We start from the raw sequence: 72089 nt of genomic DNA, 5'->3' as shown, positions 1-72089 counted from the left end.
TTGACAGACTTCTCTGAGAGGTAATAATCAAACCACTGGAGTGCGGTTCCTGAGATGTTCTTTGCCAATAATAATAATAATAATAATATTTGTTACTTTTATATAGCGCTTTTCTGGGAACTGAAAGCACTTTACATGGAGGGGGAATCTCCTCCACCACCAATGTGCAGCATCCACCTGGATGATGCGATGGCAGCCATATTGTGCCAAATCACCCACCACACACTAGCTTATTGGTGGAGAGAAAAGAGAGTAAAGAAGCCAGTCAATATATGACCTTGATGATGGACTTAGGCCAATGGGTGAATTTGGCCACGATGCTGGGGTTACACCCCTGATCTTTTTCGAAGAACATCCTGGGATTTTTTAATGACCACAGAGAGTCAGGACCTCGGTTTAGGTGTTTTTTTTGTATTGTTTTTTTTTGAAAGTAATTTTCTCATACCGAAAAATAGTATGAATGTAACTCTACACCCTTGCCTCATTTATTATACACAGATTTTTGAATATGGAAATTAGCCCCGCCTCCACTCAGTCACACAGCAGCCAGCCATGAGCCAGGGCCTCCTGATCTATGAACTGAACTGTAATAAACGCGATACAATGGCAATGGCAAGTGGAAATATTGGTTTAATTAAACCAAATGTGTTTGAACAATAAATAAGATGGTATTGCTCAACATAAGCTAAGAAACTGATGGCTATCTTCATGAGGTAACATTATCGTGAAACGATCCAGCGCAAACAGATAATGACTGATAAAAAACTATGTTTTTACTAGCGGACGACTACAGTGGATACTGTAACATTCGTTAAATTTACTTACTTGACAATGTTGTGTCCTCAAAATGTCTAAAGACTCAAATGCAGCCGAGTTTGTGATTCTAATCTGTGCCCGCGTGCAAATGTGTGTGACCTGCGGATGTCAATGCGGGAGAAGTGCGTCTGCGTCTTAGGATCCCTTGACGTTGTAACGAGTAGAAATATGGTGTGGCCCCTTTAAGAGCTGCGTGCTCCCGGTTGAACTGTTGATTTGCATTGCATGTGTGATTTGAGTGCCGCATGTATGCAAATTGTTTCTATTTTTCTGTTGCTTTTTTAAAGTAATTTTCTTTATTAAGTAACAGCTGTTTCAAACCGTGTTTCTGTGACTGTCTTTAGGGAAACTACAGTTTTAAGGAAGAAAAATACACAGCAATGGTGTTTATAAATTGATGGTCACATGGTTTGTCTAAAAACATATTAAAAACACCACATAGACAAATAAGCAGCATAAAAACTTACTTATTTTAAGGTTTTAAAGCTTCAAGTAGTTTGTCAGATTTTGATTTGTTGTAATAGAAAAAAATATTTAGATCTGTGCAATAATATAGTTGGAGCAGTAAATAATAAGAGCACTTTCTATAAACTTGTGGAGTTGATCTCCTATACTTAATGTTTCTCACTATAGAAACATGAGATTTGTGCCTATAATGTTTTAAACATAAGAGGAAGATCAATGTACCTCATTCATGGAAAGTATCTGTGATTTACTGAACATTAAACATTTTGCTTTAATTTCAGAATTGACTGAAGATAATGAGGAGGACGAAGAACTGCGTGAAGAGGAGGAGAAACATCATGTCAAAACTGGAGAAAAACTTTTGAGTCGCTCTCAAACCAAACAGAAAGATTTTAAGAAAATAAGAGATGAGAAATCGTTCACCTGCCCTCAGTGTGGAGAGAGTTTGACAAACAAACAGAGTCTCGTGATTCACATGAGAGTTCATGCAGGAGAGAAATTGTTAACATGTAATCAATGCGGAAAAACATTTTTGTGGGCTTCAGCCCTGAAGAGTCACCTGATAGTTCATTCAAAGGAGAAACCACATTAATGTTCTGTATGTGGAAAGAGTTTTTCACTTCTAAATAATTTAAAAGCTCATCAGAAAATACACACTGGTGTGAGAGATCATATGTGCTTTGAGTGTGATAAGACTTTTATTACATCTAGTCATTTGAAACGGCACCAGAGGATCCACACTGGAGAGAAACCTTACAAGTGTTCACAACTGCGACAAGAGATTCATTCATTCAGAATCCCTGAAAGCACATGAGAGGATTCACACCGGAGACAGACCTTACATGTGTAATCAGTGTGGTATGAGTTTCAGACAAAAAACTCAACTTAAGGTGCACATGAGAGTTCACACTGGAGAGAAACCGTTCACATGTGATCAGTGTGGGAAGAGTTTTGCACAATCAGCAAAGCTGAAGAGACACATGAAGATCCACACTGGAGAGAAACTGCATGAATGTGATCAATGTGGAAAAACATTTTTGTGGGATTCAGGCCTGAAGAGTCACCTGAATGCTCATTTAAAGGAGAAACCACATTCATGTTCTTTGTGTGGAAAGAAATTTTCACATCTGCAGAATTTAAAACTACATCAGAAGAGACACATGGATGTGAGAGAATATATGTGCTTTGAGTGTGAGAAGACTTTTGTTACATCTACAGAACTGAAACAGCACGAGAGGATCCACACTGGAGAGAAACCTTTCATGTGTTCACACTGTGACCAGAGATTCAATCAATCAGAAACCCTGAAAAGACATGAGAAGATCCACACTGCAGAGAAACCTTACACATGTGATCAGTGTGTGAAGAGTTTTAGACATAAAGATCAACTTAAGGTGAACATTAGAGTTCATACGGGAGAGAAACCATATCACTGCACTGCATGTGAGAACAGTTTCACTCAATTAATTTCTCTCACAAGCATACAAAAAAAAAAAATCTTCAGATCCAACATTTTCAGGTCTGACACCACATCCTCACAAAACATGACACAATAATGTGTTGATCTATACATTTGCTTCTGTACAAATCAGTCATAATCAGCATAACAATTGACAGGGAAAATAAACATTATCTGTTAATTTCTATACTGCAAATGTATCACCTCTAGTTTGTTTGCTCCTCTATGAAGGGAAGGTGTATTTGTATTGGTTTTTTTTTTTTTTTTTTTTTTTTTACAGCGCAGGATGCAGTGCAGTGGGAAAAACTGATTTCCAGAGTTATGAGGTTTTCGGTTTCTGAGATTTTTTTAATGTCAGTGGGATCAGCATACATGAATATTCATGCATTTTCCGGACATGCATGTGGAACTGAGCTTTTTATTTTACTCAGGTTAGTTTCAGCAGGTTTAACAGAACATTTCAAAAACAACTATTTTCATAGTTCCACAGCCTTATGCCTAAACTTGTTCATCATTTCACAAAAGTTTAATGTCTTTATGGGTAACACTTTACTATACAGATGCAAAAATATGCATTCATTCATGCTTAACAGATACATAAAAGTTAATGTATAACTCATGAAGAACTAAACCATTTATTAATGATTACTACATTAGCAACTAATTAACATTCTATATGATTCATGGATTAAGAAATAAATTATTAGTTAAATGTTATGGCGTATACAAAGAAAAGGTGTATTAGTCGGTTTCTGCTGGGTACCAGCACATGTGGGCATATTGGGAAATGAAACCGCTGATGAATTGGCAAAAGATCCTTTTTAAAAAGGAAGAAGTAGATGTTAATGTTGCTTTAAGTAAAGGTGAAGTTTAAACTATAATTATGGAAAATATTTTAAAGGATTGGCAAGAAATATGGGACTCAGATAATAAGGGGAGGCATTTATTTAATATTAAAAGAATGTTAATTAAATTAAACACTAGTGCTAGATACAGGAGTGAACAATCATAAGGATAAGACTTTTCGACACACAGGACTGAATGCATCACTGTTACTGGTGCACATCAGAATGGTTTCTGTGTGTATTGTGGGGAGAAAGAAACAATTAGTATGTAATATACGATTGTAAAAAAAATAAATAAATACTCTCTATTCTGGTTGGTCTCTGGAACTGCCAGTCTGCTGTTAACAAAGCAGAATTTATTTCTTCTATTGATACTAATTCCGGTCTCAACCTCATTGCCCTAACTGAGACTTGGATCAAACCTGAACACACTGCCACTCCCGCAGCCCTCTCCACTAATTTCACTTTTTCCCCACACCCCTCGCACGACGTGGGTGGAGGTACTGGTCTCCTTATCTCAAATGAATAGAAATTTGATCTTCAACCATCTCTTAAAGCCAACAGTTCATTTGAATCACATGCGATTACTATTACCCACCCTATTAAAATCCACTTTGTGGTCGTTTATCGTCCCCCAGGTCAACTGGGAAACTTCTTGGAGGAGTTGGATGTGTTACTATCAAACTTTCCTGAGGATTGTACTCTTCTGGCACTGCTCGGTGACTTCAACATCCACCTAGATAAACCCCAGGCTGCTGACTTCAACACTCTGCTCGCCTCATTTGATCTCAAGCGAGCGTCTACTACAGCTACTCACAAATCAGGCAACCAACTGGACCTCATCAACACGCGCTGTTGCTCCATGGACAACACTTTAGTTACTCCACTGCACACCTCAGACCACTTCCTTATAACTTCTAACCTCACACTTACTCCTGACAGAGCACACACTCCTCCACAAGTCAACTTTCAACGCAACCTACGCTCACTCTCTCCATCTCGCCTATCCTCTATGGTTTCATCCTCACTTCCTTCACTCACAGTTTTCAGCACTGGACACGAACAGTGCTACTGACACTCATTGGCTACACACTCTCTTGATTGGACACTTGGGTCCCACTGTCATACTGACACAGCACGCACCACCCATCAGCAACACCCCAAATGTAAATGTAAATACTCTCTGTGAACATCGCTCTAAACTCAGGGCTGCAGTGAGAAAAACTACTTGTCCACTTGATCCTGCTAAATGACTAAATGTCTAAATGTAAATGTAAAGTATGACAAAGAAAGAAATTAATCATATTCTTTAAAAGGGCAAGGTTAATAAGAAATGGGTACTTGTTAGGATATGAGTTAAATAAAGATGGTATTTTCTGGTATATATCTGTACTTTTGCTTGAGTATGGTCTTTCGGGGTACTTTGTACACCACTGGTGTCAGGTCAATGAGCAGAGGGGTGAATGGCAGGGGTGAATCAAAGGGATGATTGAAAAACCACTGCATTTTAACATTCCCATGACTTTGCAACAGTATTGTTAGTTTTCCCTAAGGGAAATGCCACAGTCTGTCAAGCAGCCTCTGTTGGACCTGATCTTAGTCTTCTTCCTCCCTGGAGCAGGAGATGCCACTGGACAGCTGGCGAGTGAGTTGAATGTCACTGTCACAATTGAATGAATAGATGTTTGGGGGTGCTGCTTTAGGATAAAACAAAAACAAAAAATTCATGCCAACCATTTTCAGATCATTGTCCACCTGCTTGCCTACCTTAAAGAAAGACACAGAATTTCCTGCTGTTGACAGTAAGAGACTGGGCTTCATTGATGATCTTTCAATTGAATGCCATCTCCCACCTCTCAAGAGCTGGTGGATGTTTCAGCATTGAACAGCGGGACCAAAGTCCTGATTATCTCTAATGACAAAGGCATATTACAAGATTTTTTCATTTCTCTTTACCACAACAATGGTTAGTTTTGTAGTTTAAGGACTAAGACACCATCACGTGAATGTCAAATGAGACTGCACATAGTAATTACAAGTAACTTAAGTAATTAAAGACTTGGTCATTGATGGTCAAGTGAAGTGACATACAGCCAAGTATTAAAGTTGGACCCAGCATTGACTCCGAATTTTGTGCTTTGCCTTTAACAAGCAAAGTGACAACACAGCACAGTGAACACACACATGCATTGTAACACAAAACCCTGGATATGTTGTGTGCACACACAAGCACAAATGAGGAACATAGTAATAAATAAATTAAAGAGTAATTTAAAGGTTGTTTTCATGTGTTGGTCAAGTGAAGGACATACAGCCATTTATGTGCCCATCCAAGTGCCACACACAGGCGCACACACACCACACACCGTTGACCACACACTGAGCAGTGGGCAGTGGGCCATTTATGCTGCGGCGCCCAGGGAGCAGTTGGGGGTCCGGTGCCTTGCTCAAGGGCACCTCAGTCATGGCATTGCCAGTCCGAGACTCAAACCCACAACCTTAGGGTTAGGAGTCAAACTCTAACCACTAGGCCACGACTTCCCCAAGTTTGCACTAATTAAGTGTTTGACTTCCCTAAGTTTGCATCCCGTTTATTAGTTTGCACTAATTAACATTAGCAAATGAGACCTTATTGTGAAGTGTTAACATACACAAGCCCTGTGGGCTTATACCTCAAGCAGGGCTGCACAATTAACCAAATGCGATTGTCATGCACATTTTGTTAGTAAAGTGGTTTTGTAATCAGCACTAAATCATAATCACGTGCTTTCAGATGGAACATCATTTACTACACATAGCCGTAGTTCACTGAAAAGTTACGAAAAAAAAAATAACGCAGACAATTTTATTGCGTGATTATGAAATCAAAAAAATCGTTCGTGATAATGACAGCTGTTTGCATAACTTCTCAGTGAACTACGGCTTGGTGTAGAAAATGCTGCTTCATCTGAAAGCATGTGAAAATATCACATTTAATAACGTATTTTTACTCCAAACTCACTTCATAACGTCAGTCGAGCGTTTGAAATAAATCCTTCTGTGAGATGTTGTGGCTTTTACACAGAATAAGGCATAGTATTTCATAGAATTTTAAACAGTGATAAAGGCATTGCATTGTAAAATACTTTATTCGAATTAAATTTAGAATAATAAAAACTCGGATAAAAACCATATATTGTCATAAGTGTGTGTTTATTAGTGAAGTTGAATCAATAAAAGCAGTTAAATCTTCTGTTTATCCAGCTACACTATAGGGCATTTTCCTGGGTTTCTTCTGCTAGACATATTTGGAGTTTAAGCCAAGAGCGCCCTCTGGCCTTTGGATGGAGATTTACTGCTGATCACAGAACCGTGCTTCACTGTAAGATACACATGAGAATCGCAGCTTCTGTCGAATCACGATTTCGATTCCATTTCAATTTATTGTGAAGCCCTAACCTAAAAGCATAGTTCCTACTGTATATTGTAAGTACATTTCTAAGCAGTAGCACAAGATTCTTAGCTTACTTTCAATGAGAAAGTCTTGGAACGTACTATCGCTGTGCAGTTTTACAAATTTCTTCACGTCTTGATGAACATAAGGAAAGCTGTTGGTCAAGAAAAATGCTAATTTTGACGTTGTTAATATTAAAGAAAAGCAAGCAAGCCGCTCGTCAGAAGCTCCATTTTTCACCCCGCAAATGTTAACATTACATCAATGTGAAACTGCAGTTAATTTTAAGTTATAGTATCTACTATTGCAGATGAAGCATGTGCACGTCAAACACGTGTCTCATATGATGAGCGAATATTAGTTCATAGTCATATGTCGCCAGAAAATATAAGTTTAGCAAAAGTTTCTTGCTTGATTATCTGATCATTTATCTCTGCTAATATCAACAGAAAAAGTGTAACCACAACTAATATTTTATGTAAATTCCTCGGACCATTCAAAGCTGCGTGTTCAAGGTCCACATAAAAAAAAAAAAATAACCTGAGCATTCCTGATTGCTGCTCAATTAAACAGAGATTATATGTGGAACCATGCACAATTATACTGAAATGCTGGAGACAAAAATTAATTACAATGTTTTATTTTGGCAACACAAATAACATGAGCCCCAAGAAGGGGAATATAGATGCTGTGTTATTTGCGTTAATTTATCTCATTAAACAGTTACACAAATGACAGAAATTACACTGTTATCTATCCAAGATTTTAAATATAAGAAAACTTACATTTAAAACTGCTAACTAAAAAATAATGTCATTCTTACCTCAATTTGCTAGCTAACAAGTGATGCAGCTAAATGGCCTCGAGATCCTGTTGGTGGTCTGTCGCGTTATCTGAAAAGAAATAATGTTAGCACTCTGGCAATGTTGAACCAATATTATTCTGAATGGTGAAAAATGGAAACTAAACATGAAAATTGATCCATTTAAGTGGTTATAAAATATTATACCTGTTTGAACACTTGAACACTGTCCTCTCCTCATGGTCATCCATCATCAATCAAAACGGAAATAATGTGCACCAAAGGACCGAAAATTGGATCAACTCATCACCAGTGTCAATTGTCAACTTGCTGTAATTACACTGACTCTGACCACTGATTTACACTGCAAGTGTTAATGCCATTCAAATCAACACCAGAATCAACTTTTTAACTTTGATAAATGAACACTATGAAAACAACACTGGATATTTTGCTGTGTAGAATGCATGTAAAACTGCTTATGAGACATTTATCAGAGTACACAGCAGATGTTTCCCAGATCTTTAGCAGACAGATGTACTTGTGTTGTCTGGGTAGTTGAGATGCAGATAAAATTAACTTTTATTACTGTCATTCATAATGTCAAAATATAATAAATACAAAAATAAATATATATTAGGGAGTGGAAATGGCTAATAAGCCTGTAAGTACTTCTCTGCAGCCATCTAGTGATAATGTATTTTTAATTTTTTAAGTAGGTGTTTGCTTTCCTGCATTATGAAACTTTAAACTTTATAAATGGAGGCTACCTATGAAGGATGAACAAATAATGTCATCACATTAAAATAACTTTCAAATTTGGCAATACTTAAAAGCTTTGAAGTGCTGGGAATAGTTGTGTGAATTTAAAATAACTCGAAAACATTAGATAATCTCTGCCAGAAGTTGTTCCTGTAGTTTTACTGTATAATTCCATGGTGGTTTACAATCATGTAAACACGTGAGCAGCTCTCAAGACCATAGACTGTAAAAATGATGGACGACTCGTCTCCTGTTCCTTCCACTACATAAAAGTGAAGCCAAAGCACCTCAGTATGGCCGCTGCCATCTTGAGCAAAACTACAATCATTTGATTGGCCAGAGTCATGCGCAGTAGTGTCGTGAGGGGGAGCACACGGTATCTAACTCCCGCCAAAACTCCTGCAGACCCAATCAACCATAACGAGACACCCCGTTTTTATAGCATCAAATTACTAGCTAAAATCAAAAATTGTCACAAAAAAAACGAACAATTGAACATATACAGTATCACCATGCTAACAACTACCTTTAATGACCAAAACCATCTTTCAGAAAAATCTATAGAAACAAAAAGGTGTATTTTTTTTTTTCTTAAGTCCCATTCGTTTATATGGATTGGGCAGGGTTTATGACCTGTACTGCAGCCAGCCACCAGGGGGTGATCAAAGAGCTCGCAGCTTCACTTCAGGCACAACCCCACATGAGACTTGACGCTGGCTGAGCGCACAAGTGATGACGTCAGATTAAACGGTAGATTCATAAATATATGATATGGTATATATATATATATATATATATATATAATATCTATATATATATATGTATATATATATAAATTCTGATGGAAATACAGTCAGTAGACAATACAAACTGATTGATGAAAATCATAATACAGATAACATATTAACGAAAAGAGTAACATTTACTCAATGATTATGCAAAGCAAAAAAAAATAAATAATCAAAAAAATAGCATTTAAAGTAATTAACTTAAAGGGTTAGTTCATTCCAAATATTATAATTATGTCATTAATGACTCACCGCTCATGTCGTTCGCAAACCCGTGAGATCTCCGTTCATCTTCGGAACACAGTATAAAGATATTTTAGATTTAGTCCGAGAAGCTTTCTGTCCCTCCATTGAGAATGTATGTACGGTATACTGTCCACGTCCTGAGAAAGTTAATAAATACATCCATCAAAGTATAGTCTCATGTGCACATCAGAGGGTTCGTTAGAGATTTGTTGAAGGGGGGGGTGGGAAAATACATTTTGGTCCGAAAAATAAACAAAAAAATAACAAGGAACTGCAGTAATAATGTAATTTTATTCAGAGATGCCATATAGAGAACAGAAACTACAAATCATATTCTTTGAAATAAAAACTTTTAATACTAATAAGCCATCTTCCAATATAGAAAATTACAAATCAACTGTTAGCTACATTTTTATAACAATCGCATTTTATGACGGATTGAACCCATCTAGTAATTAATAAAACATTAGTGAAACTGTAACCAAAACATAAACAATTATTCTGTCAGCATCAAAAAGTATTGAATTATCCCAATCAGAAGTATCTAAATTAGATAAAATTAAATAGATTAAAACACCTGTATTCAGTAAATCCAAAGTAAAATAATTAATAAAAGTATCAATTATTAAAGTATCTGAATTGAATAAAAAACCTGTGAAAAGTTCTAAAGTCTGAGTCTATGAGTGTTCGAGTGAAGCCAAAAAAGAGGAAGTGTGAAAAGCTTGAAAGATAGAGTGACCAGAGAGTCTCAGAAGAGTCATATCTTGCAGAATGCACAGGCCCTCTCTTATATACCACTGTTTCAGACAGAAGTCGTCATCTAAAACATAGAAGGACTATAATTAACAATACATCATGACCTTCAAAAAATAGCCTAGTCTGCGTCTCGGTTTTGGACCTCTTCCTCTTTTGAGATCTATATATCAAACTAACTGATAGTTCTTGGGAAAATACTCGGCATCAAAAGAAAAATAAGATATACGTGCACTTTAACTTCTTATATGAAACAGATCAGAACTCAGCTGACTAGTCGAGTTAGAAATATTATACATAACTCTGGAATTACATATGAAAGATATTCCACAAAGCTTACCAAAGACATTTTTGAATATATATATATATATATATATATAAATGAAATGTATTGTTATATATGAGACATATCATTACCATGGAATATTTTTGAACATTTAAATGAAACTTATCATTATGAGTAAGATACATTTTGAATACATGAGCCTCCATTCACCCCCACCTGAATAAATGCACTTACTCGACCACTGCATGTTTGAATAGAAGAAACATAGACGATGGCCATTTGGAATTACTATTAAGGGAATTTCACTGTTATATTTACCATTTTACATAATATAAACAGAGAGCTTCTTTCTTAAAACTGAAGACAGACACGTTGACAGACTTGTGTTCTTAGCTAAAAAAAACTTTTACATTTTTTAAAAATAAAATACTTATACCAGTTGCATAGTTAAAAATTGTGAATTGCATGCACTAAAAATTTGCGACAGAATGCACTTTTCTGTACTTGTTTTGCACTGCTCTCAGTTACATATAGGCCTACATGTGTTCATTTTATCTAAAAGCAGTAAGTGAATCATTTGGTGTAATTTGATTTTACTGCTTATATTGTGCTGGTTTAATCTAATGTTTTTTTTTAATGGGGCAAAAGAAAATCTTTTTTTTTTAATTCATTTAAATGCAAATGGCAAAACATATCGAGATATATAATGAATATCGTAAAAATTTTGACACAATGCCGAGATATAATATCTTTTTTTAATATATCGCCCAGCCCTATATATATATATATATATATATAAAAACACACACACAAACCCGATTCCCCAAAAAGTTGGGACACTGTACAAATGGTGAAATAAAACAGAATGCAATGATGTGGAAGTTTTGTCAAATTTCAATATTTTAATTCAGAATACACAATAGATGGACATATCAAATGTTTAAACTGAGAAAATGTATAATTTTAAAGGGAAAAAAAAAAATGTGTGATTTTAAATTTCATGGCAATGAACCACATCTCAAAAAGTTGGGACAATAGGTCCATGTTTACCACTGGTGTGGCATCCCCTCCTCCTTTTTTATAAGCAAAGAAACGTCCTGCAAACGAATCTGGGGACTGAGGAGACAAGTTTGCTCAAGTTTAGGAATAGGAATGTTGTCCCCATTCCTTTGTCTAATACAGGGGCTTCTACTTGCTCAACTGTCCTTAGGTCTTTGTCACATCTTCCTCTTTATGATTTTTGCGCCAAATGTTTTCTATGAGTGAAAAGATCTGGACTGCAGAGCTGGCCATTTTCAGTAACCCTGATCCTTCTTTCCCCTCTGCGCACTCATGGGGGACCCATGATTGTTTGTAAATTGATGCAGTAGTGGTTCTGGCATTGTCATGTTGGAAAATGCAAGGTCTTCCCTGAACGAGACGACGTCTGGATGGCGAGCATTATGTTGTTCTAGAACTTGGATATACCTATTCAGCATTGATGGGTGCCTTTCCAGATGTGTAAGCTGTCCATTGCGCCTACACGCACTCATGGCACCAGCCATAACCATCATTAGATGCAGACTTCTGAAACTGAGCGGCTGATAACAAAATTGGGTTGTCCTTGTTCTCTTTGTCCGGATGCCATATGGCGTCCCAGTTTTCCAAAAAGAATTTCAAATTTTTGATTTGTCTGACCACAGAACCATTTTTCCTCCACTTGGCCACAGTCCATTTTTTTAAAATGAGCCTTGGCCCAGAGAAAAACGCCTGCGCTTCTGGATCATGTTATAGATATGGCTTCTTTTTTTGACCTATAGAGTTTTTTAGCCGGCAACGGTGAAATGGCACGGTGAATTGTGTTCACATACAATGTTTTCTGGAAGTATTCCTGAGCCCATGTTGTGATTTCACATTACAGTAGCATTCCTGTATTTTGATGCAGTGCCGTCTAAGGGCCCGAAGATCACGGGCATCCAGTTGGTGGTTTTCCGGCCTTGCCCCTTACGCACAGAAATTGTTCCAGATTCTCTGAATCTTTGGAGTGATGATCTAATGCACTGTAGATGATGATAATTGTCAAACTCTTTGCAATTTTTCTCTGAGAAACACCTTTCTGAGATTTCTCCACTATTTTTTTTGCCGCAGCATTGGGGGAATTGGTGATCCTCTGCCCATCTTGACCTTCTGAGAGACACTTCCACTCTGAGAGGCTCTTTTTATACGCCAATCATGTTGCCCATTGACCTAATAAGTGCAGTGCAAATTGGTCCGCTCCAGCTGTTCCTTATATGACAGGCGGACGAGAGATGTAACATTTAACTTTTTAGGCCCGCCTCTTATTGTGCTACCCGTCCCAACTTTTTTGGAAATGTGTAGCTCTCGTGAAATCCAAAATGAGCCGATATTTGGCATGACATTTCAAAATGTCTCATTTTCAAACATTTGATATGTTATCTATATCTATTGTGACTAAAATATAAGTTTATGAGATTTGTAAATTATTCCATTCCAGCCATAGTTCACTGACAAAGCTACGCAATCTCTTCGCGTTTTTTCATTATCGCAGATGAATCGCCTTCGATAATGAACGCCGAGATTGCGTAGCTTGTCAGTGATCTACGGCTCTGTCTATTAAATGCCACTCCATTTGAAAGCAGGTGATGGCGATTTAGCGGTAATCAGGCAACCAGCTTACTGATGAAATGCACGTGGACAGTCGCATGCGATATATCGCCCAGCCCTACTGGCAACCCTGTGCATGCGCTCTCTCTCCATCTGTAACTGAGTGTGTGTGTGCATTAGATACAGAAGACAGCATATTAGTTATGAACTCTTCTTTTTATTTTAAATGTAGAGAGTAATGAACAGTGATAACCTACCATCAATATTAAGATGATTTTTTAATATATATTAATATGAGTAATGTAACATTACAATATAAATTTATTAGAATGAGTACATTATTATTTATGTGCTTAAAACACAAAATGCAAACAATCAGAACGTTGTGCCTGGTGGGTAGTGCCCAATGTTAACATGAAACATGCCATTGTCTATATTTGTACTGTGGTAACAGTTACAAAGGCCCTTCATAATGCAGAGGTCAACTGCTTACAGTTAGAACTGGCCCCCTAAAGTATGCAGTTTTTCATAAAGAGCTTGTTTTTTACTAAATTCTACTGAGGTAAAATTCAGTGCAGTCATGCAACGTGATACATATCGTGGCCTGTGTACCGTGATATGTATCGAATTGTGACATTGCTGGTGATACGAAGCCCTAGTGTTTACTGGTAGAAACAGATTGTTTGAGTCTGAGTATATCAGTAGCGTCTGGCTGCAGACATGCACATGCACTCTCAGACCACCTGTACTTCTAGAAGTCATGTCCACATGTAGTCTCGAGTAGCCAGAACTTCAGGCTAAAGGTCCTGGAATTCATGGCAGCTTTCACTGGCTAAGGCCTGCCCATGAGGACGTTTGACCGACATGTCCAACAACCAATCACAGTTCTTTCGTCATGTTTCGCGTTGTGGAAATGTCACCACAATAACAGACCGGGGTGTAAAACTCTCTGACGTATTTTAAAGATTCTATGCCACGAACTTTAAATATTTCACATACTTTTGTGTTTAGTTGATCCTGATAAGTGCTCGTCATCACAGTTGTAAACACGGCGGCTTTCTTCTTTCGTGAGGGGGTGTGGTGCCATGGTATCTTTGTTTCCATGCCAGAACGTTAAAGAATGCGACACACACATCTCGCGGAAATCCTGTAGAATTCAACCAATCCGATGACGATTTCGACACTCCTGAAGTGTTTCCACTTCTGTGTCCCATACGCATCAGACGTTTTAGCGTCTGAGGCGGAGACTACGTCACATGCAACCTGTTAAATTATTATTATTATTATTGTTATTATTATTATTATTATTAATTTAATCTCTCAACATTTTCCAACAGTAGCCAGGTGGTAAAGACGAGATAAAGATTACTACAACACTTGCATTCGCCACTTTCGCACTCTCCGCTACCTACGACATCACTTGCACTCAACACATACTGTGGTGTTGCCAATGAAGACAAGGCACAATGGTGTGCCTCTATTTTTTTGTTGTGTGTTAATTTGTACTCATATACAAAAAAATTATTCTACAGTGCTGCTTACTCAATAAATTAGAATGTCGTGAAAAAGTTCATTTATTTCAGCAATTCAACACAAATTGTGAACGTCAGGTTTATTAAATAAATTCAAATGCACACAGACTGAAGTAGTTTACGTCTTTGGTTCTTTTAATTGTGATGATTTGGCTCAAATTTAACAAAAACCCACCTCAAACAAATTAGAATATGGTGACATTGCGAATCAACTAATCAATTCAAAACACCTGCAAAAGGTTTTTTTTGCTGAGCCCTTCCAAATGGTCTCTCAGTTTGGTTCACTAGGCTACACAACTCATTGAGAAGACTGCTGATCTGGACAGTTGACCCAGAAGACAATCATTGACACCTCTTCACAAGGAGGGTAAGCCACAAACATTCATTGCCAAAGAAGCTGGCTGTTCACAGAGTGCTGTATCCAAGCATGTTAACAGAAAGTTGAGTGAAGGAAAAAAGTGTGGAAGAAAAAGATGCACAACCAACCCGAGAGTACCGCCAGCCTTATGGGATTGTCAAGCAAAATCCGATTCAAGAATTTGAGTGAACTTCACAACGGATGGACTGAGGCTGGGGTCAAGGCATCAAGAGCCACACACACAGAAGTGTCAAGGAATTTGCTGAACCACATACAACGTCAGAGACATCTTACCCTGGGCTAAGGAAAAAGAAAAAACTGGACTGTTGCCCAGTGGTCCAAAGTCCTCTTTTCAGATGAGAGCAAGTTTTGTATTTCATTTGGAAACAAGGTCCTAGAGTGTGGAGGAAGGGTGGAGAGAAGCTAATAGCCCAAGTTGCTTGAAGTCCAGTGTTAAGTTTCCACAGTTTGTGATGATTTGGTGTGCAATGTCATCTGCTGGTGTTCGTCCATTGTGTTTTTTGAAAACTAAAGTCACTGCACCCATTTACAAAGAAATTTTGGAGCACTTCATGCTTCCTTCTGCTGACCAGCTTTTTGAAGATGCTAATTTCATTTTCCAGCAGGATTTGGCTCCTGCCCCCACTGCCAAAAGCACCAAAAAAAGTTGGTTAAATGCCCATGGTGTTGGTGTGCTTGAACTGGCCCACAAACTCACCAGACCTGAACCCCAGAGAGAATCTATGGAGTATTGTCAAGAGGAAAATGAGAAAACAAGAGACCAAAAAATGCAGATGAGCTGAAGGCCACTGTCAAAGAAAACCTGGGCTTCCATACCACCTCAGCAGTGCCCACAAACTGATCACTTCCATGCCACGCCGAATTGAGGCAGTAATTAAAGCAAAAGGAGCCCCTACCAAGTATCGAGTACATGTACAGTAAATGAACATACTTTCCAGAAGGCCAACAATTCATTAAAAAAGGTTTTCTAATTAAGTATTCTAATTTGTTGAGATAGTGAACTGGTGGGTTTTTGTTAAATGTGAGCCAAAATCATCACAATGAAAATAACCAAGGACTTAAACTACTTCAGTCTGTGTGCACTGAATTTATATTTAATACACAAGTTCACAATTTGAGTTGAATTACTGAAATAAATGAACTTTTTCACAACATTCTAATTTACTGAGAAGCACCTGTATAGTATTAAATTCAAGATCAAAGTTTAAAACTTAATCCCCCCCTGGTTTTCACAGACACAAACAGGCTTAAACTAGTCCCAGACTAAAATACATGTTAGAGCTGTCTCAACTGAAAATATCTTGCTCTGAAATATCTTAAAACATGTCAGTGTCATTGTCCTGTGTCAAGATCCACAACTGTAATGTTTAATTCTAAGGCATTTTTGACTTAATTTGACTAAGGCCGTGTCCTGGCTCAAGCTTTAATTAGCATGTTTGTATTTTTTCACGCTTACGCTTGTAGAGGTGCAAAAGTGATTCAATTAAAAAAAAAAAAAATATTAATAGAAAAAGATTGCAAGTGATGTCACTTGTGGAAGCGCAGGTGACGGAGGGTGCAAGTGCAGAAAGTCTATAAAAGTGCTCTATTTGCAAGATAATTAAGCTATTATTATTCTCAACTTTGATAGAGAAAAACATCATTATAATAAAGACAGACACTAATGATGCCCTTCTTTATCAACCACTTCAATTTGTCCATATTATAATCTAATTATAGTATGATTTAATTGGTTTACACAACAAATATTAAAAACAAGCACTAAATAAACACTCAAACATCTTACCATTTTACATGTAAAGAGAAGCAAACAGGAGCCCACGCAAACGATCATAAAACCTTCCACTTCCACCTAGTCCTGGCTTAAGCTAAACCCCATTTGTGAAAAACGGGGCTTAGTGTCTTTGTTTACACACACAAGGGACAAATAACATGCAAAAGAGAAATCTATTTTGTAATGTAACTAGTGTGCCAGCAGTGCATTAAGTTTTCTTTTGCACTCTAATGGACAAATGCACACAACATTATGTTAAAATGACCTCATAAACAGTCTTAAATGAGTTAAAAGTCTTAAATAACACATTCAGGATCAGCAGCAGATCATCTCAGTGTTTGCTGGTAGAAACTGATTGTTTGAGTCACAGTATTTACTGAAAGCCTATTAAAGTGCTCCATTGAAAAGTAGACTATTCCAATTATTTCTCAAATGAAACAGAAACTAATTACATCAATACAGAGACATTGACAACTGTCTTTATCAGACATTGTGATTTGTCCACATGAATCTTAATATACTGTTTTTCTAATAACATTTATAACACAATTGTTTCCTTGTTTTGTATGTGAAGAGAAACAAGACAAAACCTTCTTTAGATGTCAGCAGGCTCACAAATAGCGCTGAGACGATACAAACTATTTAGAAATGACCCCGTAAAAATGTTGATTAAAAACAAAATAAGAAATGTGTATTTTACAATTACGTGAAAAAGGCGCGAACTCCCCACTTCAGAAACTCGACACTGAAGCGCGCGAGCGCGCGCGAGCTCGAACACTCGCTCGCGCGCGACGTGATGACGTCATCACCAGTTATGGGGCGAAACCAACGGTTAGACGATCAGAAACGCGCCAAATTCTGTTTAAAACGACAAACCTATGTAACACAAAATATCTATAACACAATGTATCAAACAAAAAAATAATGTTTAAACCAGTTACTGATAGACAGACAGTCAGAATGTTGAGGGGTAAGATATAGTTTATTAGGTTGTTTATTTAAAAGCATTATCGAGAAATGTAATTAAGTCCCAAAAGATTCCATGGCTTTTAGATGGAACTAATTATGAAATTATTCATTTGTGATGCAAGAAAAAAGCAGACAACAAAAGTGGACAATAAAAGTTTGATACTTAAAATCAAAAATTAAAAAGTAAAAGACAGATCTCTCTCTTCATTGACTAACAAGATAGCAAAGCATCTCAAGTGAGCAAAAGTGAAGATGGATCAGATGTAAACCTACATGACAGAATATCTCACACCTGTATTTTGTAAAACAATTTTGTAAGACAGTTGTAATAAAACAACAGTGAAGATTAAATTAAAAATAAATTAGCCTATTTTCAGCTTCGTGCACAAAAACATTTTGAGAACCTGTAACATGCATTAGAATGAACATTTTAAAATTTCAAATTTAGATTATTGTTTCTTATGACAGATTTAATATGGAAGAGATGCAGCGTAGCACGTTTAAAACGCTGGACCTGGAGATGAACGACTTATTGTGATACTTTATTGTATGTCTCCGTAGAGAAGACGAATGACTGAAACTCTTCCCACATGCAGAGCAGTGATACAATTTCCATCCAGTGTGGATCCTCTCATGTGATTTCAGATGTGCTGACCGACTGAATCTCTTGTCATAGTGTGAACACTTGTAAGGTTTCTCTCCCGTTGTGGATCCTCTCGTCTTCCGCTTCAAATCTTTAGCTGTAATAAAAGTCTTCTCACACTCAAAGCACACATGATCTCTCACACCACTGTGTATCTTCTTCTGATGTATTTTTAAACTCTGCAGTTGTTGAAAAAAAAACTCTTTCCCACAGAAAGAACATGAATGGTGGTTTTCTCATCTGAATGAACTTTAAGGTGATTAATCCAGCTTGAAGCCCATGAAAATGTTTTTCCACACTGATCACATTCATGCAGTTTCTCTTCAGTGTGGAGTTTCATGTGCATCTTAAGGTTTGATGATTGTGTGAAACTCTTCCCGCACTGATCACATGTGTATGGTTTCTCTCCAGTGTGGATGTTCATGTGTCTCTTGAGACTCTGTTTGTATGTGAAACTCTTTCCACACTGAGTGCAGGTGAAACCTTTCTTGCCTCTTCTTTTCAGTAAAGAAATACTTTCAGTCTGTGAGAGAGTTTTGACATTATGCTTTTTCTCCTCCATTAGATCTGAAATTACAGTTTAAAAAGTAACCATGTAAATAAATCATGTGAAGTGAAAGCAAAAAACAGCTAGACAAAATTATGATCATTTTGACACATTTTTACATTACATTTACATTTAATCATTTAGCAGACGCTTTTATCCAAAGCGACTTACAAATGAGAACAATAGAAGCAATCAGACCAACGAGAGAACAACAACAGTATACAAGTGCCATGACAAGTCTCAGTTAGTCTAGCAACGAACTCGTAGCAAGGTTTTTTTTTTTTTTTTTTTTTTCACAAGAATAGGATCGACAAGAAAAGGTAAGTGCTAGTATTAGTTGGTAAGTTCTGACAAAATAAAAAACACTTTATATATACATACAAAAAAATTAAACACCAGAATCCTCAAATTTATATCCTCTGAACTTTTTACAGGTGCATCTCAATAAATTAGAGTTTCTAAATATTAGTTTCTTTGACAGTGGCCTTCAGCTCATCTGCATTGTTTGGTCTCTTGTTTCTCATCTTCCTCTTGATAATACCTCATAGATTCTCTCTGGGGTTCAGGTCTGGTGAGTTTGCTGGCCAGTCAAGCACACCACACCATGGTCATTTAACCCAACTTTTTGTGTTACTTTTGGCAGTGTGGGGCAGGTGCCAAAAATCCTGCTGGAAAAATGGATATCAGCATCTTCAAAAAGCTGGTCAGCAGAAGGAACCATAAAGTGGTCCAAAATATCTTGGTAAACGGGTGCAGTGACTTCAGTGAATCATCACAGACTGTGGAAACTTAACACTGGACTTCAAGCAACTTGGGCTATGAGCTTCTCCACCCTTCCTCCAGACTCTAGGACCTTGGTTTCCAAATCAAATACAAAACTTGCTCTCATCTGAAAAGAGGACTTTGGGACACCACCCACTGGGCACACAGTCCAGTTCTTCTTCCCCTTAGCCCAGGTAGACGCCTCAAGGATTGGCTTGCTAACAAGAGGAATACGACAACTGTAGCCAAATTCCTTGACACGTCTGTGTGTGGTGGCTCTTGATGCCTATGGGTCCCAGCCTCAGTCCATTCCCTTGTGAAGGTCACTCAAATTCTTGGTTGATTTTTGCTTGATAATCCTCATATAGGCTGCGGTTCTCTCGGTTGGTTGTGCATCTTTTTCTTCCACACTTTTTACTTCCACTCTTCCAAATTTCTGTTAACATGCTTGGATACAGCACTCTGTGACAGCCAGGCTTCTTTGGCAATGAATGTTTGTGGCTTACCCTCCTTGTGAAGGGTGTCAATGATTGTCTTCTGGACAACTGTCAGATCAGCAGTCTTCTCTCCATGATTGTGTAGCCTAGTGAACCAACCTGAAGAGACAATTTTGAAGGCTCAGGAAACCTTTACATGTGGTTTTGAGTTGATTACTGTTTGGCATGTCACCATATTCTAATTTGTTGAGATAGTGAATTGGTGGGTTTTTGTAAAATGTGAGCCAAAATCATCACAATTAAAAGAACCAAAGACTTCAACTACTTCAGTCTGTGTGCTTTGATTTTTTTTAATACACAAGTTTCACAATTTGAGTTGAATTACTGAAAAAATTGAACTTTTCCATGACATTCTAATTTATTGACATGCACCTGTACAAAATAAGGTACAATTACAGAGGTTAAAGCAAAAATAATAATAATAATAATAATAATAATAATAATAATATGGCAAAGTTATTGCTTTCTTTATTCAAACAGATTTTTTTTTTTTTTTTATAAAAACAGAAACTTTTATTTTGAAATTGCCATGTACAATAAATGGCATATTTAGACATGTAGGATTATTTTTTTTTTCCACAGCCAAACGCTGCATGCTGGAAATCTGGTACAGTACCGGAGAACTTTAAGCCCTGCAATTATTATATATTATATTATATATAACTATCCTATAATTATAATAATGCTTAATCAAATTCACAATTATAATATTATATTATAAACATAATATTAACATGAATATGTTTTCACTCAACACAATTTCCATTCCATTTCTTCCTTTTTAAAGCATTTTTATGGCAACACCCAGGAAATGACATCATTTGAACATTTGAGTTTCAGTTTCATTTTTTACAACTCTTGAGGTATTTTTATAAACACCAAATCTGATAACTTTAATTGTTCTTCAGTCTCATTGATGAAGGATGAAGAATAAACACCAACCTGTTTGTTCTTCAGTGTGTTTGATTCTGCAGGGTTCTGGATCTCTCATGTTCTCTCTGTCCTTCAATAAACTCTGTCTCTGCAGATTTCACTTCTTCCTGATGCTTTGATGCTTGTACTTGTAGACTGATGGGAATATTCCAGCATTTATTGATGAACTGCAGTGGTGAGGAGCTTCATGCGGTATCACTGAAGGTGTGCTTTGTTGTGGAGAGCTTCACTGAAGGTTGCTTTGTTTGTGGGAGGAGCTTCACTGAAGGTGTGCTTGTTGTGGGAGGAGCTTCACTGAAGATGTGATTGTTGTGGGAGGAGCTTCACTGAAGGTGTGATTGTTGCGGTACAACATTCACCGAAGATAATACTGTTGTGGGAGGAGCTTCACTGAAGGGGATACTGTTGTGGGAGGAGCTTCACTGAGGTGTGATTGTTGTGGGAGGAGCTTCATTGAAGGTGGGATTGTAGTGGGAGGAGCTTCACTGAAGGCAATACTGTTGTGGGAGGAGCTTCATTGAAGGAGGAGTAATTCACATATTAAGTATTTACATTTACCTACTATTTATGGTAAAATATCTGAATAGAAATTCACGCATGCGTTTCTGTTTTTGTTAGACATTTAATATTTATGCGGGTTTCTGGTGTTTGTTTTTTGTGTTAGACATTTAATATTTGCAAATATTATAATTGTAAGAATAAAATCAAAAGAGTAAACAGAAGTACAGTTACGTAACTTACAAAAATCAGTGTTTCCATGATCCCTTTCATTTGAGTTTTTAAGTTTTGTTCATTAGTTTTTAACTGTTTTGATTTTTAGTTAACAATTTAACACAGACTAATGAAACAAAGGCTGTTAGGACATCTGTATCTGTATCTGTGTGAAAAAAACATACTTCTCACACTGACATGACTGACTCATCTTTACAGTTTCTGTTTGCAGTCTTTTTCATATATAAAAACGTAAAGTAACTAAGCTTATTTTTTATTTTACAAACATAAATGTCACAAATGTCTTCCCTCACAGATTCATACTTTAGCATTTGGCTGCAAACACTGAAAACACACTGGAAGAAAATAAAAAATCGCCTATGAATTTAAATTTATATATATATATATATTATATATATATCATATATATATTTATATATATATAAGTTTATATTATTATCTATATCATAGTTATAAATATTATTTTGTTGTTTTAGCGGTTGATGGAAAAAAGGAGAACATTATACCGTTTCCATTTGCAAAGCTCCAACGTACCCAAGCTACCAAACAGTTACAAACCGTAACATTTAACACACGGTATATTTTTTCCTTAATATACTCGCTACCAAACAGTTACAAACATAGCCTTCGCTAAGCAAAAAGGGAGGACAAGCTACAAACATATAAATGAATAACAAATACACAAAAAAAATCAAAAAAACCAACACATACACAAAAGATCAAAGAGACGCGCTTACCCATTAGCTTCACTTTGTTTTCTGACGAACTACGGTGGACGCGCAGGGACAAAATACCAAGCGTCTGCGATATTTAGACCACCAGGGGATCACTCAAACACCATTTCATTTAGTTTAAAGCCTTATTTCATGGAATTCAACACTATGAATTATTATAAACTATATTCTGTTTTTGATTCCTTTAAACGATCAGCTATTTGCGACTATCACAACATCATTTATTTATTAATCTGTGATGAAACGTGTTTCATATAAAACAGAGCTAGAACATACAAATTAAAATTTGTTTAAACTCAATTTATTGGTTCTTTCACTTTTTAAATTCTTACTTCGTTTATTAAAGGTTAAAAATCATTTTAAACATATTTGGTGCTTATAGCAAAAAAAAAAAAAAAAAAGTTTTTTTGCATCAGATTTGGATCTATAGGGCTTAATAGTAAAAAAAAAAAAAAAAAAAAAGAGAGAGTCATTTCTCTCACTTCTTTGTTAACTAAATATATTACAAACGGATAATAATCATCCCAGCTGAGCAGCGGCGTCATACTAACTAATCAATACAATTTAAAAATAAGACAATTGGCAATAACAAAAAAATAATATTCACTACATTAAAATACTACACAATTCAAAAACCACACCACAACCGAAACAAACTAAAAAAAATGCAAATAAACTAGTCAAAAATCCTGCAAAAATTAAATTCAATATCAATAATGATCACAACACCATTACCGACTAGCCGCATCACACATGATATGATAACAAATAAAATACTACCAACCAAATAAAAAAAAACATACATTCAGCAATTACAGAATTATTTGTGTGATGCAAAGATATATGGTCACCGTGATTTGTCAAGTAAGACATGTTCTGATGATCCTGGATCAACCCCAATCCCTACCCCTAAACCTAACCCTACCCATAATTTATTACTAAAATTAGTGGGAAATGATATCTGATTAACAAGGGTTAACCCTGATTCTAAGCCTAAAACATTTATATTTATCTCAGTTCTGATTGGTTGATTGGAATGTTGTTCCAGGATCAACAAGGATGTTGATTCAGGAACATGTTGTAGATAGATAGATAGATAGATAGATAGATAGATAGATAGATACAGATAGATATCTTAGACAGATAGAGTTAAATGATAGATAGATAGATGTAGATAGATAGATAGATAGATAGATTAATAGATAGATGATAGATAGATGAGATACGATAGATAGATAGTGAGATAGATTAGATACGACACCGACAGATACGATAGATAGATATAATAGATAGATCGGATAGATATGATAGATAAGATAGACAGACAGATATCCGGATAGATAGATAGATATGATTAGGACACACCAGACAGAGAGAGAGTAAGTTAGATAGCATAGATAGACTAGACCAGACAGGACAAGACGACAATTTAGAAAATACAAGAGGAGATAGATAAAAAAAAAGAAAAAAAAAAATAAAGAAAAAAATAAGTACGACTCCGCCAAACAGAACACGCAAGCTGAAAGGTTGGGTGGGGAACTTATGTTTTGAAGAGGAGGGGGGGGGGGGGGGTGGGGGGGGGGGCGGAGGATGGGGTTGAGGCGAGGACTATAGATAGATAGACAGATAGATAGACAGAGATAGATAGATAGATAGATAGATAGATAGATAGATATATAGATAGATAGATAGATAGACAGACAGACAGACATACAGATAGATAGATAGATAGATAGATAGATAGATAGATAGATAGATAGATAGATAGATAGATAGATAGATAGATAGATAGACAGATAGACAGATAGATAGACAGAGAGATAAACAGATAGATAGACATAGATAGATAGATAGATAGATAGATAGATAGATAGATAGATAGATAGATGATAGATGATAGATAGATAGATAGATAGATATATATGAGACAGACAGACAGACAGATAGATAGATAGATAGATAGATAGATAGATAGATAGATAGATAAACAGATAGATAAACAGATAGATATAGATAGATAGATAGATAGATAGAGAAGGACGGAAGGACAGACAGACAGATAGATAAATAGATAGATAGATAGATAGATAGATAGATAGATAGATAGATAGATAGATAGATAGATAGATAGATAGCGCAGGTCAGTGTGTTTGTTTGCTGACACATTCAGCAGGTGAGCGATAATTCGCTGAAAACAGCAGCCCGGCGCGTGACGTCAGCGGTGACCCCGGGCGCGCTGAGCTCGTGTTTCAGTGCGGGTTCGGTCCTCCTCCGGTAATACAGCAGCAGGAGCGGCGGCGGCGGCATGGGGAACGCTCCCGGTTCGACTCTGCAGGAGCTGAGCGCGTGTGAATCTCATCAGTGGTACCGCAAGTTCATGACCGAGTGTCCGTCCGGTCAACTCACCTTCCACGAGTTCAAGAAGTTCTTCGGCCTGAAGAATCTGTCAGAAACATCCAACGAGTACATCAAGACCATGTTCAAGACCTTCGACATGAACGACGTAAGACGCGCTTTTATCGTTTACTTTTCTGTTATGTTGTTATTATTAATAGCAACCAACTATTAGAAATGTACTTTATTTTAATAATATCTCTCTCTATTTTTTCTTTTATGTCATCACCATTTGTTTATAATTTATTTCTGATGAAGCCCTACTCGATTTTTTTTAACTTTCCCATCACCATTGGTTATGCCTATATTATCCACATGTTATCAAAGGGTTTAAAAAGTATATTCACGATAAATGTTTTTTTTTTTTTTTTTTTGTTTTAATGTTTTAGTTTTTTTTTTTTTTTGGTTGTTTTTTTTTTTTTTTTTTTGTTTTTTTTTTTTTTATATTTTTGGTTTTAATTCTGATTTTGTTTTTTTTAAAGGTATGGTATAGTTTTTTTTTTTTTTTTTTCTGTATTTTTTTTGAAAGTTTTGTGAAATTTGTATTTTTTACCAACCCGGATTTTTTCAAATGTACAGGAGACCCCAAAGGTTATTAATTTTACGAATAAATAAAATCCTACACTAATAATTCATGTGTGTTCCTTGAAACAAAAAATCAATGTGTTCCCCTAAAAACAAAACACAACTTTAACTGAAATAAAATAAAATATTTAAAAAACAAAAATTGAACTTATTTAATTTCAGCTGGTTGCCAAGGCAGCGTTTCTCATTTTCATTTAGTTCGATGCACTAAAACTGAAACGGAAATAAAAACTAGACATATTTAAAAAAAATAGTAATAATAATAAAAAACAAAACAAAGTCTAAACTTTAACTCAAATTAAAATGAATGAATATATATATATATATATGTTAACTGAAAATATTAACAAAAACTGAAATAGTATTTCAATACTAAAATATCTTTAAGGGCCTCCATAACACGAATATATACAGGTGAAGGTAAAATGAGTTCATGGATCAGCGGTGAGACCAGCATCACCTCACGTCCCTTCTGCTTCAGTTCAGCTGAGGATTGTGGGTAATGAGATCTACTTTAATACGGTAAACTCAGATAAACTGCAGCACTGCACAAGACTAAAGATCCTGACTAAAACCCATCACAGCCGCTAATCTGCTTAACAGCCCGGCTTCTGTATTTCTAAACACAGCTTCCATTCACGTCAACACACTTTACATGAAAAAATAAAACATTAAATAAGATTATACTGACCTATTCCATCTTATATATATATATATATATATATATATTATATAATTAGATTAATACTGACCTATTCTGTCTTTATAACACCTATGCCATCTTAAACACTCTTATTAACACAGGATTACAGTTACTTTTTTATGGAGTACATGTTAAATTCTACTGTTTAGCTTTGAATAATCATAATATAGAATGGCCATGTAAATGTCATCTAATTTAATTTGCGATCAACCCTTCATTTTATCAAGTAATGAGCTGTTTAAATGCATTTCATGATGTTGAGAACAAAGAACAGGGTACATTGTTTCTCCTCGCTTTTCGTAACAATATTCCCATTTAATTCTATACACAAAGCAGGTCAAAAGTAGTCCGAATACATCACCGAAAACGATCTAGATGACATTCCTGCCTACAGTTTTCGTCATGTGTAATCTGTAATCTGTAGTCATGCTTATGTTAACGTGTGTGTCGTCAGGACGGCTGCATTGATTTCATGGAGTACGTGGCGGCTCTGAGCTTGGTTCTGAAGGGTGGCGTTCAGCAGAAGCTGCGCTGGTACTGTCAAACTCTATGGCCCGTGGGCCGGCTTGGCGGCATCGACCGGCGAAGCCTGCTGTTCATCTTCAAGGTATCTGCTGGAGTCATAGATCATCATCTTACGCCCTGAGTCTGTGTAAGAGGATCTGCACGTCCACATGACCAGCTCTCATCTGCTGTTGTTTTTCCTCACGCGGTCCTTGGCAGCCATTTGGTGGAGCCAGAGCAGGAGATCTCAGCAGAGGAGTTTACAGACATGGTGTTTGACCATCGACCGTCAATGGAGCGGCATCTATATCTGGAGATGAATTACTCCTAGTGGAATTCACAGGAATGAGTGATGTAAATGTGTGTGTGTGTTTTGGGTGAACTCTCAGGAGGAGTTTATGGAGGGCATTCAGGCCGACGAGGTTCTGCATTGAGATGTTGACTCAGAGTTTGGATCTGACGCCGTCAAGAAGATCTAGCGAGATCAACCCTGGAGCAGCAGCTGCACTGACCCCAGACCTGCCAGATGAGGACGATGCTAGTTCATGTTTCTCATCTTGGTTAAAGCTGAACTTTACCATTGAGTGATCTCAAAGAATAACATTTAGCGACTGAAGAGCCAGTTCATTCAAAGTGTGCACTTATACACACTAAAACCTTCATTTCCTGTATGCATTCAGGCTTTGAGTCCTGTGATGTGTTGAGATATATATATATATATATATATATATATATATATATATATATATATATATAGGGAATAATATGTTATATATTTATGTAATCAAATGCAGTATTATATTCTGTGAAATTACATTTATTATGTCATTGTCATTTTATTAGTTTCTCTTTCTCTTTTGAAAAATACAAACATTGAACCTGTTCTTTGTTTGCAGAGTAATAAACAGCCTCAAAATATGTGATATGATCTATAGAACTGACTGACAATCAATGCTGTTTGGTATTTGTGTCCCAAATATTTGTAACAAATTAATTTATATAAAGTACATGCAAAATAAAACTAATAATCAGTTATATGTAAAACCACACTTTTATATTTAACTTTTATATTGATTTTTTCAACATTTTTGATATATATATTTTTAATTCGCTTTTATCTAATATTGAGATTTTATTGAATTTCAATTGCAGATTACAATTTTATTCCATTTGTAGTTTCATTTTAGCTTTACTTCAACTTAAGCATATTTATTTAACATAACAACATTCAGTTATGCTTTTTAAGTTCAAGTTTTCCATATGACATTTATATTATTTGATTTTTCATTTATGTCAGCTTTATTTCAATTTCAGATCACGATTATATATATATATGTATGTAATTTTTAGCACAGTAACCATTCTATTCTATTATTTTAGTGTTAGCACCTTCTTAAAATAGTATTAATATTTTTTATTTATGTAATCAAATGCAGTATTATGTTTTTCTTACAGTTACATTTATTATATGTTTATTGGTCCATTTTACAATAGTGGCATTTACCCATAGTTTTCTCTTTTAAAAAAATGAAAACATTGAACCTGTTCTTTGTGTTTGCAGAGTAAATCAAACAGCCACAAAAATATGTGATATGGTCTTATAGAACTGACTGACAACCAATGCTGTTTGGTGATTTGTGGTCCCACATAATTTGTAAAAAAAAAATTTATATAAAGATGCAGCAAGTAAACATGCAAAATCAGTTAAACCGGTTAAAATCTGTAAAACCAATTTTTATATTTACGTTTATTTGATTTTTTCAACATTTGATATATATATTTTTAATTCGCTTTTATTAATATTGAGATTTTATATGAATTTCACAATGCAGATTACAAGTTTTATTTATAGACAATTTTTATTATACATTTTTTTCATTTGTAGTTCATTTAGCTTTACTTCTTTACCATTCTTTACTTCCACGTAAACAGATTGATTTTAACATAACACATACACAACAGTCAGCAGTTATGCTTTTTAAGGTCAATTTTCCCACTAATATTTATATTATTTGATTTTCATTTATTTCAGCTTTATTTCAATTTTCAGATCACGATTATATATATACGTATGTTCTTTTACTTTATAAACCCTCCGGATCTATTCTATTTTAGTGTTAGCACAAGCCACACTTCCTGACATACGCTAATATTTGTTGACAATAAAAAGAAATTTACGAAATTGACGGGCGTTTTGAGACATTTCGAAGCATGTCTTATATGTGAAAAAGCTAATAATATAATCACTTTTATTTTTTTATTTTTTTAATTATTTTTAGCTGAATGATTCAGTCCTGGTTGCTTCATTATCTCAGCAAAGACTATAGAAACCCTGGAAATACACATTATCTTTTATGACAGAGATAAAAAACTGGCCAACTCGCCCATAGAAACCAAGAAGAAAGAAGAAGAATAAGAAAAGAAGAGGAAGTGAGGAATACGTGTGTGGTTAAAGGTGCTGGGGGGGGGCGCGACAGCGCACGTGACGTCACCTGCCGAGCGATTGGCTTTTTCGGTTGACGTGTGAAACTTTGTCGAAGAGATTGAAACACAGCGAGAACTCGCTTCTCCACGCTTTTCCTCACGGACTCACGGGAAAGTGCACGCATTATCCTGATTAACGACCGATTTATTACTTCTTAGTCCGTTCCTATCAAAGCACCGCGTTTTTGGCGGTAAAGGCCTCGGGATTGCTGGGTTTTCCTGCTTTTGGCGCTCTAAGCCTCAGGTGGGACTCATTAATATTTAAAAACACGTTCGGTTTTAATTTCGACACGCTGCACCCTCATTCCAGCGACACAATACACTAGAATGTGCTTTACTGCCGGGTTTCAGTGTTTTTATCGACGACAGGGGAAAATTTATGCGCTGGTGTCCGAAAATCACCGGCTGTTTATTTACTCCGTTTATTGACTTATGTTTCCTGGTTTCTGATTATGCCAGCGTTGAATTAAGCTTGTCAAAGTCGCGGTATTAATATGTGAGCTTCGCCTGGTCTGTGTTTGCAATCAAATTTAACTTAAACTATGGTAATTTCAGTGCAGTTTATGCTCCTGCTAATAATACAAATATTCATAATATACTTGTTAATATAAAATTGTTATTAATATTAAAAAATAGATTCGATATAACATCTAAAATATTCATTTTATGTATTAAATATCAGTTTTGTATTGTTTTCCTCCTACAGAATGTGGTTACTGTATTAATAGGATTGATTAAAATACTGTATTTATTAATTAATATAATATTGCTAATAATATTTTAAAAAGTATTACAAATAAAAATAGAGAATAAAGTTTTTCTTGTCTTATTATTTGATTATTATTAGCCTAATTTATGTTTTGCTCCACTACAGAAGGTCATAATTTTAATGTAATATTTTAGTAATAATAGTAACACTGCATAACACATTTAATTTGTTAATATATCATTAGAATTTACTAAAATTTAAAAATTAAAATTAAAAAATACTTTAATTTTTATATTTTAGAAAATGTTTAAATAAAAATATGTATTAATACAATATTATTAGCATTAAAAAAGTATTAAAAATACAACTATTATAAAAAAATATTGGTGTTTTAGGCTTAGTTTGAACATTTTAGCCTCATTTATGTGTTTTTCCTCTACAGAAAATCATTGATCGGTTTTTTTCTAAGTTCACAATAAGCTTAAGGTTATAGAATATTAAATATTTGTCAATGTCCTTAATTAAATTCTCCTATAATAATAAAATATGTTTATATTTTACTTTGTGCAAAACTGATTGATTTTAGCATCATTTAGTGTTTTTCCTACTACAGTATGACATGTGATAATCATTCTTAGACGTTCCTGTGTTCTTTACCAATAAATCTTTCATTTGGGGTTAATATAGTCATGCACTGAATTCCTAATATCATTATAACCCAGTTATTTACCATTATATTTGTAATAGCGTCGCCACATATTGTAAAATATCATTTGTACACCCAGCCCCCTGCCTATTGTCACCAAGGTCTTTCAAATACAACGATATTATAAAGAGATTCGTGTTCTGTGGCTCCAGTCGTTATTTTTGTTTTCTGCCCCCCCTGATTTTCCCTATCTCTCTGCAGAACGAGAGGGATCATCTTCCACCGTTTTCTAGAGGCATGTGTTCACCAATATCCCCCGCACCCTAATCCTATGCATTCCTCACTAAAGTGCTTTTTTCCGACTATAATGTGACGTGGTCTCGTAATAATCCCTCCTTTACGTTCCTGTCGCATCTGGCATCGAATGCCCCATTACAATCATTATCCTTACCCTCCATCTATGTTCCTTAAGTTGAACTGCTTTTATTTGGACTATGATCTCATTTTAAAAATTGTTACAATGGTGACAATATAGGATTCTTGTAAGCACCGCTATGAGCAAGGAGTCGTACGAGAGTGATCCCTACTTTACAGTTCAGTAGCATAGCTGCACGCCTCTTACTGCCCTGAAGATAACCGATGTATCTGCTGATTGTCGAGCTCGAGACCGCATGTATGTCCTCCGACCTTTAAACCGCTTGCCCGTACCCGCCTCTCCTCATCTTTCTTTTTTCGTTTGTGGCAGACTGCCGAACGTTTCTACGTTCGAACCAAAGAGTGTGGCCCTATTTTGTCTCTTCCACACTTCATCCATTTCCCCTTCAGCACTTTAGACGGCGGCACACGCCAGCAATCCTACTGTTTTTTTTTAGTAACAGTCTTTCTACTTTGTGAGACACTTTATTTACCGAGGCTTTATTGTTTTGATGTCTTTGTCATTTATTATTACAGGCACTTCTCGCGCGCCCTTCTATGTGTCTTGGACAGTCCTGTGCCGTACACGCGGGATTTGTCTGTGTGTGCTGTCGATGAGCCCTCACTCCTGCCAGAATTGGCAAGCGCAGACTGTGCATGTTGCGCTTTGAACTTTCTACCGAGATTGCCTCATCATGTTACGCGGGCACTTTTAAAGAGTGTTTTCCCTATGATAGCCCGCTCAAGTTAGTCCCCCCTATATATAACTATTCTATGAGTGTAGATCCAGCCACCAATATATAAAGCCACACACAAGACCACGCGTCACGACAAACATACACCCTTTTTTTATATCACGTTCTTATTAATTAAAAAACATATATATATATATATATATATATATAGCTATATAGATATATATCATAGATATATATATATATATATATATACCACCTGCGACGTTATGATACACATTTTCCGTAGAATTGGCAAGTTTTCCAAAACTCGCTATTATTTATCCTTGGTCTCAACCTTTACCCCCGAGTTATCCTATCCCCTGACTGTTTTTTCGTATAATAGCAGCTCCTATACGACCCCCGTACCATGTATCGCACATCTGCGCTGTATCTAAAGTATCTTTAGGGATCTATATGTTTCTAACATGTGTCAAAGTACGAACTTTTTTTGGTATTGTAGATGAAATATGTATATGACTAATATAATGTAAGTATCTCTTCTGCCAGTCCTACTCCTGCCGGCTTTCTTTTAACGGAATTCTATGTCTACATCATACATGAAATAATATTCCCCTAGGCCTCCTCTGCCCTCCTGCAGATTGTGTTATGTTGTGAGTATACTTAGCCGCTCTCTTATATTCAAATTCCAATTAGGTGGCCTCGAGTCGAGTCACTTTTCCTCTTTATTGATTCTCTTTCTTTTTTTGTTTTAATTTTATTTATTCTATCCGTCTGTGCGACTGCTTACCTGTTAATCTCTGATATCACGCCTTAGTGCGTCTCCTCTGGGTCCGGTCTGGACTCCTCCGGGCTCTGTGTCTCCCATGCAGTCCGACGCCAGCTGTCCTCCTCCCTCTGCTCCTCCCCTCTGTGGAAGGTGTGGCCCCAGAAGAGCCGCACTTGGAATGCGTGGAAGTCTGGCCGCCGAGCCATGGAGCTGCAGACACTCACCCAGCTGGAGGCCATGTTAAGCCAGCAGGAGACCTGGATCATCTGCTTGCCCAGTACTAACACACACACACACACACACACACACACATACAAGAGAAAACGAGTAGATAGAATAGAAAAACTATATAGAAAGATAGTGTTTTTATAGAAACACAAGCAGTTAGAAAACGAATAGTAAGTGCAAGTTATAAAGGGTCAAGTGTGTGTTTTTATATATATATATATATATATATATTTTTCCTCAATTTACAACCAACTGAAATATATATATATATATATAATATTTATATAAAATAGGGATGCACCGATGTATCGGCTGCCGATATTTATCGGCTGATTTTTCCTCAATTGACAACCAGCTGCATATCGGCTGTATATTCTGGCTGTAATTCTGCATGTTTAATTGACATTTTGGTCTAAACTGAGAATTTTTCTGGCCTTGTAATGCAATATCTTCTAGGATATCCCCCACAACGCCCTGTGTGTGTGTGTGTTTAGTGACGGATCTGGAGGTGCAGTTTTATTGCACGCGGTACGCATGGGCCTCAACCGAAAAACTCTAGAGTTTTTTAAGGCCCGTTCTCAAATTAAGGTCCTATTTATTTGTCGCTGACTGCCATTGAGCAGTGTCCTTAGGTGTTCCTCCCCTTTTTTTCGCATTTTTGTGACGCTTCCCCTCCATTTAAAGCAATTTAAAGTAATGACACTCAATAAGGTATTTTATGGGCCGCTGAAAGATGTGAAATACTTTAAAAGGCTGACGCGAGGTATTCTCGGACAACGACTTTTTCCCATCGCTCACTTTATGCCAGTATTCAATTCATTCTTTCTCCTATGGAAGTTTGTCTGACCTCCCCCCTCACACCCAAACCAGATACCACTCTTCAAGCTCTGTTTTCCCTTTTTACGCCTTATTTCGTCATGTCACCCTATATCCCTATCGCAGTCCCTTACCTATGACTTGCATTCTACTGCCGAGAAATCCAACAGCATTAATTACATGCTGTAGATAGTCCTCATATTTTTGAGGAAAAATATAAAATTAAAGGTACAGCAGGTCTGCTGGTAAGTTTATTAAATAAAATGCTGTAAACTAATGTTAAAAGAATTTAACCAAATATAATTAGTTTAAATAGGAACGTTTAACTATAAACCATATATTTACGAAAAAAAAAAAAACATACTATTATATGTATGTTATACAAGGTTCAAAAATTGGAAGTTTAAACTATACATCTGTATACATCTTTAAAAAATGCTCCTCTGCCCTAGCCAATCCATATTCTTGTTTGATATTCACTTGTTCTAATGAACTCTCATCATATCAGTTATCAAAACAACACCACTTTTGTTTTTTTTCTTGGGAAGTAGTGACGCCATACATCAATGCTTACAGGGTATGCATATCGTCAATGCTTGTTCTGAATCTACGAGACTAAGAATCTTGTATTAGAGTCAGTTTATTGCCTGAATAAACACCACGGTGAAACGCAAAGCTAAATATTGACTTAAGTGGTTTTCTCGACACACTTCAAATTACTATCCCCACGCAGAGATACATGCACCAGATAATGCCCTGTTTAAGGACTTTCTGTTATAGGGATATAAGTTAAGTCTAGGCACTTGAGTCCTTTCTTTATTTCACGATGGTGCTTTTTGCCACACATGACACTACAATCGTTGTCTGATGGTCATATTTTGTTATTGATGAGCGCTTTATGTCTGAAGTAATTGCACTTACTATGAGTTTCGTCCCCGGCCCCGTACCCAACGCTGGCTGTTCTTTTCCCCTCATGACCCGCTGAATCTACCGCAGTCTTGAGCTTGTATTCCTGTATTGGATAAAGCAGTGTTAGTACACAATATCAATTTCGGCCTTCCACCAGATCTCTCCATCCTTTTTTTTTTTTTTTGTTGTAAATTGTTTTTAGCTTTTTATGCAGTGCTGTTCTTTTATGCAGAACTTAAAGAGTCACTATTCTTAATGTCATTCCTTTACTCTGGCTTGTCCCCGAATACTGTACGTATATCTTACTATTAAGGTCATGCCGGTGGTCACGAGAATGATAAGCGAGAGTATCCTTGTGCAGGTTACTTCGCTAGTAAGTTTAGTATGTCGCCGTAGCGGATTCAGATCTCCTTCCGTTCAGCAAGGACAGATTAGAGTCTTATATTTATACATAGCTCTATCGGCTCCATGCAGACGCAACAGTAACTAGGATACATTGGCCTATATTTATATGTATGCAGCTTTTACAGGCAATGCATTGTTGCTTATGACCGCTTTCCTCACCATTCTGGTGGTTTAGCCGCCGAGCTTCTTATCGCCCGCTCCATGGGTCTCTTTTTCGATGTTCCGCGTGGGAGTCCTTTTTCTCACTGTTTTCTGCGTTTCTGTGCTTTGGTGTATTAGTCGCACCCGCTGGTTTTCCACGGTTTAGGATGAGGAGTGTGAAAGTGCGAAGATAAGCAAATTTCAAAATATAAGGGACAAACATGAAACTGTACTGAGTCGGTGGTGGCTCACTACGTGATTCCATGTGTTCTTTGTTTAATTGAGCCCCCTGTTTTGGTACACACAGTTATATATTTTTCCAACTTGGTGGGACTAATGCTGAATATTGTGAGATTAATATGTAAATTTTCACTAATCTATGCATATAGTTTGTCATATACTAGGTAGTAGTAGATATACGCCAAGTATGACATGCCTGTATTCTTGCATATGTTATAGTATATTGATTTAAAATATTTAAATGCATAAAGTGATTAATTTATAATAGCAAATTGTACAAACGGTACCATATGTAAAATAATAGATCTCTCTTTAGGGATTATTTAAGCAAGACATCTCTACCATATATACATCCTCCCTACACTCCCTCTGCCTCCTCTTTGCTAGCTCATGCTCCCTTATAAAAATCATTAATATAATGAAATTAATAAATATCAATAAATAAAAACAAAATTTTACTACTGTAATTTAACTTTTCAATTTATTTATTTTAAACAACTTCTGAATAAACTAAATGTATCTTGTTTTTTGTGATATGGATATGTATATAAAAAGTATTTTAAAACATTAAAAGTCAATGACCAGAATGTATAATTTATTAATATGGAAGCTCTAAATATTTCCTCGTAAACAAGTATTAGAGATAGCTTGTTAATTAATATCCAGGTTAATTCATTATTACTTGGTAATAAATTGAATATATTTGTATACAAATTATATACGAATATTTGGCCACAAATTATGTTAAGTTTATATGCAAGCACCTTTGTGAACTAAAGTACCGTTTTGTACCTTTCAAGTAATTTAAGGTTAATAAATATTAATGTAATTTAGTATAAAATACTATTTGTGGTTGGTTTTTATATAGAATAATTTTGGTAATTAATGCACTTTTGTACACTTTCTCTGAGCGATCTACATCATCTACAGATTTGTCGAATAGATTTATCAAGCAAAAAAAACAAATTAATCATAATGTTTGGTTGTTTCCAGGCTGGTTTTCTAATCTGATGTGATTGTCTCTGGTTAATGTGTAACCGAGATATGGATTACGTCATATCAAACCGAATGATCATTTATTAAATGCGAGACATTTAAACTGTTGTGATCTAGAGCTGTTGGGTCACTATGGAGGTAATCGCTGCCGAGGTGGTTTATCAGTCTGTCTGTAGGTGTTGTGTGTTATTTATCCACCATTCTGAGTGCTCTTTAAGAGCAGTAGACTTTGGCTCAGGAGCAGGAGGCTGTTCCTCGTCCAGCACACTATGAGCTAACGCATGAGGAAACCGATAGAAGATCTCAAGACCACGGCTGAGAAACGTCTCCAAGAGCTTGTCCTGATCTCCTCGGTAAAGTGTTTTTCCAGTCGTTAGATGAACTTCAGACCGTCGATCTCCGGGACTTTGGATCTTCTCGAAGAGCTCAAACGGACGTTAATATCGCATCTAAACTAGCTTCTGCTTGGTTTCTGTTTTGATAATGACTGGTTTGATCTTCATCGAATGCTTAATCAGGAATCTTTGAGGTTTTCTCATGTGGTTTTCTCTAGCTGTTATGTCATGTTCCTGTGGATCGTGGTTTATGAGCTTATAAACATGGGCAGATCGTCCGCTACAGTAATTAACATTCCATTATTGACACTGATATGAAACACACAGGAGTCCTTGATTCCATACTTGCCAAGTATTACAATGCAAATACCATGGTATAAGTGTTACTGTATTGGTGTATTGATTATATTTAACGGTAGTTCCATAAAAATCAAGTTCCTCAGAAGTACTTTTTTCTGTAAGATATGGTAATACTGTGGTTTTGTTCTACCTTACACAACCAAATGTACCATGTTATTATCATAAAACGTTACCTTAGGTCCTCGGAAATACCGTAATATTTTTTTGAAGTACCTTAAAATGTTATACAAGCACCTTTGTGATCTTAAAAGTACCATGTTTTTACATTTAAATGTACATTTAAGGGTTAATAAATTATAATTTAATTTAGTATAATAATGCATTTTGTAGTGTAATGTCTTTGCAATATTTAGTTATAATTATCAAACTAATTAATAATTAAAAAAATGTTTTATATGAAAATATATTTATGTAAAATTGATTGAATATTTAAATCTCAGGCTAAATTTCATATATAGTGTTTTTATGTTAATGTAAAATTTAGTTATTTGTTTCATATATATAATAAATGGACAATTAAATATATACTCACTTGTACATAAGTATTTATGACATTTTCAATATTTGTGTAATTGATTCAATGTAATATCAAAATAGTACAATTCACCTGTAGTAATAGAAGTTGTACCCCAAGTAATTTAATTTAGTATTATTTGTTTGCTATATAATAAATGGACATTTCATGTAGTAATTGTGAAATACAAATGAAGCATGTGGATGTTGATGGTGTGTGTTGTGTTCAGGTGCTGTCCTCATGCTGCAGGGGTTCGAGTCCGCTCAGCTGGTCCAGCGGTTATCCTGAATCGCTTCGCTCCAGGTGAGAATGGGCTGTGATTGGTGAGTGTTGTGACTCCTCACACTGTTTGTCTGACCCGTGTGTTCTCCCACAGCGTCACGGCTCTGGATGACGCGTCCTCAGATCTGTCAGGTTTATCAGACCCAGCGCTAAAATCAATATACAGTGAGTACTGACCCTGAGACGAGCTGATCATTAATCTCTGACTCAACCTTTGAGCTATTTATAGATGCAGCATTGACCTGACACTGTTGCTTGCTTAACTGTTTCTGATACAGAAATACAGTGTGTTAGGAAAGGTTTTTTTTTTTAAAAAAGTATTTTTTTTATGTTTGTGTGTGTTTTATGTTAAATTTTGAAGTGTATGATGTATATTTGTTGTTATTATGGCTTTAAGCCATAATTTTTTGATTCTTGATTTTTTGAGTTTTTGAAATGTTGAAAGTAATCCAAGGTTCATGTAATCAGTTTTGGTAACAAAGTAACTGAAATGGTTACAATACTCATTACATTTTAGATAGGGTAACTTGTAATCTGTTAACCTATTAGATTTCCAAAATGTGCTTCCCAGACACCAGTGTTTGGTGTCAGCCTCATTTCCAGATTACGAGTGGGAGGAGTGCAGAATCATTTAATTTCTTGAAGTCCCAATCTGGATCAAATGATTTCAAACTGATAATGCAAGAGAAGTTCAGATCAAATGATTGGTGAACCTGCTGCGAACTATGGAGTGCTGTGTCCCATTCATACTATCTAATCCCTAAACGACAGATTCGAGAAACAGAATTAGTATTTCCCAAATCTTGCTACAGGTTCTGCTAAATGCTTTAAAAGTATGTACTTTTTCTTCACAAAAGAGTAGCCTACACATACTTTTAGGGCATAGATATAAGTAGGCGGGTAAGGACGCAACTTTCGAATCAAATCAAATTATCGAAGAGTTTGAGTTTCGCGATCCGCGATCGAAATCGCAAGAATGCCTCGAACTGAATCATGCTGTATACCGATTAGCGACGAGAACAGTCTCTAAACTGTCTTCAACTGGGTGAGTCATTCCCAACACTGGAACCGCTCAAATGGCTCGAACACGTGACTTCAGTTCAAATGAATCACTAAGCAAAAACAGATCAAAAGAGCCATTCATTGTCAATTTCGACATCGCTTGTAATGATTTTTAAAAAGCATGCGTGTAGTATTGGGTAAAACGCTGCTTTTTTTAGAAACTCATCCATTTGATAGCGAAAGTGAAAGTGTCAAATGCCATAAATACATTTAGCTACAATAAACTTGTCTTCATTTATACGGATATAAAATTGAATTTACAATAAAATTCCACATAATAATTGACAATATTGATGTATAAGCAATACAATGCGAATACACAAAATGTATTAATAATAATAAAACATATATAGATGTATATACTTATATATTTTTTTATTTAAATATTATAATGAACTAATATTTAGATGTTCATTATATATATAAAGTAATTTTCATTTTATTATATAAAATCCTTTATATTTTTTGTGTGTGTTTGTCATTGTGTGCATGTTTATGTGGTTTATGAGGACACAAAATTTGCTTGATGATGTGTAAGACAGAGGTATTACAACTTGATTTATGGGGCACTTTTTTTTTGCCACTTTTTTTTCAAGGCTTAAAAACATTAAATAGTTTTTTTTTGTGTGAAAATGTAAAAATGCAGAAGAAGCTTCCTTTGGGGTTGATGTGAGGGCAATATAAAATAACGTTTGTACAATCTAAATCCATTACGCCTGAGGAGGGGTCACTGTAAACCATAAAAACCAACTTTATGCGTGTGTGTGATTGTGTGTTTATATAAATGTAAATCTGAGTTTTTGCATCTGTTTCTGTGACTGTTTTTCATTAACCTTATATGAAAGTCTGTCGGATGAGCTCGTGATATAGTAAACATCATGTGTGTTTTCTGTAGATCAGAGGAAGGAATATGCCGACTCCATCAACAGACAGATGCATCAGTTCCAGCACCGAGTGGAGGTGAGGCTCACTGACTCTTCCTCATCATCATCTGAGCTGTGATGTGTGACTGTGAGTCTGTGCTCCGCAGCATCTGTTCACCTGTGAGCTGGACGGCCAGCAGCTGTGTGACGTGAACGACTGTCTGGGCTGACTGAAGTATCCTGGGCGCTTCTGGGCGAGTGTGTGGGGTCAGGGCGTCCTGCTGGAGGTGTTCACTGGGAGCCGGGCGCTGCTGCTCGCCGACATCGAGACCAAGGTCAGGACAGCATCTCAGTAACAATGCTATAGAGTAAATGCATAGAAATGAATAACATTTTATTATTTTTGTGTGTGTGTGTATATATATATGATATATATGTATATATATATATATATATATATATCATTTAAATACTGTTTTATTTACATTTAGTCATTTACCAGACAGTGACTTACAAATGAGAACAATGGAAGTGATCAAAATCAACAAAAGAAAAAATCTGCCATATGCACATGAACTGACAGTCACCACTGATAAGCTACTACTAAATACTGTAGAAACTTAATTTTCTGTAAAGTTGCTTTTTAATGATTTGTATCGTAAAAAGCGCTATACAAAATCACAATAAACAATTATTACAACAATTCACACATACCTTTTTTTTATTTTATACATTCAACACAGTACACATAGCAAAGCGGTTTTTTAAATTATATAATAATTTTTTAAAAATTATATAATAAAAAGAAAACAGAATAGAAAAATAAAGAGCTATTGTTAGAGGCCTTTTTTGCTTTTGTTATTTGTATAATACAAATAAAACAAATAGATAGAATACCTATATTATGTATATTATTTTATCATATATTATATCATAAAGATTTTGTATTTATACCAATTATAAATATGTATGCATTACACTATGAAAAATCTTATTATTATAAAATAGTATAACTGTATATATAATTGAAATATTGTATTCATTATAAAGATTATATCTATATGAAATTAATCAATACATCATATAGATATATAATTTTTTTTATTGTATATATGCAAGTATTTAATCATAACATATATTGAATGATCATTAATTATCTACATACGCATATATTGCATATTTATGTATATTTTTATTATTGGTATATTGTTATTTTTTAACATTTATATGTATCAAATTTTGTTTTTATTATATGAAAAGTAAATGTATAAAAAGTATATAAAGCGTGTTGAACTGTAATATTTATACAGTTTGTCATCTTAAAATATCCAAGTTGAAATATAATTTTTATGCAATTTATGATATCTAAAAGTCTTAACACCTAAATATATCCACATTTTGAATCTAGATATATCTAAATATTGAAATGTATCTAAATATTCAACTGTAATAATAAACAATTTCTTAATGTATTTTTTTAATTGAATGTACATACTTTAATATACAGTTTAATATCTAAATATCTTAATCTAAATATTAAATCTAGTTATTAAATTTAATATGAAATTTAAAATTTAATGCTCATTATTAGACGGCTCTAGATGCTCATCTGTCACAGTGGTGTTGTTGTTGTGTGTTCAGGAGGTGTTGGAGTCGTGGCCTCTGAGTGGCAGTGTTGATCTGAGGTGTTCTAGACGAGAGAGTTTACGAATCTCTGTGACCGTCAGCATTCAGGAGGCGGGCAGCGTGCCAGTCAGCGTCTTCCTCTTCCAGAGCGAGTCTCTCAGGTGAGTGTATAATAGACGAGTCCCAGCGGTCTCAGCGATTCTGCTAAAAAAAAGGGGCTTCTGTGGTTCCTGTGTTCTAGGCAGATTATTGAAGACAGCTCTGGAGGCGGCTCGCGACAAGAGAGACGATAAAGCTGAATAATGGAGGTAGAAGATGAACATCAGCTCATCTCCTCAATAATCATCTTGCATATCACAATGATGAGGTTTGTGATTTGATTCTGCAGTAAAGCCGCTGTCTGTTGGAAAAAGTCACACAGAGGAAAACTCGCGGCGGAGCATCTCCTACACCCTCAGCTGATCCCTTCCAGAAACCACATGAACCCCGGGCTGTCTTCGGTTTCGGTGAGGGGGACGACCGGGAAAACATGGACGCATTTTCAAGAGAAAAAACAGTATGTAATGAAAAAATAATTGTAATTTTTTTCTTACATAAAGCCAGCTGTTTGTCTGTGATCCCCAGATGAGAGTCCGGGTCCCGACTCCTCCCGCCTCCAGAAATAACTCCACATACATAAAGGTAGTGGCTACCACCCCCTCACACAGAAGAACCGCCATTAAAACCAGAACCACCCCCTTCCGCGGCTATGTACACAGAGGGGAGAGGGAAGTGGGGTGAGTGTTGAATTAGGGGTGGATGTGATAATAATCATCTGCAGAATAATATTGTAATTGTTGCTTTTAATGTGAGATTTGACATTGTGCCACAAACCCATTGCAAAACACACTTAACAGGAGTGCCCGCTACTACATTACGTGAAGGTGACTTTTTGTTTTCTAAATAAATTACCATGATGAACACAATGTGATATTTGATTTTGTTACAACAGGTCAATAAACTAGAAGTTAATAAGATACTTAAAATTTTAGACACCATATTGTCTGTTTTTGCTCTATTTCGCGACCAAAAAATAATTCCAAACTAAGCCACAGCTGTTTTGCATCTCTGAGCAACTTGAGGTGTTTCGTTCCTGAATGAATCAACGGTTTAAATGATTCGGTTCAATCGCAGTGACTCACTTATTAACAGTAACTTGCTGCCACCTACTGGCGGTTTTAATTGCACAATTAAAGTATTTTTTATTATTTAAATAATTTCAGATATCAGTATTCAATGTTTAATGTTTAATAAATTATTTCTGCATTTGTCAGTATCGCACACCCCTAGTGTTGATGACAGAATAACGCAGCGCTGTCGTAAAGATGAGAGATTGTAAGCGTTTCGTCTGTGTGCAGGACATCCTGAATCACCTCATTAATGACATCGAGGCCTTTGCGAGCCAACTGACAGCCGTCGCACCAAGATGGACAAGAAGAAAAAGAAGAAGAAGCGTAAGGGGTGAGTGAGAGGACTGGTGGTGAGTGTATGAGATGAGCTGATGAAGACTCTGTTGACGTGTTTGTGTGTGTTTGCTGTAGCTGTGAAGGGAATGCCGTCAGAGGAGCAGTTCTCCATCTGTCTGAGGAAAATCAAGATGGCCTTTAAACCTGCTGGTGCGTTTCATTTTATATGATATGATGGAACTTTGGTCTATATATTAAATAAATGTATATTAAACATGTTAATTATATTATATCATGTATTTTAAAATGGTTTTAAACTAATAATAATAACAATGTCAAACAATCTGTGCTCATCAGGCCAGCCTGCAGGGGAAGATAAACAATCCCAGCGCCGCTGAACTCGTTCACTGTCTGTTCTCTATACTGGATCTGGTGAGACGTGTGTCTGCTTGTCTGTCTGTCTGTCTGTCTGTCTGTGTTGTTGATCTGACGTGTGTGTTTGTGTGTAGGTTGTGTTTCACTGTAATGAGGATCTCCCTCCGTCTATCGTGGCTCCTCTCTTTGAGCCGGAGTGTGTGATTTTTCTGAGCGAAGAGGCGACGCCGGAGGAGGATCATCTGTGGCAGTCACTAGGAGATGCCTGGAACATTCCCAGGTAAAGCACTCAGACTTATACACACTCAAGACACACTCAGACTCAGACACACAGTTTAGACTCACACATAAACAGACTTTCACAAACTCAGACTCGCGCACACAGACTCACTCATACACACTTAGACTTACACACTCAAGACTCAAACACACACACACTCATACTCATACTCCAGACTCATATACACACACACACACTCATACTCCAGACTCATACACACACACACACACACACACACACTCATAGTCCAGATTCACACACACACACACACACACACACACACACACACACACACACACACACACACACTCATACTCCAGACTCATACACACACACACACACACACACACACTCAAGACTCACACACACACACACACTCAAGACTCATACACACACACACACACTCATAGTCCAGAAGTTCATACACACACACACACACACACACACACACACACACACACACACTCATACTCCAGACTCATACACACACACTCATACTCCAGACTCATATACACACACACACACTCATACTCCAGACTCATACATACTTATACTTACTAACAGTTTAGACTTACTCACAAACACAGACTATCTCTCTCTCACTCAAAAACACACTCAGACTCACAGTTCAGACTCATACACACTTAGACACTCATACTCAAGACTCATACACACTCAGACTCACATACAGTTTAGACTTACTCACAAACACAGACTCTCTCTCTCACATACACACACACACGCACACTTACACATTCAGATTCACTCACACACACACTCAGACTCACTCACACTCCAGACTCATACACACTTAGACTTACACACAGTTTAGACTTACTCACAAACACAAACTCTCTCTCTTTCTCACACACACACTTGCACATTCAGATTCACTCACAAACACACTCACACTCACACATCAGACTCATACACACTTAGACTTACACACTCAGACTCGAACACTCATACTCATGACTTATACACATTCAGACTCACACACAGTTTAGACTTACTCAAAAACACAGACTCTCTCTCTCTTTCGCTCACTCTCACACACACACATACACACACGCACACTTACACACTCACTCAGACTCACTCACACTCCAGATTCATACACACTCAATCATACAACAAACACAATCATACTCGCACACAGTTTAGACTCTTTCAAACACAAACACGCAGACACACACTTACACCAATTTACACACAAACAGTTTAGACTGACTCACTCACACAAACACACACACTCAGACTCGCACAGAGATTAGACTCACATACAGACATAAACTCACTAACACTCGGACTCACACAAACACAATCAGACTCAAACACAGTTTTGACTCTTTCACACACATTTACACACAGTTTAGGCTCACACAGACTCACTCACACACACACACACATGTTTGTTTTTGTGAATTGTGGGGACATTCCATAGGCATAATGGTTTTTATACTTTACTGTATATTCTATCACTCTACACCAACCCTACACCTAACCCTACCCCTTACAGGAAACTTTGTGCATTGTTACTTTCTCAAAAAACTCATTCTGTATGGTTTATAAGCGTTTTAAAAAAATGGGGACAATGGGTTATGTTCCTCATAAGTCACCCTCTCCTTGTAATACCTGTGTCATACACATGTCATTATACACAGTTGTGTCCTGATATGTCACAAAAACATGAACACACACACACACACACACACACACACACTCAGACTCAGATATGTGGTTTTGCATTTACATTTATTCATTTGGCAGATGCTTTTATCTAAAGTGACTTACAGTTGAGGAATGCAACAAGTGATATATCATAAGATTTGACTGTGTGTGTGTGTGTGTGTGTGTGATGAAGACTAAGTGGCCGGAGGATGATGATGATATTCCCACATACACACCTGTGTTTGAAGATGGATGGGAGCCGCCAGCCATCAGAAACCCAGAGCCGAGCGTCACAAACACGAACGTGAACACAAGCAAACGAGAGCCAGCTCAAGTGCCTGTGACACGACAAATGGTACGAACACACCGGACACACGATCACATGATCATCCTGTCATTCAGCTGTTTTAATGCTCTCTGTTTGTTTGTGTAGAGCAATAGACTGCCGCCGGAGCCTGAGGACAGGTACAGATACAAGATACACACATGAGACCTGTGAGAGGTGCTGCCGTACGGCGAGTGTGTGACGCTGTGTGTGTTTGCAGTTTAGAGGAGCTACCGGCGAGCTTCATGAGAGCTGTGTTTGATTTCACAGCACGAAACCCGCGAGAGCTTTCCATCAGTAAAGGTGAACAACTACAGGTGAGACACAAAACACACACACCAGACCTGATACAGACGCTCAGTCTGAGTTAACTCAGTGAAAAAGGATTTATTTAACATGTAATAGAGAGATAGAATGTGTGTGTGTTTACACTACCAGTCAAACGTTTTTGAACAGGAACATTTTTAATGTTTTTTTTAATACATAAATGCATACATGTACATACATTTTTCTGTGGACCCTGGCAGCCCCTTCCAGACTCCATTTACAGGAACAAGCTTTAATGTCACTGGTGAGGAGTGTGTTTCTAACTGTGTGTGTGTGTGGGTAGTTGTTGGACATGTCTAAGCAGTGGTGGAAGGTGAAGAATGAGAAAAAGGCCAGATCGGTTACGTCCCAAACAACATGCTCCAGCCTCCGCAGCAGGAGGACAAACCTGTACGTAACTGTATATCAGTCATCTTCACCTGTACATCTGATAATCATGATGTGTTCACAATCACGAGCTCCACACTTCCTGACCCACAGGAAACCCCGTCTGCACCCACACTCACCCGAAAATCACGACCCGAGGAGGTGCGGGCCCTGGCTGGAGCACAAGGGCTTCAGCAAAATGTGAGTAAATCCACACTATACACTGCAATATGTGTGCAAAATAACCAGCTCATGACCTCATTGTGTTGCATCTTTATTTCAGTAATTCACTTGCATGCTGATATTTTATTCTGCAGTCAGTTTTGCATAAAAATGTTGTGTTTGTCAGTCTATGTGGGTCAGTAGTGTTTCACGCATCGTTTACAGAAAAATGCAATTATTAATGAGTGAATTATTATAGTCATCATAATTTTAGTTGTTAGACTAGAATGCGGTATATATTCAAAACCACCATTTTTTCCTAATGCAGCATGTTTAATGTGGTGACCTAATATTTATGTTTACAGTTACAGTTAATTTGTAAATGGTCATTTGCATATTTAATCAATTTTGTGTAAAATGTCACTTTTTGTGAGTCAGTATTGTTCTATGCAAAATTTCAAATAAGCTTTTTAAGGAAAATATTGTGGAATTATTATTAATGAATGAAGTATTGTAATTATATATTTAGTTATTTTAATGTATAATTATTGTTGTTGTTGTTATTATTAAATAATTATATTTTAGCATTATTATTAAAATACAGTGTGTATAGTAATATGGATGATTGTTTTTTAATATTAATATTTTTGTTTTTTATTAACAAACATAGTAAGTTTTACATTTTAGATTAGATTTAAGTTCATAATTTCTTATTTAATCATGTTAATCAATAGCTTTTTATGCAGCATTTTAGAGAAGATTTATAGTATATTGATTATTATTGTATGAAGTATCAATTTTATAATTAAATATTTTATTTTTAATATATTAATATTGTATATAATATAATTCTAGCTGTGTAATATTAATATTAAATGGGCAATTACAGCACCATTTTTTATATATTAATATATTTCTTAAATTAAAAAATAAAACTTAAGTTTATTTCAGTGGTTTTAAATTTGAATTCATAATTTCTTATATCACACTTCTTTAACTTTTCTGTTTGTTTTAGTTTCTCTTTCAGCACAAATTGCTTTATTATAAAACCCAACGTCCATCAACTGAAAATCTTTCAAATATATATTATATATAAATTATACTAGCATTATTGTATACATAAATATAAAATTCATATTAATATTAGAATGAAACTTTATAGTGTCATTTGTCTATAGTTTTTATTTTTAGTTTCACTTTTTCATGTGATCAAATAATGCGTCAAAACCAAAAAATCTCGACTAATACGTGGATTCAACTGCATTGCATTTGGATGATATGGGGGATATTGGCATGCAGTATGTAGATATCCTGTAGGTAAGCATGTTCTTCTGTGTTTGTCAGTACGGTGCGGTGTTTAGGAGGCGTCAGCGGCTCAATGCTGCTGGGAATGACACGCGACGAGCTCAAGACCATCTGTCCGGAGGAGGGAGGACGTGTCTTCTACCAGCTGCAGAACATCAAATCAGCCCTCGCAGTGAGTACGACATCATCATCATCATCATCTTCACCACAAACGCGTGATGTCACACTGACCTCATCTTCACTCTCTCCAGATGGCCAGTGAAGTGAGGCCGATGATCTGAGCCATGACCAGATGCTGAAGAAAATGATGCTAAATCACTAAATATGTATGCTATTTCTGCATTCCGTTTCCGTTTGGACCCGAAGAATCGCTATTTTATAAAACAGTCATAACTTAATATTTTTCAACTTAAACTAAATTGTATTTGATTTACAATTTAAGTGAATATGAAGAAATTTCACCATGTTATTCCTGCATATACCACTTTTTTTATTAATAAAAAAAAAAAAGAAATTCTTTGAATTTTGCTAATGAACCAGACCAAAAAAACTCGGAACCAAAAAAAAAAAAAATATATTCATATTTTTGTCAATATTGATGAAAATTTTAATTTGAAAACATTATTGTATGAAATTTATAAGAGCAATAATCTGATCATTATCAGTATTAACCCAAATGAACTCATGATTGCTCAGTCCATATTTATAAAACCTACTTATTTATTTCTAACAAACAGCATAAATATTCCTCTGAATTTTCAAAATAAATTCATTTTACTTGCATATGAAAAAAGTGATCAGTTTTTCATGCTGCAATGGTTTGTCAACACACGTACATATTTATGTTCAGAGGGTTCGTACAGATACTGTAAAATGAAACTACAGGACTTTGAAGGACTTTTCAAGCACATTTTTTATTTTTATTTTTATTTTCAAGGACCACACACACACACACACATACATACTATTCAGGGAACTCGAGTCTCACGCATTCACCGTGAGACACGCATTTCAACCAGTCCACATGCTCTCACACCACACCTTGCGTTTCTCATGCTGAGAAGTAAGGGATAACTTGTCCCACTATACACTATTAATGGATGAAGCACAGGCATACGGAGGGAAGTTCTCTGCCAAGTTCATAGCTGTCTTGAGTTATGCAGAGTTAAATGCCAACTACCAGCCAATCAGAAATTAGAATTGTGTTGTTTCCGTGTAAATTACGTGATCCCGCTGCAAGTGCATTTATTACTAATCAAAGATGTTCAGTTGGCTCATTTGGGGCCAAATTTATTTTTATTTTTGATACATTTGTAGTTATATATATATATATATATGCTAAATACAATAAATACAATAATCATGTTACAAATGATGCTCTTCTTTCAAAAAAAAAAAAAAAAAAAATCTAACACATTAATAATAATAATAATAATAATAATAATAATAATAATAATAATAATAATAAATGAAAGTTTTTTTGAGTAGCAAATCAGAATATTAAGTGATCTCTGAAGATCTTGTGACCAGAGTAATGATGCTAAAAATTCAGCTTTGAAAGTAAGCTTTGATTGTTCCTAACAAACTGTTTAACTGCACTCGTGAGCGAATCTCAAGTTATTTTGTGGGATAATTAAATATACTCTAAATAAACTACAAACCTAAAAATATATACATTTATTTTGTCCTCACATTCTTTCTTGTAACTCTTCCCTCTCAAGTCACACACCTGACTGAAAGGCTCATTATGTGGGTCTTTGTCTTCTCAGGTGTAAATCGCACTAATATTCACGGTCAATCACGCCTCCTCTCATATGCCCTTTACAAACATAAAGTGTCTTAGAAAATTTAAATCAATATATTGTTTTCTGCAAGCGAGTAAACAAGATGTTTTCACATCATTTTGAAGCAAAAATTCTAGGCTACAAGCTCCAGGTTGTGACAGTCTTGTGAACAAATGTCTCTAGGTGTTTTTATGACCTCATTTCAGTGACTTCAAAATTGTAGTTTTTTTACTACCACGCATACACGTTTTCTCCAAAAAGACAATCATGTACGTACATGCTATTTGCATATTATTGTAGCCCAGTTTGTACTGAATACAGTGTTTTCAGACTTTAGCCATGTATATGTTTATAAGCAACTGAAAAAAGCACAAACGTATTTGACACTAATGGTATTCCATACATAACCTGGTCAAAAATTACCCAAACCTTTTAAAGTTTTATATCTTTTAAATTATAATAATAATAATAAATTACATGTATTTTAAGGCTTTTAAAACATTTGAAAAATTTCATTCCATTACTGTAAACCAGGGTTTCCCAAAGTGGGGTTCGCGAACCCTTGGTGGTTCATGAGGGAATTGCAGGGGGTTTGTGAGTTGGTTTACATGGTATGTCTACGAGTAAATACGATTAACGAATTAATAAAAAAAATAATAATTTAAACGTTTTTGCAAAGAAATGTTACAGATTTATACAAATGTGATGTAAATGTAAAATCTTAAATGTATAAAACTTTTAAACTGATACAAAAAGAATCATTTTTAAAGTTAAACATGCAAATGTGCCATTAAATAATTGAAATATTTACTTAAAGTCTCAGGGGGTACTTCAAGTACATCATTTAGTTCAAAGAGGGTTCAGCTGTCAAAAAAGTTTGAAAACCCCTGCTGTAAACTGTGCATTTTTTTTATTTTATTTTTTTATATGTGTATCTTACTGGATCAATATGACCCTGCAGCTGGTTTTGACAATCTGGATTTGTATACAATCACTGTTTTTGTGTTTTTCTGATACAGAGATGCACAAAAGCCCAGATGAGACTAAACACATGCTTTATTAAAATCAACAAAACACTCATTCTCACTAAAAATAGATCAATTTCGTACAATTATTCAATCTCATTTGCTTTCTAGCATGTTGTGCGTCATGCTTTGCTCTGGATTTATGTGCTAGTTTCTATAAATTAATGCTTTTTTTTTTTTTTTTTTTTGAGTCACATTTGGTGTTATTTATTAGTTCAGTGTCATAATGCTGTATGGCGATTAACAGTCAGTATAACTTCAACTCAATCTACCGAACACATGCTGGATCGGAAAATGCTAAAAACTCAAAGCTAACATCAATGTCAAGCGTATAATATATGTTAGGTAAACTACTTTGTAAACATCACAGAAACGGAAGGTTTGGTGAGTTCAGTAGGTTTAGGATTAGAAAAAAAAATAGGTTTTAGCTTAACTGCGCCTCCTGCAGGACTGGAGCACATTCACTTCTGAACAGTTCAGCCTTCAGACAACATAAATCCTTTAAAATGACAAGAAAATATAACGGATAATAGAACAAGAGATTAAAAGGGGTATTCACATTGAGTTATAATCACAATGAATGACCTTCAAAAAGTAGCTAAAGCAAAAGGCATATGGGGTAGGGGGTGCTACTATTCATATAATAGTATATATAATAAATTTAAATTATAATAGTATGTGAATAGCATTAACTATTACATATTGTTTTTAACATAATGTTGAAAGCAAATTATAATTAATATTGTACTTTAATAATATAGACTTTGTGTCATTATGTATATTAATATGTATAATGGTGTTAATTATATTTAGTTTTTAACATTAATGGTAAAAACTAAATATTTAACATAAAATACTAATATTGATTTTAGTTTTTTTATTTTTTTTTAACATTAACATTTTTAAAACTAAATATATTTATATTAATATTATCAATATATTAAAATCTATAATTAAAAATATATTAATATCAATGTGTAATATTATCATAATATTGATGTAATTGTTTTTAATATTAAATGGTATTAATATAGTATTAAAAAAAATTATTTCAGTTTAGTTTTAAATTTAATTAGATTTAAGTAAATAATTGTAGTTAGGGTTAGTGTTATAATCACAGACACATCAAATAAAGCCTTCAAAATAAAAGTCTCTAAAGTAAAAGGCACGTGCGGGAGCGTGACGTTCTGATGGAGGTATAATGTCGTACAATAGCGATGCATAGCTAAAACGTCTCTAAACATGCAGCGAAATGAGAGGGGTCAGATCTAATCTCAAGCGTGTTGATTGGACAGGCGGTGTGTGGGTGGGGTCAGATCAGATTTCACTCGAGCGTGCTGATTGGACAGGCAGTGTGTGGGCGGGGTCAGATCAGATCTTGAGCATGTTGATTGGACAGGCGGAATGTAGGTGGGTCAGATCAGATCTCGAGCGTGTTGATTGGACAGGTGGTGTGTGGGCGGGGTCCGATCACATCTTGAGTGTGTTGATTGGACAGGTGGTGTGTGGGCGGGGTCAGGTCACATCTTGAGCGTGTTGATTGGACAGGTGGTGTGTGTGTGCAGTCAGATCTTATCTCGAGCATGTTGATTGGACAGGCAGTGTGTGGGCGGGGTCCGATCACATCTTGAGTGTGTTGATTGGAGAGGCGGTGTGTGGGCGGGGTCAGGTCACATCTTGAGCGTGTTGATTGGACAGGTGGTGTGTGGGTGGGGTCAGGTCACATCTTGAGCGTGTTGATTGGACAGGTGGGTGTGTGTGGCGGGGTCAGGTCACATCTTGAGCATGTTGATTGGACAGGCGGAATGTCAGATCAGATCTCGAGCGTGTTGATTGGACAGGTGGTGTGTGGGCGGGGTCAGGCCACATCTTGAGCGTGTTGATTGGACAGGTGGTGTGTGTGTGCAGTCAGATCTTATCTCGAGCATGTTGATTGGAGAGGCGGTGTGTGGGCGGGGTCAGGTCACATCTTGAGCGTGTTGATTGGACAGGTGGTGTGTGGGCGGGGTCAGGTCACATCTTGAGCATGTTGATTGGACAGGCGGAATGTCAGATCAGATCTCGAGCGTGTTGATTGGACAGGTGGTGTGTGGGCGGGGTCAGGGCTCGTCTCTAGCGTGTTGATTGGTTGGATGTGAATGACAGCCCGTCCTCCTCCTCGATTCTGTCCAGCTCCTGGGTTCGGATGGCCTGAGTGATCAGGTGCAGCTCTTCACACGACGAGTCTCGTATCGATACCCCCACACGGATGTCTGGGACGTTTGTGCGCCAGATGTCGTTACTGATGGGACCCTCTTTAGTGTAATCAGGACCCAGCCAATGACTCTTACTCTGAAACAAGAGGAGAAAAGAGAGAACTGTTATGCATGTTTTAATATATCAATGTGTATAATAATAAAATATCACTGTAATATAAATAGAATAATTATAATGTATAGCAATAATAATATGATTGCATTGTTATACACAGTATAAATCAATATGTACATGTTAACAGAATGTATAAAATAATTATACTTGTTATATATATATATATAACATGATGATAATATACTTGTAATTTATATTATATAAACAGATATACACTGTCATTAATATTTGTCACATATAATTATACTATTTCATAATATAGATTAATAATAATTAATTACTGTATAAAATTTTGTTTTTAATATATTTATATTAATGTGCATAATAGTAATATAATTATATTGTATGTGATATACATAAATTTATTTCAGTTAACTTTTATATTTAATTAAATTTAAGTTACAAAACTAAATTGAATCCTTTTTTAAATTAATAATTAAGTTTTATAATTATGAAGTTATTTTATGTATATACATTTACATGATATATGGTATATTTTAATCTGTCATTTCTATTGTAGTAAATATTACAGTGTAATTTTATTTATTTGGATTTTTTTTTATTCTTCAGGGTTCCCATACATTTTTATCCATTTTATTTTATTTTACTTTACTTTATTTTAAATTACTTTACTTTTTAGTTTCGTTTAAAAATTAGAGGAAAGGATTTAAAAAGATAATTTTATACATTTTTCACACCACTTTCAAGCCATATATAAGATTAGAAAAATTATGATTAGATATATTTTAACAACACAACACACCATGCAAAGACATTATTGAATTGATGTTCAAACATTTCAAAGTTAATTTAGTTTTGATAATGTCAGTAGTTTCTACATTATACTGCTGTTTCATTTTGTTGGTGTGTGTGTGTGTGTGTGTGTGTGTGTGTGTGTGTTACCTTGTGTGAGAAGCCACTCATTAACACACTGTTTCTGGCGAGTTCACACATGTCACATGAGCTCAGTTTCCACACCTGAGCGGCGATGCTGTACTCCTCCATCAGAGGCTCCTGAAGCACACACACACACGTTTACATACACACAACACGAGTCATCAGACAAGAGCATCTCTCGCTGCCGCCACTAACCTTAGTGAAGTGGAACTGCAGCGGGTCGTCGGTGGACAGCGACACCATCAGGCCGCGGGACAGATACTCGGGCAGAGGGTTGCGATGGTAACTCAGAAACAGACTGTTGTTGCTGAGCGGGGACATGGCGATGCCCACCTGAGCCAGATAATACAGATACTGAAGGACCGGAGCCTACAACATACACACAGGTACACAATTACTGCTATCTGACCTCCACTTCCCGCTTACGCATTCATTCTGTGTGTGTTTATCGAGTGTAGTAAACCAGAACCTGTTCAAAATACTGAAAACCAATGATTCCTGAATGACTGACTGTTATGAAGCGGTTCTTTTCAGTGCATCAAACACATCCAAAGGTTTCATTTATTTATTTTTTTGACTGACTTGTGAAATCTAATTTCTAAACAAATGACTCTTTGGACACTGAATTGTTTTTGATTGAACCAAAATAAGGTCATGTGATCCTACACTGGTTGTGCTGTGTGGTTGATTCACCAAAAAAAGGACTGGTTCATAAAAGTTAATTTGTTAAGGAGTCAGACTATATTAGTTGCTCTGTATTAGCTAAAAAACAACTAGTTACTGTTCTTTTAAAAGTACTGGATTTAAATGAAGCAACCAGGATAGTATGATTCCTGAACAAATGATTCCTTTGAACTGAATCTTTAAATGAATCAAGACTTCTAGTGAAATACGTTACCCTAATAACTTTCATGAGCTGTATCTTTTTACTGAACCAAAGCCACATTTCACAACAACTGAAATCATATTAGCTGAGAGAGAGAGAAAAAAAATACTGAACGAGTCATTTGTTTATAAGAGTCATTTATTTAGGCATCGGACTACATCGGTTGCTCTTTATGTGTTTGATTCACTAAAAAGAAACCATGTAGTCTGATTCCTGAACTAATGACTCTTATGAACCAGTTATTTTTAGTAAACTCAAATCCCCACACAGCGTTTGATTCACTAAAAAGAGTCTTCCTTCAGGAAATAACGATGATTCTTATGAACCGTTTCTTTTTAGTAAATCAAATCCAGAGTGTGACCAGTGTAGTCCATTTCCAGATTCTTATGAACCAGTTCATTTTTAGTGAATCAAACGCATAAAGCCCAACCACAGTTATGGTTGGATTCCTGAACAATTGACTTTTTTGAACCAGTTTTCTTGTTAAATCCAAGCACATAGTGTAGTGTGACTAGTGTAGTCTGGTCCCCGATTATGTGGTTTTCTTTACCATGTGAACCAGTTCATTTAGTGAATCAAAACGCATACAGCCCGAATCAGTTATAGTCTGAGTTCCTGAACAATTGACTCTTTTGAACCATGTTCTTTTTAGTAAATAAAGCCACATAGCGTGACCCCAATGTAATCCAATTGTAGGACAAAAGATTCTTATGAACCGTTCATTTTAGTGAATCAAACAAGCCACATAGTATAGTCGATTCCCAGATTAATGGTTTCTTATGAAACAGTAATTTTTACTGAATCAAGCTGGATCACAATCACATTCCTGAACTAGTGACTCTTTTGAACTGGGTGCTTTAAGTGAACCAGTTCATTTCACTGAATCACACAAGCACCGCACAACCGGTAGTCTGATTCCTGAACGAATGACTCTTTTGAAGCGGTTCTTTAGTGAATCAGTATCTTTTGATTTCCTCCCTAGCATCTGCGTACCTTCCTGAGCAGCAGTCCGTGTGAGATGTTTTCTGACAGCATGAATCCAGACACCAGGTGATGGATAGGCCCCGCCTCCCAGTGAGGTCGCAGCACGAAGGTGTTGAAGCCCCGCCTCCTGCTCACACAGACGGGACAAGGTGATTCAGGTGATTCTTTATGAAGCGATTCGATCACATGATGTGGCGCGAGTGAGTACCTGCGCAGGTGGTTGAGGACGGTCATGTTGACGTACATGTAGTACAGGTAGTATGAGTACGGCGGGTTGTCGTTGTCACACCAGCTTGCCGGAGATGGACTGTCCAGGTTGAAGACGTGATTCTCCGGTTTGGACTCGTCGCCAGATAACCGCTGTCGAATCCCACCACCTAAACATTAAAATCAAATTACGTTTTGTGGCTTACAGTTAGTTTTTCTCCTCCGCTCCAACGAACTAGAGGCACTGATGACATCATCGTGCACTCCATAGATTTCTGTCCAATCGGACGCTCTCTAAAATGACAGCGACTTGCTTCCTGTTTCAACAGGAAATGTCCTTGTTACGTGTTTTTATAAAGTCTCTAACGTGCATGGAATCAGAATAAACGATACAACGGGAGTTCATACTGGTGAATCAATTCGTGTCGACACGGACTATACGAGTTGATTTCTCGATTCAAAAATATATCAAAAGGCAATAAAGCTTCATTTGATGTCGTTTTAGCGATGTTTTTATTATATCCTGTTTTTCTGATGAGGTTTTATAACTCTGCTATATGAACATTTCACTCACTCCCAAACATTCGATTCACTCTGCGAATCAGTTTGTGAAGGACCAGAAGAGCAAAACTAAAATAATTTTAGTGATTCGACTCATTTTCCATTTGTATTCATTGATTTAATGTATTTAAATTTTTTAAATGAAATGAATTTATTAAATGACTAATAATACTTTATTTCTGTATTCCGTACATTAATATATTATATATATGTACATAATTTTATTTGCAGTACTCATGCAGTATACATATTTATCACTATTTATTTTTTTGCAGTTGTTGTCTTTTGTTTCAGTTTTAACTGAATCATTGCAAACAGTTATTAATATACTGAATTAGTTTTTTTATTTTTATTATTTTTGGCTACTTAAAACCTTTTAGTTCATTTTTCAGATCCAGTTTTTGTAGTTTTAGTAAATCAAAACAAACAAAATAAAAAATAGAAAAAAAAAATAAAAAATAAAAACAAAAAAATAAAAAAAACATAAAAAAAAAAAAATTGTCTTGGGCTATTATCATTACCTAAAGCTACTAAAGCTATTAAAAACATTTGTAAAAAAAAAAAAGTGTGTGTATACACATACACAATATATATGTATTCAGTTAGCTGGCAGAGTTTCTAAGTTTTTAAGTTGAATCACAAAAATTAACTGCAAATAAATAAACACTAAACTGAACTAAAACAAACTTACACCCAAATGGTAATATTCAAAAACTAATAACAATAAATAATAAATAACCAACAATAAGAAAAAGCACATAACAAATTTTGTAAAATGTTACCTTAAACTGAAAACTGAAAAATAATATATAATATAGATATATATACACGTGTGTGTGTGTGTGTGTAAATAATACTACCTAATAACACTGCTTGCCAACTAGCTGAAATATTTATATATTTTAATTTTATTCGAAGTGACGGAAATGTTTTTTATGGTTGTAGTTTTAATAAAAGGGTCTGACTAGGGTTGCAAAGGGGGTGGATTATTTCTGGTAAATTTCCAGAAACTATTTGCAAAAATCCCTGGAATATTCAGAATTTCTGGAATGTTTCCGAAATTGACTGGAAATTTTCCACGTTTTTGCAACCCTAGGTGTGACTGTGTCGCGAGAAGAGAGTGTGTGTGAGTGTGTGTGTGTGTGTGTGTGTCTCTCGTGCTGCAGGAAACAGGTGCAGCTGCGGGGTGGCTGCTGGGATTGATGGTGACCTCGAACAGCGGCAGGAAGATGTTCTCCAGCATCTGCTGGAAGTTACTCAGGTGCTGCTTGGTGCGGTAAACGTCACTGCACACAAACACACAACACACTGTCTCAAACTCACTGTGTGTGTGTGTGTGTGTGTGTGTGTGTGTGTGTGTGTGTGTCTCCTCACAAGAGTCGTGGGATCTGGACGAGCCAGCGGACGTTGTCGGAGTAGACGGAGTGAGAGACGGCCCACAGCGCCAGTTTGTACCACTCGTCCATGGATCGGCCGTAAATGGACAGACGTAGCTCAGCGTTTCTGACATACTTGCTCTCCTCCAGGTCTGACATCACTTCCTGCGCACACAGGAAACGCACCGCCAGCACATTCAGCACTGAATATACGCCATCATCTGGGCTCGTTTTGGACTTAGCTAATTATTATTCGAGCTTGAAGTAGGACAGGCAAAATAATGCATACAGTAATGAGATTTAAATATACGTTTCAATGAAGACATTATTGAATTTTTTTTTCTATATAGTATTTTGTTTCTTTATTTTAAACTACACTTTGAAAAAGAAAATATCATATTTTTTATTGATTGTAATTTTCATATAAATATATTAGGTACTTTTCAACACATGATTTTATATTTATAACACTAATTAAATAAAAAATAGCATAATCAATAAAACATTTATTTTTGCATATTGTTTCCTTTTCTTAAAACTACATTTTGAAAGCAAAATATATTATTCTAATGTATTTTATTTTTCAATTATATATTGATTTTACTAATAAATTTTAAAGTATAGATTTAGGAAAATAAGCAAAAGATATCTTAAAATAAGTTTTATTAAAAAAAACCTGATAATGCACTGAATAATTTTTTAAAAGTTTAAACATATATTTAAATGGTGCATATAGAAATACACATTACATTGTTGTACTATATATAAATAAATAAATATATATCTATGAGAAACAGTTAACTTTTTATGTTGCCAATTGTTTCTATATTATTACTTTTTATTCCTACATATATTCTAATATTCTGTATGTAAATATTCCAATACTTCTTATTAATACTATATTGTAATATAAATATTATATAAATGTTAGTATTCCAACACACTGTGTTATCTACATGTTATTTATAATTATATATAATATCGTTATAAATATTTTAATTGAGATATTTATTAGCATTATTTGATAATGATTAATGATTGATTGTATTATATAACATATATTATATAGTCCAGTGGTAATATGACAGTAATTGCTCTGAATTATGATGAATTATTGTGGTCTGCACCTTGACGATGTGTCCGAAGTACTTCCCGTGGATGTGGTTGTCGGTCGTGATGAAGATCTCTCGGGAGGAGGACTCTCCGATGGGGTTGTATTTAGAGTTGAATTTGTCGAAGCGGTGGAAGGTGTTTTCCTGTCCTGCGGAGGGAGCGGAAGGGTGTCACATGACTCACGCTGTGGTGTGTGTTAGTGTGTTGTAGCGTGTGGGAGCGAGCGAGTCTCACCGCGTGCATGTCCAGTGTATCCACGCTCAGGTCGTACGCCGTCAGGTTCATGTTCTCGAACACTCCCATCATCGTCTGGCCGCGGCCGCCCTGCATGCGCACGATCTCGTCCGGGGTACTTCTTCATGGAGACTCTTGATGAAGCGCAGCAGTGCTTCTGGTTCATGCAGGACGAGGCGTGGATGTGCGTGTCCACCTGACGGACAGTTCATCTCAATTCACACACATTCATTCTGCTGCCGTTTCACTAACGAGGCTCTACTAGACTATGAAACGCAAATCAGTTTCATGTTCACACTTACATTTTAACAGCTATTTATTCAGAGCGAGATCTAGTTGTTGCGCTTGCTTTACATGTTGTTTTTTTTCTTTGGTGCAACATTTTGAAATTAAGATTTTTTTTTTTTTTCTAATTGCTGTTTGGTTGTTTTTTGTTTGTAGTTGTAATTTCAACTGAATTTGCTTAATCAATAATCATAAAATCTTAAATAATCAAAATAACCATATAATCATAAAAAAAAAATCTGTAGGCAATTTAAAAATGCATTATTTAAATATTGTGTATTTGTACTATTATATATATTATAAATAAGTACTTTTTATATAATTATATTTTGTTGTATGTTCTTCTATTACATTTTCTAAAAATAATTATATTATATTTATTTTACAGAACAGTGATTTTCAATTTGATGATAATTTCAGTACAAGTAATTTAATTTGACAGTTTATGATAGTTTATCTTGTATTCTAATATTCTATATATTTCAATATTCTAATGCTATAAATTATATTTATATAATAATTAGTGCTGTCAAACGATTAATCGTGATTAATTGCATACAAAATACGTTTTTGTTGTAAATACACAGTACACACATTAACTTAATATACAAAAAAAAAAACATTCTAAAGCACTTTTGCAATTATATATACACATAGTAAATACACAGTACACACATTACTTATATTCATATTTAATATATAACCATAACATATTTTCCAAAATATATACATACGTGTGTTTGTTTATATATATTATATATATAAATATATATATATATATATATATATATATATATATATATATAAATATACACAGTACACACACATATATTATTTAAACAAAAACTTTTATTTTGGATGCGATTAATCGCGGATTAATTGTTTGACAGCACTAATAATAAGGTAATTTATAATTATGATGTTTATATGATAAAGTGTTATAATATAAAAATATTGTTCTATATTTCGGCTGTTATAATACTTTATTCTTTTACAGTTAATTATACTATTATTATATTTATATTATATATTAGATTTTGTAGTATTTAAATTTGTAATATTATTTTTACATGGTTAATAATTGCTATTTTAGTAGTCTATTTATTTCAGTACTCTAACACTGTACATTAATATTTAAATGTTATATCCACTGAACAAAATTATAAAACGCAACACTTTGTTTTTTGGAGATGTGTTATGCTGCGTGAGGCAAATGGTGTTCACACCAGATACTGACTGGTTTTTTCGGACCCCCCCAGACCCCCAATACAATAAAACGGCACATTTTAGAGTTGTCTTTTATTGTGGCCAGCCTAAGGCACGCCTGTCGCAATAATCATGCTGTCTAATCAGCATCTTGATATGCCCACACCTGTGAGGTGGATGGATTATCTCGGCAAAGCAGAAGTGCTCACTAACACATATTTGAGAACAATATTTGAGAGAAATAGGCCTTTTGTGTACATAGAAAAAGTCCTAGATCTTTGAGTTCAGCTCATGAAAAAGGGGGGGCAAAAACAAAAGTGTTTGCGTTTATTATTTTTGTTCAGTGTATTTCAAAATTCTAATACTGTATATTTATTAGTATTATTAGTATTTATTATATACATTACACATTTATGACATATATTTGTCATTATATCATTTATTATACATAATAAATCTATTTTCATTTTGATAATTATTACTATACTAGTTAACTTAATTATATTAGATTTTTATATATATTTTATATTCTAATACTCTACATTGATATTGTACTTTCATTTAGCTCATTTACGTATGTAAATAATGATCTATTTTTGATGATCAAATTGCAAATTCTTTAATCTGTTCATCCATAAATAACTGAGGGGATGCGTCACCCTTGCGTATGTGTACGTAGAAGTCTCTGTGCGGCACCTTCTTCTGCGCGGCGAGCTCCTTCATCTCGTTCAGCAGGACGTGCATCTGAAACTTAGAGCTCAGATACTGCAGCCGCCGGTAACAGAACGACTTCCTGCAGGGAAAAACGCACAAATCAGACACAGCAGAACGCTCGCATGTATGCTGAGCCCAGTGCATGCTGGGAAAACAAGTCACTCACACAGGGCCGTTAATGATGAGTGCCATCATCATGTTCATGTCAGCGATGTATTCCTGCAGGTCTGGGTACGGCCAGGTCCAGCTCGGTGCTCCTGCGGATCATTTCAACACCAGACGTCTTTATAAAGCCACAGTTAAGAACTAAAACAGACACTTTTAGCAGTGAATGAAGAGACACAAGCCCTGTTTCAACCCTAGCGAGTCGTCCTACATAGTGAGCGTCTTTATTTACAGTTAACGATATTAACAGTGCAAAGAATCAAACCTGTTTTACGATTTTTTACTTTCTTTTTCTTTCCATCAACATAAATATGGTTTTTACTGGTTAAAGTTTACGTAAAAATAGTAATAGTAATTCTACTTTATTAAATTAAAATTTGCATTGAAATTTGGCATCCTGACTGCCAATCCCTGAATGCACTGCATTGTGCAATTTTGTTTATTCTTACAACAACATTTATTTAAAAATAGATATTCTTTTAAAATGTATTTAATATTATTTAGAACAGCTGTTCAGAGCTATAATTTATTGCTACATTCAACAAACCCAATAATATTTTTGTTATTTTTTATGTGGATATTATACTGTTTGCTTCTTCATGTTATTATTATTGTAGTACATTTTACAAGAAAAAAAAAAAAACATTTAATTCAATGTTTTCCTTTCAGTTTCTGTGTAATTAATTGTGAGATGTACTAGCATTTTTCTAAGTGAGAAACCGTTTCTGCACCATGCTTCTTTCCAGTGTATAGACAAGGGTTTAAAACAGGCTCGTGTGTCTTCATGACCCATTTCCCTTTCTAGGGCGTCCCCCAAAAGGAGGTTTAGTTAAATTTAGCTAATTTCAGAGGACGTTTGCAGTCGGTTTGTCCCCGAAACTCACTTGTCCATGGGGTTTTGTGCGGTGTAGACGTGAATGACCCCGTCCACCATCTTGCAGCTGTATCCGGCGTCCGGTGGCAGGTTCTTCATGTGCTGCCCCTCGTATGGGTGCGTTTCTGACACCGGTGCATGAACGGACATGTCTGAGAGAGACACACACACATAAGTGCTGGTTTGTGTCAGGCTCTGTACACATGTCGGGGCACTCACACACCTGAGTCGCCGGGACTCTCGTGAAGGTCCTCGTACATGTCAGCGCTGTCCAGCGCTCTCTGGCTGAGCTCCTGCAGGGATCGTCCAGTCGTTTTATAGAAGGGCTGCAGAGACCTGAACCATGTACTTCTCTCTGATGAACAAGGCCTTCACAACACACTTCGCTGCGTCCACCAGATCCGTGAATGGCACCTGAACACACAAACACACCACAATAATCGATCTAGAATCAGTCAACATCAATGAATCAGTGTATATGCCGTATGCTACATTGTGAAAAGTGCTACAAAAATACTACCTGAGGTTAATTTGCACTTGTTGAAATGTATTAGTACATATACAGTATTAAGGTGCATTACTCAGATTAATAAGTGTTGTAAAAGTTTTGTTATGTGTTTTATTGTCATTTTTTTCAAGCAAACTAAATGAAGCTGGATTCTGTGGTTCTCACCCCACACTTCTCCTCTCCTGAGATGGACACGCGCTGGAAGTTTTTCTCCACGAGTGTCTCCATATGATGCAGGTACAGCTCGTCCACATGACTGTCCTTCAGATACCTGCAGACAGACACATGAGAGGAGAGACACGGAGGAATGGACAGACAGAGACGGACGGGGACGGCAGTGACTCACTCCAGGTCTGTTTGCGCTGTCTTATTTTCATGAAGTCTTGTTTTTGCCCGCAGCAGAATCTCAGGCTCAAGCTTGAAGGATGTGAGGCAAAGTGTCAGATTTGAGTGAGCAACACACACACACAAGAGGAGAGAGTATAAATCACTCAGATTGATTTTTCTAAAGCACTTTCATTTAAAATGCAGCAAAGGGAATCTGAAATTCTCCACCCGAGCAGAAAGAGTGTGCGTTTAAGCATCTGTAAGAGACACAAACCCAAACACACCCACACGAACACTTGAAACGCGGCCAAACTCTGGCCTGTTGTGTCTGTGTGTGATTATGAACATCTCCGTGTTTGGTGGGTGTTTTGGACCAGTGTGTTCAAAGCAAAGTATTCCCACAGATCGCAAACAAAATGCCTGAGCAGGTGCAAAGCCATTATAATACACTATTATATATGTCACAAACAAATGAGTTTTTGACTTTCAGAAACTTTAACGGTTCTCAAAACATTATTTTGCCTGAACAGAAGACTTAAAATATTCTGAAATATGCTTAAAAAATCAGTCTAACACCTGATCTTTAGGATCACAGTTGGAAGGGAAAGTTGCTTTATTTTCAAGTTTTAACAAATTATATAAATTATCTTAATAAATATATTGAAAGTAGATTATTATTAATGCTAAATAATATTACTAAAATTATTAATAAATATCTTTAGGATTAATAATATTCCCCTTTTATTTTTTATTTATTTTACTTTACAATGTTTTTTTTTTTTTTTTTTTATTTATGTACTTGTGTTTAATATTTTAATTCCAAAATCTGAATGCACATAATGAACCCTAAAGATTAAATGTATACTGATTGGCGTTCAGTGTGCGCAAAAAAAATAGTCGCATTACACACAGTTAGGATGTGTGTGTGTGTATGTTGTACTTGACGTCTTGACTGATCTGTCGCTCCAGACGGTGGCGTTTCTCCTCTAGCTGTTCAATGGGACTCTCTTCAGGAAACTCGTATGGAGCGCAACGCATGTCGCTGTCCGTTAGACTCCTCGCCAGCAGCTCCTGCACATGAGTAACACACACATACATGTTACAAGCACACTCACGCTGAAGAGCAAACGCACACGTGTTACGAACACACACGTTACAAATACGTGTCACAATCATACACATGTATTACAATAACACACATTAACATGTTAGAAACACATATGCATGTTACAAACACACACACACACACACTCTATACACACACAAGTTAAAATCACATACACACACGTTACAAGCACACGTGTTACACACGTGTTTACAATTATACATGTGTGTTGCAATCACACTTCACATACACACGTGTTACAAACACACACAATATTACACATGCCTCACAATCAGACGTTACACACACACATTGCAAACACACACGTTACAAACAAATCATACAAGTTACACACACGTTACAAACACACACACATGCATTACAGCCACACGTTACAATCACATACGTAACAAACAAACGTGTGCATTACAATCATGCACGTTACAGCTACACGTATTACAATCACACACACAAACACACCACACGCACATTACAAACAACAACACACCTCAGCGATCTCCTTGTATTTGCCGTCCATGGATGTGCGCAGGTCGATAGGCAGGTGTTTGTGGCTGACTGGTGTGCCGGGCAGAGAGCGCTGGGACATCAAAGGCCTCACGTCAGCAAAGCCACAAAAGATCTACACACACACACACACACACACACACAGACAGACAGAAGGTTATTAAAGATGCTAATAATAGTGCTGGTAATATCAGTCACTGGGGCCGGTGCTCATAGTTGTGTGTCCACTCACGATTTTCATCTGCTGGACAATACAAAAAAAAAAATGAATAAAAACTCCACACACTGAAGGAGGGACCGGAGTCAGAGGATCACTTAGACAACTCACACCAGACAGGAAGAAAAAACGCATAGCAACCACAGCGACCATCCACATTGCACTAGTAACCTAGTAACGCTCCAATAATCATCTAGAACACCCTAGCAACCGCACAGCAACCAGGAACAACAACCTAGCTTTAGTATCTACTTAGAAACATTTAGCAAAAGAAATTGACCGACTAACTGGATGGTTTTTGTCAGTCATGACAGCAGTGCAGCATTCAGTGCGGAAACCATTACACAGTCTGAGCCGGAGTGTCTGATTCTCATTATTAAAGCACAGAGCTCATGTGCAGATGACACTCATTCATCAGTGTCACTAACAGACGCTTCACACTCACACTTCAGTGCACTCAGTTTTGCATTAGAAACAAATCTAAGATGAATTAGAAAACAGTTATGTAATGATGAAAAACCACTTAAATAATACAAAATACTTTGAAAAACATTTGGTTTTGTCTGTAAAAAGAAAGCAAAAACAATATCCATACAACATTCTTCAATATTGCTTGTGCTCAAGAACAACAAGAAAAATATGAAGAAATATACAGAAATATATGATGATTCAAAACTGTTTATAAGCCTTTATTATTAGCTCTATTTAGTATTAGTGTTATTGGTCTAAGTACTTTTTTTTCAATTTTGTTTCTCTCTCTATGTATTATACACAGAAATATACAAAAATGTAAGTTTTCAATTAAACTTAATTTTTACATTTAATTTTGATAATGTTCCCCCCATTTCAGATCTACTGTTTCTTTCTAAAAACAATCTGGCTTCTGTTACATCATATTGTTGAGACTGCATTACTTAAGATTTCCTATGATTTAGTGGCAGCTGCTAATTCAGGACTTCTATCTATACTTATTCTGTTTGATTTCAGTGCAGCATTTGATACTATCTCGCACAGTATTTTGTTGGACAGATTGGAGTCTATTGGAATCATGGGCACTTCCCTGACTTGGTTTCAATCTTATCTAATGGGTCCACAATTTGTAGTGAGGAGTTGAAGTTTTGAAGGAGTTTTACATCAAAGCTTTCATGTTACTACTGGGGTTCTGCAGGGCTCAGTTGTGGGCCCTCTCTTATTTATTATTTATCTTCTACCTCATGGTAATATTTTTAAGAAATCTGGCATTCAGTTCCACTGCAATGCTGAAGACTCCCAACTGTACCTATCCTCCAAACCCACCTCTACGTTTCCCACAACTGTCCTCTCAGATTGTATAGCTGAGATTAAAGACTGGTTTACATCAAATCTTCTTAAACTAAATTGCAGTAAGACTCATTTTTCTCTTGTTGACTCAAAAACCAATCTGGCCAAGTCTAAATGTTCCTCCGTGAATATTGAAAATTTTAGTGTCTGTGTCTAAACCGGTTAAAAGTTTGGGTGTCATCTTTCACAGTCTTTCATCATTCAAAGCACATATAAATAGTGTCATTTGCTCTGCATATTTCCACATACATAATATTAATTGTCATCGTCCAGTTCTTTCGGGTAAAGAGCACAGTGATCTTTGTGCGTTAGTCACTTACCGTATTATTGTAATGCTCAAATTATTTGCAGATCTCCTAATACTGAACACATTACTCCCATGTTACAACACTTTCATTGGCTCCTGGTTAAATCCGTATTAAATTTAGAATCCTTCTCCTTACTTACAAGGCACTTACAAATCTTGCTCCTTAATACTTATCTGACCTTCTTCATATCTACACTTCTACTCTCCTACACTTATTCGCCTTAAGACCCATCTTTTTAGGCAGGCTTTATGTGATTGCCTGTATGATTTGTATTAGGTCTGTTTAGGCTGTAATAATTATTGTTGTTTAAGGTTGTTTGTTTCAATGTAAAGTGTCCTTGAGTGTCATGTAAGGTGCCTATTAGTAAAATGGGTAAAAAGATGGGTATAATAATATATATATATATATATATATATATCTATATATATATATATATATATATATATATATATACACAGTGCTGTGAAAAAGGGTTTTGCCCCCTTCCTTGTAATTGCTCCGTCCGTAAATCTAATAACTGGTTGTGTTACCCTTTGCAGCAACAACTGCAATCAAGCGTTTGCGATAACTGGCAATGAGTCTTTCACATCGCTGTGGAGGAATTTTGTCCCACTGTTTTTTGCAGAATTGTTTTAATTCAGCCATATTGGAGGGTTTTCAAGCATGAATGTACTGTTTAAGGTCATGCCACAGCATCTCAATCGGATTTAAGTCCGGACTTTGACTTGGTCACTCCAAAACCTTAATTTTGTTTTTCTTGAGACATTCAGAGGTGGACTTTCTGGTGTGTGTTTGGGATCATTGTCCTGCTGCATAAACCCAAGTGCACTTGAGCTTGTTTGACTGTTGGTATGATATTTGTTTTATGGAATGTTTTGTTGGTTTTACGTCAGATGTAATGGGAAACACATCTTCCAAAAAGTTTCCACTTTTGTCTCATCAGTCCACAGTATATTTGCCCAAAAGTCCTGGGGATAATCAAGATATTTTGGCAAATGTGAGACGTGCCTTTGTGTTCTTTTTGGTCAGCAGTGGCTTTTGCCTTGAAACTCTCCCATGGATGCCATCTTTTGCCCCCCAGTCTCTTTCTTGTTGATTCATGCTGATCTTAATTGAGGCAAGTGAGGCCTGCAGTTCTTTAGATGTTGTTCTGGGTTCTTTTATGACCTCCTGGATGAGTCGTCGTGGCACTCTTGAATTTTGGTTGGCCAGTCACTCCTGGGAATTCTTTCATGAGTTAACAGGAGGGTGCAATTAATTTTTCACGCAGGGCCAGGTAGTTTTGTACAAATTTTGTCCCTTAAACTAAATGAAATCATCATTTAAAAACTGCATTTTGTATTTATTTGCATTATCTTGTGTAATAAATAAATTAGTTTGATGATCTGAATCTTTTAAGTGTGAGAAATATGCAAAAATATAAAAAACAGGAAGGGGGCAAAAACCTTTTTCACAGCACTGTAGTATATATATATATATATAATATATATATATATATGATATATATATATATATATATATATATAATATATATCTATATATATATTACACACACACACACACACACAATATGTGTGTGTGTGTGTACGCAGTATATATCATGCCATTTTATTAAAAACTGAGTTCCCACCAGAATCAGTATTGCATCTGGTCGGTTATGAAAAGTCAATTTTTAATTTTATGCAAAATGTGATATCCACCATGTTAGTTCTGTCTTGTTTTCTCCCTATATCTTTCCACAGGCTAGTCTCCCTTCTCTGCAGAATGTGATACCTCCGCTCAACCAATCACAGCGCACTATTCCACACATTTGTAACCCGTAACTGACAAGCTATGCTATATTGTGTTTATAATCGCAGATGAATCACCTTTGATTATGAACGCGAAAATTGCATATCTTGTCCGTGATCTACAGCTCTGTGTATTAAATGGCGCTCCATCTAAAAGCATGTGATGGAGATTTACTACTAATCACAGAACCGGCTTCACTGAGATCCGCACGATAATCGCATGTTATTTATCGTGCAGCCCATAAGAAAATTAATAATTTTGATGGCATTGATGGTTTTTGCAGCGGGGAAGATACATAAGATATTAATAAGATTAGTATTGAGCAAGTTCAGAGCCTGTCATATGTGGATCTGCTTACTTTGCTGTGTATTTTCAACAGTTTCAAAAAAAAAAAACAACAAAATCAACAAGGAAATAAAAACAAAAAAAAAAAAACGAAAAACAAAAAAAAAAAATCAAACACAAAAAAAAAATCAACAAAAAAAAAGATACTTTATATTTGATTCAAAAAAAAAAATTGGATTTAATTATTGAATTTTTTTCATAATATATGATTGCTTTTATTGATTTTTTAAATCAATCTTTGAAATGACAAAATCGGATTTGAATTTTTTATGTTACTTTAACCTAAAGATGCTAGTGAATAGTAAACGGAAAATAGTGGTTTTCATCTTGCCATTTTCTTGGTAAAGAAAACACATATTTACTCAAAATAATCAAACGGATTTATAGCATTTTGGAACAAAAACTCTTCAAGTCATTCATTCTTATATATATATATATATATATATTATATATATATATATATATATATATATATATATATATATATATATATATGTACACACACATACATATAAACGTGTGTGTATATATAAATACAATATTGAGAGATATCACAGTTATTTAAAAAAAATATATATGTAGAGGGAGAGTGACAGTTGTAAAATTGGCACTGAAAATGCAGGTAAAACATAAATTTTCCTGTCAAAAACACTGAGGAGTTTGACACAATCATGTGACCTTTAAGTTGATCATGTGACACGTATTCCACAACATTCGATATAAAAACACCTCAGCCCAGTGCAAAATAAAGCCATCTCACAAACACACATGAATACAGAGAGCCGCATGCGCAGAGCAGACAAGGATGCGTGTGTGTAATGAGTGTGGTACCTGTGTGTAGTGTGTGGTGTGTACTGTGTGCTGAGTACCTGCGTGTAGTCTGATCTCGCTGATGATGCTCAGGAATAACAAGCACTTCCTGTCCAGCCTATGTGTGTGTGTCTGTCTCTCCCTGCACGCGATTCTCTCTCAGTGTGAGTCAGGACGCTCGGGTTCATTTGTGTTTGGCTCATACCACGTTGCAGATGGAGGTGGGGGGGTTTGGTAGCGGGATGCACCACTGTATTTTTAAACCCCATTGTGTTTACAGTGGAATCCTTGGAAAAACCAGCATGAAACACACCTCTCTCTGTGTGTGTGTGTGTGTGTGTTGTGTGTGGCTGCATCCCAATGCAGGCACTAGCGTACTGTGGCAGCACATACTCTGTAGTGTGTACTTGTGACACAAGCAATGCACTACACACTGTTAGACACGTGACTTCATTACGTTCACATTTATTCAAGAAGGAGAGAAAAGTGCCTCTCAGTCGAAACAAGCCAATCATGTGTCTTGTCCAGAACGCACATCAGCCTGAAAAAGGACAGGTTTTATTTGTGTGTGTATAAAATGTTTATATATGTATATACAGTATATATATTTTTTAATATTACAATATTATATTATATTTTATTTTATTTAAATTGTTTGTTTATTATATTGAGTTGATTTATTATCTATGTTAATATTGTATTATTATTTTTATTAACTACTTTTTTTCTATTTTGTTTATTATTGTAGCATTGTATTAGCCCCGCCTCTCAGGTCAAACGAGCCAATCACACGCCTCTCTTTACTCAAAAATGCACATTAGCCAATCTACCATAAAATTTTTATTTGTGTGATCTGAGTTTTAGAAGAATTTGGTGGCAGATTTTATCTCAGTTGAATTTAAACATAATGTGACTTTTTTTTTATGTGCATCTTAGAAAATGTTTCCTGAAGTTTTTTTATTTTTCTTTATATTATCTCTATCAAGTCTCTATTAAGTCTGTATTTTTAATGCATTACAAAATGTCACTTTTTTGGATTTTTTGTCTTCATATTTTGGTGTTTTCAACCAAAATATAAGTGAATGGACCTGTTGTTTTTTTTTTTTATTTGTGTTTGTTTTGTTTTTCTGGTGTGTTTTGTGTTGGTTGTGCTTGTTTGTTTGTTTTGTGTTTTGGTTTGTGTTCATTTTTTTGTGTTATTGTGTCCATACAACCAATCACAAATGACACAATTGTTCTGTTTCAGATTTGTGCCCCACCCCTTTTGAATGTGGTGTGATTTTTTTTTTTTTGCTTTTTTTTGGTCGGTTTTCAGTCTTTTACTTTTTTTTGTTTGGTAATTTTTTTGCAGCAGTTATTGAGTTTGAATAAGTTTTGTTTTTTTTTTTTTTGATTTTTTTTGCTGAAATAATCAATTTAGAAGCGAACACACACATGTTTTTGTGGTAATGAGAGATCTGTTTTATTCTTGGTTTGTGGTTGTGTTAGGTTCTTGGTTTGGTTTGTGGTTCATCTTAAAGGTTTTGCAGAACTTTGCAGTGAGGTGGTCGTGTGTAGGGTGTGCATTTGTGTTTGATAGGTTTGAGTGTGTGTGATATTAACTGATCTCTGTGATTAAACTGTACTTTAACTTAAAACCTTCAGCCTGTTAGACTCCATCACAAACACACAAACACACACACACCACACACACACACACATGCACACACACACAAACACACACACACACACACACACATGCACACACCCAGTACAGCAGATGAGAGCCTCCTAAGAAATGCACACCGGTTTGTGTGTAAATAATAAATAATATTGTATGTAAAGTCCAGTACGAGGTCAATTAAGATTGTATAAAAAAAAAAAAAAAAAAAAAAAAAAACAAAAAAAAAAAAAAAAATAAACAAAACAAATAATAAAAAAGTAAAAGAATAAAAAACTATATATTATTATACTATGTGTGTGCGTGTATTTTAAATGTTAAATGTTTTCTATTGAAATGAAAGTTTGAATTCTACTAATAATCATTAGAGACAACAATTACAAACTATATGCCATGTATATTGATTATATTTTGTTTTAGTATTTTTAGCATTTATTACTTTTAATAGTAGTAGGTAGTATTTATGACTTTGTATTTAAATGTAAAAAAAAAAAATATTTTCCATCTTTGTTTTGGACTGTCAAAACTTTAAGCTTAAAATGTATTTCTCACTCATTTTGTATTAATTTTTTCTTACATATAGTTTTATTTATTTTATGTTGTTTTATATGGCATTGTTTTATTATTTATATTAATACTTTAATTTATTATGATTTTATTACTATTTTAGTATTTATTTTTTTTTAGTAGTAGTGTAGCAGTTTATACAATTTTATTTAATTTAAAAAGTTTTGTGATCTAAAATGCTTACATAAGTTTTTTCATTTTTGTTTTTGATTGCACTTATATGTAATC

General features: G+C 35.6%; 1 protein-coding gene and 3 pseudogenes across 1 annotated transcript; 2 read left to right on the top strand and 2 right to left on the bottom strand.

The window, feature by feature from the left end:
* The window catches only part of LOC109051293, an 11668-nt pseudogene extending 8831 nt beyond the window's left edge, over positions 1 to 2837 (top strand).
* A 15858-nt stretch (positions 2838 to 18695) lies between these two features.
* LOC109051395 (gastrula zinc finger protein XlCGF26.1-like) lies at positions 18696 to 21477 on the bottom strand. Its single transcript, XM_042748711.1, has 2 exons — positions 21305 to 21477; positions 18696 to 19123 (listed from the first exon to the last, which is right to left on the bottom strand). Exons 1-2 carry the CDS (start codon positions 21351 to 21353, stop codon positions 18729 to 18731), a joined length of 444 nt encoding a protein of 147 aa, XP_042604645.1. The 5' UTR covers positions 21354 to 21477; the 3' UTR covers positions 18696 to 18728.
* Positions 21478 to 24940: 3463 nt separating this feature from the next.
* On the top strand, positions 24941 to 27535 carry LOC122141609 (annotated as a pseudogene).
* A 23942-nt stretch (positions 27536 to 51477) lies between these two features.
* Positions 51478 to 65409, bottom strand: LOC122134404 (annotated as a pseudogene).
* Between the last annotated feature and the right edge of the window lie 6680 nt (positions 65410 to 72089).

Source organism: Cyprinus carpio, chromosome B22, assembly GCF_018340385.1.
Source record: "Cyprinus carpio isolate SPL01 chromosome B22, ASM1834038v1, whole genome shotgun sequence".
NCBI lineage: Eukaryota > Metazoa > Chordata > Actinopteri > Cypriniformes > Cyprinidae > Cyprinus > Cyprinus carpio.
This window is presented reverse-complemented; position numbering and strand designations above follow the sequence as displayed.

Excerpts from the sequence above, each read along its gene's own strand:
- LOC109051395 (XM_042748711.1), bottom strand. The coding sequence starts at position 21,353 with ATGAGAGATCCAGAACCCTGCAGAATCAAACACACTGAAGAACAAACA. Across the intron at positions 19,124-21,304 it reads ACACACTGAAGAACAAACAG|ATCTAATGGAGGAGAAAAAG; the intron begins GTTGGTGTTTAT and ends CTGTAATTTCAG.